Source organism: Camellia sinensis, chromosome 6, assembly GCF_055761805.1.
Source record: "Camellia sinensis isolate YWXY chromosome 6, ASM5576180v1, whole genome shotgun sequence".
NCBI classification, from domain to species: Eukaryota; Viridiplantae; Streptophyta; class Magnoliopsida; order Ericales; family Theaceae; genus Camellia; species Camellia sinensis.
Window position 1 is genome coordinate 107,485,655 of NC_138966.1, and position 72,089 is coordinate 107,557,743.

Below are 72,089 nucleotides of genomic sequence, written 5' to 3' on the forward strand. Positions count from 1 at the left end.
GATAAGAGATTCCAAGTCAAACTCAAGATGTGCAATAAGGACTAGTCAAACTCAAAAGAGTAATAGTGATTTAGAAAAACCTAAACTTGAGTGATAATGACTTGAAATCCAAACTTGATAATAAGTGATAATGACACTTTCCCTGGTGATTTCCAAGGGTCAATTAGTCCCTTAAAAATAAACACACTGATGAATAAAGAGAAATGAAAAATAAAGATTGTGCTTTAGTATAAGAATATGTATACATTTGGCGTAGTGAACCTCCAAAGAATTTAAACCGTTAAGTATAGAACGTTTTATGCCTTTGGTAGTAAATCCTTTAAGAGATTAAATCAGTAAGCATAGAACGTTGTATACTTTTGGGAATGAACCTCCTAAGCATGAAACGTTTTATGCCTTTGGTAGTAAATCTCTAAAGAGATTAAACCATTAAGCATAGAACGTTTTATACATTTGGTAATGAACCTCCTAAGTATAAAACGTTTTATGCCTTTGGTAGTGAATCTCCAAAGAGATTAAACCATTAAGCATAGAGCGTTTTATACATTTGGTAATGAATCTCCGAAGAGATTAAACTATTAAGCATGGAAGAGTTCCTTTCTTATACGCGAACCACAATCTTAATTTTTCACAACTTTTTAACCGAAATAAGCAAAAAATGGAGGGAGGTTGCAGAGATGATTATGCGAAGTTGATTAATTAGTTAGTACAAACAAACTTGATATTTAAAACATAAATCATTGAAATAAATTAAACAGCCCCCTAATAACATACAATAGTGTTGAAATTAAGCTATAGAAAGCGAGCAAAATTAAATAGGATCAAGTTAGTAAACAAGTAGAAGGAATGGTGGCTAACCCTTTCACTTTTACAACTTCAAATCACATAGTTTAGATGTTGAAAAACAGCCCCAAAACAATGGGAAAAATTAGCGAAAACAAGTGGGAAACACAAGGATTCAAGCTTGGAATAAGGTTCAAAAAAGGGTGATTAACCCCTTCACCTTTGGATAGCTTTTAATCACAAGTTTCAGCCCTCAAAATAGTCCCAAAACAGTACCAAAATAATATGAAAACACAAGAAAAAGATGAACAAAGATTGAAATGAAAGTAAGGAGGCTTTACCTGTTGTAGAGAAGTGTTCTTGTTGTAAATCAAACTTGATTCCAAAGTACTCTCAAGTTTGAGTATGATTTTCAATTCTCAAATCAAGATCCAAGTTCAAGCTCTTGTATGGTATGGATGGATGGAAGAACAAGGAAGAACAAAGATGGTTTCAACTCTTGGATATTGCCTAACACCTTGATATTTCTCTTTGTTGATATTTCTAACTTGATATTTCTCTTTGATATATGATATTTCTAACTTGATATTGTTTTCTTAACACTTGATAATGTTTTTTTGTCTCCCGTAAAACATCACTTTGAGTCTTGTATTTATAGGCCTTGAGCTGCTGCTCCTCAAAATATCAGCACGTTTGGACAGCTTTGAAAAGTCAAAAGGGGCGGCATGATCTCGGTGAGGTCTGATCGGACTTCAAAATCTGCATTCAGGCCCGACTTGAAACAGGCATATCTCCATCATTTCCGTTTCAGGTGATTCTTGAGTCTAAAATGAAGCTCCAGAAGTCCTCTTTCTAATGGAGGTAACCTCACATCTAAATTCTAAGTGTGCTAAGAGATATTTTCTATTTTAGTGAAGGTTGCTCAGTTTTGACCTTATCAGATTTATGCCTAACTTTAAACAGCCATATCTCCCTCATTCGGACTCGGTTTTAGGAGATTCTTGAGTCTAAAATGAAGCCCCGGAAGTCCTCTTTCCAATGGTGGTGGCCTCACAGCTAAAGTCAAAGTGTAGATAGAGATAAGGCTGATTTAATGAAGGCTGCTCAGTTTTCTCTTAACGGTTTTATACCCAACTTCTCCCCAACTAGTTTTCTTCCCTTTCCTCCAATTTTCTTCAAGTCCAAACCTTTGACCAAGATGTTTTAAAGATTTTTTTGTTTTCAAAGAGTTCACCTCCTTTTCATTTATTTCCACTTTGTCCTTGCTCGGTTTACCGACAAGTGTAGTTTAAATGAAATGCGAGCCTCGGAACATCGTAGAAGCATTTGAACAAATATTTTGAAAGAGGGTTTTAAAATAGTTTGGCCAAAATGGGGTGCAAGGTTTGGGATTAGAGTCTGAATCCAAATTTCTTCCCTGAGAATTCAAAAGATTACACAGTGTAACTTTCATCACCGGGTGTTCGGAATAAAGCGCCTAAGTCTTACGAGCGATCAAAATTGGGGTGTCTACATAAGGCATCCATGGCCTGCTGACTAACTGGTTCGGCTACATTGGCTTGACCAACACCTTCCTCCTGTGCTGGAATATCATCTGGTAACAGCATATCTTGCTGTCTAGGTTTACCACTCTACCACCGCGTCTACGTCCTGACATCCTAATAAAGGTAACAAAAGAAATTAGTACAATTACATATGTGTTGAAACTAACTCGCTCACGTTCTAATACGATGGACAACAGTAATTTACTCTACATAAGCACGCATTCACATAAACACATACGAATTTCATTTTCAGATAATGACCGTCTCGCGATGTTACCAGAGTTCCAGTTAGAAATAGTGATGATCAAGTGCTCTTCTAACAGGACTTCTAAAAACCTGTGGACTCAATCAACATCCTAAAAATTTAATCCCATACCCATACAATCACAGAAGCATGCTATCATATAAGCACATATCATTCACACTTAAGTCTTTAGCAAACGAGTCAAACCCATTGTGGTACTAACCACTTCCCACATACCCAAAATATTCAAACCTGGTACACTTTGATATTAAGCTGTAACGCCCTCAAAATAAATACAACTAATCCAACTCATACGAGAAGTGAGTATGATAGAATTGATATGCTTTCATTCATCAGAGTTCGTATTACAAAAGATAACACATGTAATATACATTCATAAATGTTCATCCTGAATCTATAGCATGTAATACCAGTTAGTAATCAACAAAATAAATGCCCTACGGGCTTGCGTCTTTCCAAGACATTGCTTGGTTATAGCAAAAGGAAGAGTCTAACTTAATACAACTTAGCCCTTGGCTATATAAAATAAATAAAATAAAAAGAAGCTCTTGCTCCAAGTCTTCCCAGACTACTGTCTCAATGGAGGCATGTCTCCAATACCTGAAAATGATTCCCAAGTAGGGTGAGCTAAAGTCTAGTAGAAACATATTAACACAATATATAAGAATTAACAAGATATAAGTATAATGCACATGTTCATTGTCCTACAACAAAATCTTTATAATTCTTTCCAAAACCATGTTATGCCAAACTCGCATCTCAATTCATACATTTTGGTTCAATAGACACCTCCACTGCATTTAACTCATCAACAGAGGTTACACCTCACAAATTTCCAACAGATAAAATCATCATACAAATACATTCACTTCTATTTACCATTTTACGGAAATTTCGTCCGTAGGAATCGGCACCCATGTATACAAATGGTTTTCGGAACTTTCACCTTGGACATGCAGGTCAACTTAGTTCAATGGAGTCCATTCTCTTTCTTTTCCTCAAAATATGGAGTACATCCCCTTTCTCCTCCCGAATATCATACATATGCAGTGTATATCATTCATAATCATATTCAATGATAATGGTTAAGGGATTAGTTTCAATTCACCTAATCTACATGCGATGTTTACAACAATCATGACTATTCTCCACCGACAGCCCAAAACAGATATTTCTAAACAGATATACAATCTCCATAACAGATGAACCATCAAATTTTCATAGGTGAGTGATTAAACAAATCCAACAACACCATTCATGTATACATTCTCCCAATTTCATATTTTCTACACCAATTTTATTATTTATACAAAATAATTATTCAGGACATTGTAGGGCAAAGCTCATCATTTTTCAAATATTAACCCAAAGACCAAAATCAACTATTTTAACACAAGATTATTTCATATCCAAACCCCATAATCATTTGTGTAACACCCATATAAAAACCCCTCTTTTCATACTTGAACCCAAACCCTAGGTTTACTCAAAACATCCCAAAATCTCATCATTTTCACACAACAACCTATAACCAAGTTAAAACTCATGTTAAGGTGTAGAGAGTCCTTACTTCAAGTTTAGAAGATCTATGGAGCAAAGACGAAACTTCAACGATGCCAAAACCAAACTCCAATCGGATCAAAACGGAGCTCTCAAGATGCTCTAACCTTTTTCCAAAGACACTAGGGCAGAGAGATCAACGGGTTTATGAGAAAACGTAGAGAGAGAAAGTGTCTCACTTTAGGGTTTTGGGAAGACAATATCTGAAAAAGTGATATAAAAAGTCATTTTCGCGATCTGATATACGCACAGTCCGCTTGAGTGCACGAGTTGACGCTCGAGCGTCAGATACAAAAAATTGTTCCACTCAAGGGCAAGAAAGGCCGCTCGAACGCCAAGACACAATTAACAAGACGCTCACCCCTCAAGCGCAAGAAAAACCGCTCGAACGTAGAAAACACACATCTAGTAGTTTTGCAGACAACAGACCAACACTCGAGTACAAAGAAGGCCGCTCGAGCACCCACCCGCTCGAGCGTAGAAAACACTCTCCTAGTAATTTTGTAGACCTGCAAAGTACTGAGAGTTTGCAAAGCCCGCTCGAGTGAGAGAAGTGCCACTCGGAAGGATGAGCAAAATTGCAAAGCCCGTTTGAGCGCAAGAATGGCCGCTCGAGCGGAAAAGTAAAAATATGGGCAATAAAAGTTTGGAAAAACAAGCAACCAACCTGTTTCAAACGCACAACAACAATTCAATAACCAAATTTAAGGAGGATTAAGGGGAAAATGACAGTGAACAACATTCAGAAACCATAAACCCAATTCCAGACTACCACAAGTGTCGGGTCAAAACCGGGATCGCTATAAATTCGAACTCGAACATAATGAAAATTTAACAAATTGAGTTCGAATGAGCCTTCACTAAGTTGAGTCTGTTCACGAACAACTCTATTCATTTATAGCCTTAGGTGTGACCAAGTGTTCATGTAGTTACACCTTAGAGTGTGGTGATGGAAAAGATAGGGGTTCAAACTCATGGAGCAATGGCAAACCGCTTTAATTGTAATACAACATTCCCAACATTCTATAATCTTGTAACAAATATGGAAATATTTTGATATGCAATACACACCATATGTAATTTCGTATAAAATTACATAAGTTCTGATTCAACTTACACATTTTTGTGTGACCACTTATATAAATTTGTGAAAACTTATTTTTGTGTGCACACTAAGATTTAAGATTTTTCCTTTAAAAAAAATAAAAAATAAAAAGGTGAAATGCAACCCCAACGAGCAAAGTCATGCGAATCATGGGCTCGTTTGGAAAGTTAACTATTTTAATTAATTTTTTAATTTTTGATTATTTTAACCTGATTTAAAAAGTTATATTAGGGAAGTTGATTGGCTTTTTTGGTTGTTGATTTGATAATTATGAAAAAATAAATAAAATAATTATAATTTAAATGTGATATTTTATCTTATTAATTATGTTAACTTATTTTATTTTTATTAATTATTTTAATAAAAAAATTATAAAATAACCTCCCAAACACCACCGTTGCCCAAAATTCAGTTATCATATTTACAAAAAATAAAATAAAATAAAACGGAACAAAACAAAATTTCAGTTATCATCATCCTAACCTCATTTCCATAAAGAAAAATATTTGAGAGTTTTAAAATATAAATTCTAAAGAAATTTTCGAGTGTAAAATCTTGATGTGATGTTTTGATGTGATTTTTTTTTTTTTTTTAATTTTTCCAAAATCAGAAGATTTATAGTTGCTGTTCTATAAATGAATTTCAGTTATCTGCGCTAGATTTGTTCCCACGCTGGACGCACCTGTCCAATCAATGAGTTATTGTTAAATAATTTTAAAATAAGAATATATGGTATTTTATAACATTATAATAAATAAAAAAATTAAATAAATAAAATATTGTATTAAGGCTTGGTTTGGGATAATAAAAAAAAGTCAAAAAGTCACTATCTTATTTAAATCACATCATCTTATTTCAGTCATATCATCTCTCTACTACATCACTTCAAACCCAACCCATACCCAACTCATATTTCATAAAAATTCAAAAGTGCACTTATTTAGTTTATCCCAAGCAACTCCTAAATAGGTAAACAATATGAAGAGATATATTAAACTAGTGTTTGCTACACGCGATGCGTGTGTAATTTAAATAAATAAAAATAAAATAAAATATTTACTATATATTATGTGTTGCTAGTCAAGTGGTAAGAGTCTTATTCATTTGACATAAGTCTAAGGTTTAAGTCTCCTCCTCTCATTTATCTAATTTTTTTTATTTTAAATTAAAAAGTAGACACGTAACAACATAAGAAACAAAGGTTTCAGAACACCATAAAGAGTGTTCACTTTATAATAATACGAGAGTTTTAAAATATAAATTCTAAAGAAATTTTTCAGTGTAAAAGTTTGATGTGATGTTTTGATGTGATTTTTTTATTTTTATTTTTGAATTTTTCTAAAATCAGAAGATTTATAGTTGCTGTTCTATAAATGAATTTCAGTTATTTGCGCTAGATTTGTTCCCACGTTGGACGCGCCTGTCCAATCAATGAGTTATTATTGAATAATTTTAAAATAAGAATATATAATATTTTATAACATTATAATTAATAAAAAAATTAAATAAATAAAATATTGTATTAAATAGGTAAACAATATGAAGAGATATATTAAACTAGTAGTTGTTACACGCGATACGTGTGCAATTTAAATAAATAAAAATAAAATAAAATATTTATTATATATTGTGTGCTGCTAGTCAAGTGGTAAGCGTCTTATTCATTTGATATAAGTTTAAGGTTCAAGTCTCATCCTCTCATCTATCTAATTTTTTTTCTATTTTAAATTAAAAAGTGGACACGGGGGAGTATAAGAAACAAAGGCTTTAGGACATCATAAGGGATGTTCACTTTATAATAGTACTAGCGGTTGCCACACGTGATGCGTGTGCTATTCAAATAAATAAAAATAAAATAAAATACTTATTATATATTGTGTGGTGGTGAAATGGTAAGAGTCTTATTCATCTATTCTATTATTAAAAGGGTACAGTGGTTTTGATGCCATGAAGCCACTTCTCATAAATTTTTTCCAATTTTTCCTAAAATGACCTTAATTTCTTACACTTACATTAGTTTTAATTAGGGATAAAATTGTAAATTAAAACAACCAAATCTACTTTCCCTCTTCCCACTCTCCACGTCTCCACTCCTCAGGCAGTTACAACATCATTGCATTTTGCATTTGCATCTGATTTTCACTGAAATGTTCTTAACAACTTCATTGTATTTTGCATAAAAAATTCTCAAACTTCTCTTCTGAAAGCATCCTGTGGATATATGATTGGTTGAATGTTTCTATTTGGTAAGTTATGAATGTGTATGTTTACTGTATTTTGTATCTCAACTGTATCTTCATTATAGTTCTCTTCCCCTGTATCAAGGTTTAATCCATTTTCAATCTATAAATGTTAGGTAATGTTGATAATGCCAATATTAGCACAATGCAATACACGATGATAAATTACTCTAAATCTAACGAAACCCTCGTATTCCATTCGCTGGAGTAAAATCAGTCCGACGATTGACCAGAGAAATCCTAGGCGAAGTAGAGAGCCTTAGTGAACCAAGAACAATGGAATGTTGGTAGACCAAGACCAAAACAGTTTGAAGAAGTACAACTTTCATGGTTTTGGAATCAGAAAAGTTTAATTTGAGTACTTCATTGAGGTTCTTAAACTCTATAAAGATTGTGGGTTGAGTCAACATATATATATATATATATATATATAGGAGTGTGAGACACCGTTAGATTTGAGAGAAGTTATTAGTTGGTCTTAGTGATCCAGATCTTCACTCAAGATCTCTCTCTTATCCTCTATACTTTGCAATTTCTGTGTGTGTGTGCGTTTTGAAATTGGTTGATTGTGAAGTCATTATTATTGTGAAGTCATTCTTAGACTTTCTGGGTTCATCTTCTCATATCACCAGTTGCAATGGAGTTCTGAGGAAGAAAAGAAAAGAGATTTGATCTGGTGTGGTAGGATTGCAAATAGATGGTTATGATAAATAGAATTTTGATATGATTTGGTCAAACTTAAAATCATAAATAATATTAATTTCAATCATAAACTAAGAAAGCATCACGTTTATTATATACAAATATTTGGTATATACAATTGAGTTCTCTGTTAGTTCAGAAATTGTGATTTTTTGGTTTTTTTTTTAGTAGCAAAAATTGTGATTTTTTTTTTTTTTGGTTTTTTGTTTTCTTAATTTTATGTGTGTGTTTAAAAAAACAATTCAACATTCTTAAAATCTGTTGTTTTTTAAAAATAACAGTATTAAAATTTATTTTTTATTTTTTATTTTTTATTTTTTGCATTTTTATTATTTTATTTTTTATATTAATAGTTTATTATTATTTTTATTTGTATATATCAAATCTTTTTTTATTGTAAGTGTTCCAAGAGTATGGGTTTATATTTTGATATTTTGTGTGTACACTGTTAAGTATACATTTTATTTTCTTAATTAAAAAATTAAATAAAAAGTTTCATTATGTTATTCATTTCCTTAGGGGAAAAAATAGACTATTACTTTTCTTAGTTTATATCAAATCTATTTCACTGTAATTGTTATTTTTTTTTATGTAAATCAAATCTTTTTTTATTGTAAATATTCTTTTTCTTTTTTGGCTACTATAAGTATTGTAAGAGTATTAGGTTTGGGTATCTATTGGTTTTTTAAAATAACAGTATTAAAATTTATTTTTAAAAAAACATTGTTTTTTTTTTTGCACTTTTATTATTTTATTTTTTATGTTAATAGCTTATTATTATTTTTATTTGTATATATCAAATCTTTTTTTATTGTAAGTGTTCCAAGAGTATGGGTTTGTATTTTTGTATTTTGTGTGTACACTGTTAAGTATACATTTTATTTTCTTAATTAAAAAATAAAATAAAAAGTTTCATTATGTTATTTGTTTCCTTGGAGAAAAAAATAGACTATGTCAATCTATGTCAAAATGTAAGTTTTTAATTTTGTTTATAGAAAACCAAAGTAATTATTGTACTGTATTAGCTAAAGTATGCATATGTATAATTATGCCTCACTTTAAAAACGTAAAATTTTAATTTAATCAATGTATATTATTAGCAAACTAATTTTTACATATATCTTATATATTTTTTTTGCAAGATTTGTAGGATCTTTAGTCTCATGTTACTAAATTCAGATTTTATATAAATTTTTGTTGTACATATTTTTTAGTTAAGATTAGTAAATATTGTATTTTGGCAAAGATTTGTACATCTTTTAATGTACGTGTATTTTATTTATCAAATACGTTAATATCAAATATTACATTGTACATAGTTACTCATTTTATTTATATGTATATTATTAGAAAAAATAATATGAAATTCATATTATAATTCAAAAAGAAATTGCACATGGATCGCGTGTGCCTGGTTTAATATAAGTCTAAGGTTCAAGTCTCCTATATTCATCTATCTAATTTTTTTTTTAATATTTTAATTAAAAAGTGGACACGTGGTAGCATTAAAAAGTGAGCACACGACAGTATAAGAAATAAAAGTTTCAAGACATCATAGGAGGTATTCACTTTATAATAGTATAGATAGATAGAAAGATAAATAGATAAATAGATAAATAGATAGATAGATAAAAGATAAATAGATAGATAATAATTAATTAAGATGTACAGCACCGAAAATATTGATAACGGCCGTGCTTCAGGGCCCGAAAACAGGGGGCTCGAATGCCCCGTATTTCCATTTAAGGTAAAAAAAAAAAAAAAAAAAGAAAAAGAAAGTAAAAAAAAAAACAGTTTCTAAAAATAGAAATTAGGGGTATTAGGGGCAACTTTTTTAGGGCCACCAATCATTTTCCTATTGATTAATATCCCCAATGAACGTCCCAGCCTTTCAAAAAACTGCAAACCAAAAAAGGGATAAAGAAGAAAGACAGTCCAGTCATTACATTACAATTCTTGACAAACTCACATCCAATTTCTCACACACCGCCGATGATTCTCGTACTGCCTCCATGTACCCCATTTCCCGCCAATTCCAACTTCACTCTCCGCCGCCGCCTCCTCCTCCTCCCGCCGTCCCACCGCAGGATCAAAGTTCTTCCGCCGCCGTCCGCCGCTGTACGCGAAGTGGATGCGTTCACGGAGTACTCAGGGTACCTCTTCGAGCTCAGCACTTCGGAGGTGGAGACTCTGACCGAGTACGACATCTCCAAGATCGCCTCCATTTATCGGAACAAGCCTCTTGTCGTTGTTCGCCGCGTCGTCCAAGTCGGCGCTACTCTAGGGAAATGGTTTGCGCTGCGATACCTTGATAGCGTCAACGAGCGCTCCGAGCAAATGTTCGAGGTCAGTCAGTGTTGTTCTGTTTCAGAATCACTACGACTCAATTATGTATCAATTATTAATGATTGTAACACATAATTTGAAATTCGGTTTTTTTCATTGATTGCAGGTTAGAGCTGCGGAGTTGAGGAAAATATTAGTTCAACTTGGTCCAGTAAGTGTTGCTCAGTCGTTAATTTTTGAAAAAGTTTTGATGCCCTTAAATTTTTACTCAAATTTGAAGCTTTATTTGATATGAAGCAATCCAATGGACAGACTAAAATTTATTGGACATAAGTAAAAGCTTTAATATTGGCAGAGTTGTACATTTGAAAGTGGCAATATGGTTTTGAAAATTTTGAATAAATATTTAAGTCTTCGTTGATTTGGGTAAAACATGATTAAAACTCAATTTTATATAAGTTTGAGTCAAGGAGTGGAGAGGTTTTTCAGTAATTTTTTAACCCAAATTTAAATTTGATATAGGTTTGAGCCAAGTGTGGTACATGCGCTTCTTTATTGTCCAACTGATTTTTGCCCTTTCTCTTTTCAAATTCTATTTGGCGGATAATGTTCTTATTCATAATTTGGACTGGATGGTAACCCCAAGGGGTTTGGCTTTCCACCCAAGAGGTCACAAAGTCGAATCCCACAAAGGCCAAACATCCCAAACCTTGGGGCCACTGAAGGTTTGCCCGGTAATAATAATTTGGACTGGATGGTATAAATTTGACAGAGTTTAAGACACTAGTTAGGTGAATATTGAGTGGCAGGTGAAGGAAATTTTACTTTCAGGGTTTTTTTTATATGAGTAGTGAATTTGTATACAAAATAATGTGACTGCATTGTTACCTATCATTTTAAGATAAAATACCTGTTTAAATGACATTTAATCACACGAATACCATTGTCACATCATTCTGGTAATATGTTTGTATAAAAGTTCTATATGAATATCATTTTTCTTTTTATAAATATGACAGAGAGATTAGTGATGTTTTAATTTTTCTTTGGTAGATCAGTAATGTTTTTTTAAGTGGATTAACAATTAGTCTCAGTCCTAAGTCACATATAGGATAATTACACTTTCATAATACCTTTTAGATTATAAGAGTTCAATTTGGAGCTTATACTCAGCTATATGTGCAATAACATAGTAAGTGTGGTGACATCAAACACCAATTTAATCTCAGTGTCTATTTGAGGTCATTTCTGAGCAATAACTCTTTCAGCATAATGGAGTGGTGAAAAACACTATGAATTCCCTTACTCAAAAAGTTCTTGATAGAATGTATTTGTACAAAGCTTCTTCTATAAAAATATAGACATTTTTTTTTGTGTGCTTACAGTTGTATTTTTGTAAAATGAAGTGCCATCTCATCAAATAATTTTATAAATTGTTGAACACTATTGTTACCTTTTCTTTTTGTTAATACTCTTTCAATTTTTCTTTGTTCCTGTTTCGTAGGCATACATCAAAATTGCTCAGGCCATCTCATCTAGAGCTGTAAGTTGACACATCTTTTGCACAACTACTTTCGCTTATATTTCCTGTTTCTAAGTTAAATTAAGTACCTTATGTTTTCTAGCACGCTGGTCTTGCCCAAGTAACTCCTTTTGAACCATCATAAGACCTAAGTAGCATAGACACTGACACACGGCATGACATTGACACAACATGGGCACGTTGACACGTTGATTTTCAAAAAATTTAGGACACGAGGCACACAGGACACTTTTTTTATTTTATTTTTATAAATTTATTATATATCATATATATGAATAATTTATTCAAAAATAATTTTAAAAACTATGTAACATAACTCCAATTATATTAAAAAGTTATATATGTATCATTTATGTAACAATTACATTCTAGATAATACAAAAAAATTCTATAACAGTATAATAAACGTGATGTGTTCGTCTTACAAATTTTTCAATACATATTTAGAGTGCATAAGTTGTGTTTTGAAGAATGCAAAACATTGTTATTATAGAGTAATTCATCACATGGGACATGTTCAGAGGGTTCAAAAAGCGTGGGTAAAGTGTCTGACATTATGGATATGATTTTTCAATTAAGACACGTTGTAGATGTGTCAGACACGACACGCTTTGTCCTCAGAAGTGTTTTTGTGCTTCTTAGCATAAGATTAAGTGTATGCCATTTTAGGCTAAATTTGAAACACTTGTGTTGTGCATTAACATAGTATGAACACGCAGTTATACCTAAGATTGGATTTGAGCACACTTTGCATTGTCACTGAATATCTTAAATCTGGAACACTTCCGCACTCAACCTAATCACCTATGCTAGACACCTAATGCATGTTTTGTCTACAGAAATTAGTAACACATTAAATGTCTTGTAATATTTAATTAAAAAGAACCTTTAAAATAGGTTGAGTCCAAACAATGCCTCTAACAGAAAAAATGACTCCTTGCAATGTCTTGTTCTGGCAATATGACCTAGGTGAAGCCAGACAACTTTTAACTGAAGTTCATGGAGACTCATAGAATCTGCCTCTATAAAGAGATCTTGAGACCTTACAGAGAAGGATCCTGCCATCTCTTTCTCTATTCTCGTCCAAGCTTCTAACCCCACTCTGGTGAACATGTGTAAATAATGATGCACACCCAACTTAGGTGTTTATTTTTACTGTGCCGTTTACTTTGCCTTGTAAATAAATTCATTGACATATTTTTGGTAATATCTTTTATGTAGGATTTGATACCACCTTCATATCTGGATGAGCTTTCACTGTTGCAAGATCAAATATCGCCATTTTCAACTGAAGTTGCTTTTAATACAATTGAACAAGAACTGGGATTACCAATAGATGAACTTTTCTCTGAAATCTCACCAGAGCCAGTGGCAGCAGCATCTCTCGGGCAGGTTTGTAATTGGTAGTAGACTTCTGTTGCTTAGGATTTGGGAGTTGACATTATGGCATTAGTTTGTTTTGTAAAGTTATGTCATGTAGTTTCCTTTCTATTTTATTCTTTTGAATTTTTTCTCTAAAGGTCTATCAAGCTAGGCTTCGCCCTAGTGGACAGGTTGTTGCTGTCAAAGTCCAGAGGCCTGGAGTTCAAGCTGCCATTTCCTTAGACATATTAATCTTGCGTTTTCTTGCGGGGTTGGTTAGGCGAGCAGGAAAATTCAACACCGATCTCCAGGTAATGTTGCAATATGTAACAAAGGGAAAAAAAAAATGTTGCAAAATGAACTTGGTTTACAAGACGTCCAACATTTTATTAGGCTACAAGTGAGGAATGGGATTCCTATCTCCTGGGTTGGACCTAGGCAGGGGTTCAAGAGCTCACTTCTCTTAAACTTACGGAAAATTGAATTAAAATATAATATAAAAAAATATTGGACCTTGATGGTTATGATATTTGATGGGTACATTGGGATCATGAGTTGCCCAGTGAGTTTCTTGGACATAATTCTTACAGTTTCTTTTGATTTCGAGTTAGCTGCAATTGTAAAGAAATATGGCTTCGATTTGCAGGCAGTTGTTGATGAATGGGCGTCAAGTCTATTTCGGGTATGTATTGATCTTCACTGATGTCTCAATGTTCCCAAGTATGTCTCATGACCAGTCCATTGGATACTTCTTCTTCAAATATGTATTGCTTTGGACACAGCAGTTTACTTATTAATATTGCCCCTAATAATACTACCACCCAACGAAGCCTTAATTCCAGCCATCTTGGGATTGACTATATAAATCCATTCAGCCATATAGCTCAATATAGAACCATAAACTCGATGATTCTGCCTGCCTTTATCTACCCATGTTTGATTTGCCTTCCTATTGTCTTCCACTTGGCACATTTGTTGGTCTTTATTGCACATGTTTGACCATTTTAGATTATCTAATCCTAAGTTCTTACCTTCAATAAATTATTGCAACCACATTAATTTCTTATTAAATATTTGGGTAAATTACAAACACACCTCCTGAGGTTTACTTAAATTACAAATTACCTCATGTGATTGTAGAAATTACATTATGCCCCCTAACGTTTTTAATTTCACAACAAATAGGTCCTTTTATTAATAAATCATCAAGTTAATTAAGAGTTTTTAATAATATTAAAATTTTATTTCAATTAATAATTCATATAATTTTATTATTGTATAGGTAAACAGTTAGAAATTTCACTTTTTCAAGTAATTCTGTTAAATAAAAAATTCTAACAGGAAGATATTTGTAATTTTCCAAACCACAGGGGGCAATTCGTATTTTAAGCAAACCTTAGGGGGTGTATTTGTAATTTACCCTAAATATTTTGTTTTATTGCTTCAATCCATTTCCACTCTGATTTTTACTGCACTGATTTTAAACTGATGTTACTCTGGATAATAATTCGAACATAAATTATATTAATCTTTTGATCCTCTACAAACTTGTTTTGCTCAACATATCTTGCTGGCATGCCATAGACTTGTGCTCAAAATCTGCCAATCCAATAATCCAAACTCGCGTATTTGGCCACTCAAAGGAGGCAGACTCCTCCTGGCTACTGGGTTGAGAAATGGTGATGTCAAGTGCAGTTTTTTGTTTTCTTTGTTCATTCATCATCTTCCTGATAATTTGTTTCCTTTATGTCTAGAAATTGCATCTCACTTGAAGATTTAAATGGTGTACACTTAGTTGTAGAGCACACTAAAAATCTTCTTTCTCTCCCCCTTCAAAAGGAATATTCTTAGTGCTCTATATTGAATACAGGTAATCACATTGAATGCAGGAGATGGACTACAAGAAAGAAGCATTGAATGGACTCAAGTTTAGGTAAAAGCTAACTGTATTATATGTATTACAGTTTTTGTCTTAGTGTTGTGACCAAATCTTTTAATTTCTGAAGGCTCTACTCTCCAACCTATTTTGTAATTGAAGTACAGTCTCATTGTCTATTAACACCTATCTGGAGTGTGACTTCGGATGGCTACAATCTCATAGGTGTTAGAGTTTCCCCCATTTGGCACACAGCAAGTGTTCTAAACTTCCAACCAAATCCAAGGGGTAGAACAGTTGCAAAGGATCCTGCCTTGTTGTGTATTGGCAGATGCCTTGCAAGCATCCTGGGATTAGTTAGTGTGAAGTCCTGGAAACCTCCTCACTAGAAATAAAGGGGAAAAAGTTCCCTGTTTCCTGTGATGCATGAAGTATGTAGTATGACTCCCAATATATACATATGCTTAGCCGCTTCATCTGATCATAGTTTTATGAACATGTAGGGATTTTGTTATGTTGATAGGGCTTTGATTATGGGATAAGACTATTGCATGGATTATATGAACATTGCTCCTGTTAATGTAAATAATGAAAGATCATTTTCTATTCTGAAAGAATCACCACCAAGGATTTAATACATCTGGAATTGGGCAATTAAATTATTAGCCAATTTGAAGGACAGAAAGTGAATAAAGTTCAATACCCAATACAATCATCTCATGCCCATATTTACGAGGAACCCCCCAAGCCCCACCTTCAGTGAGACCTGGGCTAAAACCCGGATATGTGTGACCACCCGCTAGCCTCACATATCGGAAGAAGTAGGGGCTCGAACCTAAGATCTCCTGGTTGTACAATTGGGGACTTACCATTCGAGCTAGACCTCATGGTATGTCATTCCCATGTTGAATTTGTTTTGAGAATATTGCATCTAAATTGTATGCAGAGGACATTGATACAAGCTGCTGAAATTAAATTTGATAAAGTGAGCCAAGACATTGAATCTATTAAGGATGTTGAATGCTTTTTACTAAACCAAATTTTATCTTAAGTTTCCTTGGATTGAATTCTTTTTACACTTGTTCTTTTTGTGAATGAATTCTTATTCTGCTAATCAACACAACTCCAGATACTTCCAACTATACATTTTGGATATGTTCTAGAAGGAGCTGTTTTGCGATTTTTTCCTTTATATTTACATTTAAGTCCCATTGTTGTTCCTTTGGTCTAGACCGTTACTAGAGTTCAAACCACTACTGAGGGTAGGGTCAATTTCAGTTATATATATCTACAATGTTTGGAGAAGTAGTATGGTTAGAAGTTCTGACTCTGACCATTATGTAAAAGCAGGGAGCTATATGGTGGTCTGCGAGATGTTTTTGTTCCAGATATGTATGTGGCACAAACAACTCGTAGGGTCCTCACTATGCAATGGGTGGAGGTATTGCTATTTCATGTTCGTCTATTCTCAGTTTTTGTTTACTTGGGGATGACTGTGGAATCAAATTCCAGAAACAATAATGAGTTTCAATTATCATTTGGCTCTACAGCTTGGTATGTTGTTTGCTAGGTGATTGTTGCCCAGATAAGAGTTGGACAACTCTAAAAGTATTCTAGAAAAGGCTGGTGTCACCTGCTTTTTCAAAAAAGTTTACAAAAAAATAAAAAGTAAAAATAAAATCATCATGCAGATTTGAAGAGAAGATTTGTTGCAAATTTCATCCCTAGTACTATCTCTACCTTGATTGAATTTTATATATGGCTTAAAATTGATGTACTCCTCTTCTTTCTTGTTTTTTGCGATGGGATCTAAAGATTGCAAAAGAGCAATTCACCAAAGATTAAATTACATGCACCACACTTCTACATTATTGATGCCTAAAAATAGGGCAATTAATTATGCATACTCATTTTTTCTGACTTCTGCAAGTACATATCAGAACAATTTACTTTGTTCAAAATTCCTATCATATATATGGAAAAAGTCGGAGTTTATCTGGCATGCTGTGATTGATAGTTATAAGAAGTGCAATGAAAGCAATCCTACTGAGATGTGCCTCATATTAGGCCTTATGTAATCATTTAAGTGGTCATTAAAATGCATTCTTTCTTGAAGAAGCTTATTACTGTAAGTTTTCTGAACGAAACTGTATATTAGATCTTAATAGATTAAACAAAGAATACATCATTTATATAGAGCACCACTAATTCCTAATCCTAATCCTAATCCTATATGAATGCATTACTGAGATATAGAAGTCAAATAGATATATGACACTTATTCCTAATCCTACAAGGAAAAAGGAGAACACATTAGAACACATTCTCACACCCCCGCTCAAACTCAAGGTGTTTTAACAGAAAACACTGAGAGTTTGTCAAGAAAAAACCGAAACCAAGCAATGGTGTGAGTCTTGGTGAAGAAGTCAGCACGTTGTAGAGCCGAAGAGACAAAAATAAGCGAGATAACGCCAGACTGCAGATGCTGTCGGACGAAGTGACAATCAATCTCAATATGTTTTGTCCGTTCATGGAAGACAGTGTTATGAGCAATTTGAATAGCACTTCGGTTGTCACAATAGAGAGAAGTCGGGGAAGACTGAGGGACGCCCAACTCAGATAAGAGACTACGAAGCCAGACAGCTTCAGCAGTAGCATGAGCCATAGCACGATACTCAGCTTCGGCAGTAGAACGGGCAACAACGGTCTGTTTCTTGCTTTTCCAAGAAATTAGGGAATCGCCAAGAAACATATAGAAATCAGAAGTAGATTTACGATCATTAACATCACCAGCCCAATCAGCATCAGCATAAGCCACCAAGTCTAAGGAAAAAGTAGAAGAGAATAGCAAGCCCTGAAAGATAGTACTGCGAAGATAGCGAAGAACCCGAAGCAAAGTAGCCCAATGTGTAGAGCGAGGGGCAGAAACAAATTGACTAATCACCCTTGAGTTTGCGGGGGGCTGTTAGAATTTACCTTCACCTACACCACTACCACCTCACCTACTCCACTAAACCTAACCCACTACACCACTACCACCTCCACTTCACCTACAAACACACCACCCCCACCCGATCCATTCCTCCTCCACCTGCTACTGTTACTCCTTCACAGCCAACTAGGCCGGCCCGAACCACATCATCGGCTCCGGACTCCAAAGTCCAGTTCCCGCTCGAGCACGCCTTTGGGTACTCCGACTTCTCCGCCGCCGGCATCTTCGCCTCCACCACCCGTAGCCCCAGTCGCTTCTCCGCCTCCGCCATCGAGGCGATGGCTGACAAGTCCTCTCTCCCTCATCAATGAAAACAACCAGTCACAAGCTTTTAGTCTAACATGGCGTTGGGTTGGAGTTCACGAGAGTCGCACGACACACATGCGGGACAGTTTTGGGCTGCTCGGTTTGATGGAGAGCCTGAAAGGTACATGAGTGAATAAAATACGCAAGTTGGAGGTGAGGCACTGGGATAGCCACCCCTTACACACACACACATACACACTGACAAACTCACGGGTCTCCCATGTGACCCACTTTACAATTTAAAAAAATAAATAAATAAATAAATAAAATAATGGCATGGCATGCATCATCGTTAACTTTCATCATTCCATTCACATGGGCTTGTTCCCCATATAACCCATCATCTCCAACTTATTTAATTACGCAGTCCAAACCCCTTCTTCTTTTTTTTTTTTTATTTATTTCTTTTTCCCACCCATGTTCCCCACTGGTTTCCTTTCTTTTCTTTTTTTTGATTTCTTTCTTTTTTTTTAATCTCTCCACTTTCCTTCAAAAAAAAAAAAACAAAAAAAAAAAAACAAAAAAACAAAAACAAACTAAATAAATAAATCCATATATGTATATATATATTCTGCTTTATTTTCACATATATATCTTTTGATTCTTTTTCATTAGTATATATCTTTTGATTACTTTTCCTTTCGTGGTCGGACTCGCTCAAACACAACACTCTCACAATAGCCTTCTCTCCAGCGACCATGGGTACAAAAAAAAAACAAACAAAAAAAAAAAAAAAAGAAGAAGAGAGAGCAAACCTGCACACCAAACTCATTTTATTCATGTCAGGGGCTCCCCCCGTTCACCATTTTACATCCAAAAAAAAAAACAACAAAAAAAAAAAAAAACAAAAAAACAAAACCACCACACCCACAGTAGGATTTTTCTTCTCTACTCTGCTGCAGGTCTCTTCTTCTTGCCTCCGTCCTGGACGGCCCTTGCCGGTGCTGCCTCCGTGTTTCCCACTCCACTGGGTACGATCACTACCCCCTGCTCCTCCACTGCAGCATATGGCGGACCTCCAAATCGGAACATCACGGTGGCCTTCCGCTTCAGCTCCTTGTTTTCTGCCCTTAGCACGCTTATCTCTGCTCGCGCATCCTTATACATGCGTTGGAGCAGAGCCAGTTGGGCGTTTAATTGCTGCACCTCATTTGTCCTACTCTGCAGCCGGTGCGACAAGTTTGTGACCGCCGTCATGGACTCCACACATGCCTTCAAAGTATACTGATTAGCCTCCACATCCGTTTGCACTGCCATTTTTTGCTCCACCGCCTGCATCGGAAAGTTCAACGGAGCAAACCCAGTGGTGTTTGGTTGAGGTTCACTGGCCACCGCACCCGTTATCTCTCTTGTTGACTCGTTGAGGTCGGGAAAGAGAGTCAGCAGACCACGGGACGACGAAGCCATTTTCTCTCGCAACAGAGTGTTACAGACTCTCTCTCTCAGCACAACAGTGTTACAGCCTCTCTCTCTCAGCACAACGAAGAGTTTTACAGAGGATTTCGCAGGTTTTTTGCTTCTGCCTCGGCCTCAGGCTTCATCTTGGTTAAATAGCCGAGGCAGCCACGCGCATCGCGCGCCTCTTGACGCCAGACAAACGGGCACGCCACCCAAAGCACTCACGTGCCTCTGGCACGCCTTTTGATGCATCGGGCACGCCTTTTGATGGCACGCCTTTTGAAAGATTGGGCACACCTTTTGAGGGCACGACTTTTGAGGGCTCGATATCTATATCCCTGCATATCTTTTGGGCAGCCTATATACACACTCATACAGTGTCTTCTACACCGGTCAGCTTTATCAATCCCTTTGTTTCAACCTCAAATAGGTTTCTATCTTCACACCTATTTGAGTTTGAGGGGGGGTTATACAGTATCATGTATAAGTCGCTCATGGCGCACTCCCTAAGTCGCCCCCTTGGTGCACCACCACAACCTCTGCTACATCGGTCCGACATGACCCCATAAACTGTCCCGACATTTGATTCCGGTCAGCTGCTCCAACGGTCCGACATGACCCCATAAACTGTCTTCTACATCGGTCCGACATGACCCCATAAACTGTCTTCTACATCGGTCCGACATGACCCCGTAAACTGTCTTTTACAACGGTCCGACATGACCCCGTAAACTGTCTGCTATATCGGTCCGACATGACCCCGTAAACTGTCCTGCTACATCGGTCCGACATGACCCCGTAAACTGTCTTCTACAACGGTCCGACATGACCCCGTAAACTGTCCTGCTACAACGGTCCGACATGACCCCGTAAACTGTCTTCTACATCTGACACGACCACACAGTGTCTGCTTCAACGGTCCGACATGACCCCGTAAACTGTCTGCTACAACGGTCTGACACGACCATACCGTGTCTCCTATCCTGTTTTATTTTATTTATCAGTTTATTTTTCTGTTTTGTAACTCTCTCCAAACTCAAGTTGGTTTGTGTCTAACCTCCTTGAGTTTGAGGGGGGCTGTTAAACCCACTAAACCTAACCCACTACTACCTACCACACACACTCACCTCCTCACCTAACCTACCACTACCACCTCCACTTCATCCCCTACCACTTCACCTACTACCTTCTTCTCTTCTATATATTTGATCATTGTAAACATAACAAAATATCAATATACACAACAATCTTGTAATACATCAATATATATCAATCAATACACAATTTATTCTCTCTCTTTCTCTCTATCAATTTATCTTACAGACAGCATAGGCAAGATCAGGGCGAGTAACTGTTAGATAGACTAAGCAACCCACAAGCTCGCGATATAACGTAGGATCATCTACAGGAACACCATCAGTAGTGTTGAGCTTTATATTAAACTCAATGGGGGTATCAGAAAGCTTAGTGTCAGTAAGTCCGGCACGATGGATAACCTTGTTGGCATACTTAGCCTGGGACAGAAAGTAACCCTTGGCAGAAGAAGCTACCTCAATGCCAAGAAAATACCGCAATGGTCCCAGATCCTTCTTTTCGAAGGTGCGAAAGAGATGTTGCTTGACCTCATAGATGACAGAAGAGTCAGAGCCAGTGATGATCATATCATCTACATATAGTAAGAGAGCAACAAAACCAGTCGAGGTATATCTTAGAAATAAAGCAGAGTCGGAAGCAGAAGGATAAAACCCAAGCTCGGTAATAGCAGTCTGAAAGCGATCATACCAAGCACGAGGAGATTGCTTCAGACCATATAGAGCATGCCGAAGACGACAAACCTGGCCAGAGGAATGGTGAAGACCAGGGGGAGGGCGCATGTAAACTTGCTCGGTGAGATGGCCATTAAGAAAAGCATTCTTAACACCCATCTGAGAAAGAGGCCAAGAACGAACAGCAGCGACAGAGATCAAAGTACGGACAGTAGTCATCTTGGCAACAGGAGCAAATGTCTCCTCATAATCAATACCATACTCCTGGGAGAAACCTTTGGCCACCAGACGAGCTTTGTAGCGCTCAAGAGAACCGTAAGAATGTATTCTAATGTGTTCTCCTTTTTCCTTGTAGGATTAGGAATAAGTGTCATATATCTATTTGACTTGGAGAAACTTTACCCAACAACCCTGACTGAGTTAAAGATCGTAAGCGATCAACAGACAAATGACCGAGGCAAGAATGCCATAAGTAAAACTGACTTGACTGAGAATTTAACTGAAACGAGGAAAGTGCAGCTAGAGAAGTGGATAAGGGGAGATGCAAGCTTTCAACCACATATAGATCTCCAACTCTACGGCTGGTCCCAATCTGCTTCTTGGACACCCGATCCTGCACACAACAAACAGAAGAGGAAAATATAACATCAAAACCAGACACACCAAGTTGACTGATAGATAATAATCTGACAGATAACTGAGGGACATAAAGAACAGAAGGAATAGTAACAGCAGACATGGCAGATGGCAAGACAGACCCAATAGACAAAACAGACATACCAGACCCATTAGCAGTATTAATAGTAATATGAACGGGTGGGGGAATACAGTTTTGAAGTAAGGAAATGTGAGGAGTCATATGATGAGAGGCACCAGAATCAAAAAGCCAGACAGAAGAAGGGATACCTGAAGAGGACCCAAGCAAACCTGAATGACGAGAGGTAAGAGCAGAGACAGATGGGGATGGCTAAGTGGTGGACAGGATATGCTGAAGTTGTGCAACCTGAGCACTCAAGGAAGCCAAGTCAGGATCGGGAGCTGGAGTAGAAGCAGTATAAACGGCGGGAGGTTAGAAAGTACCCGACGTAGGACCGCGGAACTGTGTCTGAGAAGACGGAGCAGGCTGACGTCCCTTCTTGGGACAGTTGTTCTTCCAATGACCCCTCTGATGGCAGAAAGCACACTCATCTGGCCCTAATGGTCCTTTCTTGGGTTTCGTAGAGGCCTGAAGCTGATGAGGAGGTGGGGTCGATAACAAAGGAGGCTTGGCAGGGGCCAAGAAGACAGAAGGAGGTAGAGGCTAACCGGCTGTCTTAAGTCGGGTTTCCTCGGAGAGGAGCTCACGAACAATAGCATCCACAGATGGAAGAGGAGATCGGTGAAGGATGCCACCTCGGATAGCCTCGCACTAAGGAGAGAGAGCCGTTAAGAATTGCACTAAACGACTTTGCTCACGAAACTCAATATAAGCGTCCAGTATCTTGAGACTAGGTGGTTCCATAAGAGCCAACTGATCCCAGAGACCGGTCATCTCGATATAGAAGTCCTGAATAGTTTGATCCTGCTGACGAGCACTCTGAATAGTTGTTTCCACCTCATACCGCTTGGCAAAGTTGGACTGCTGATAAACACCGAGTAAATAATCTCACACTTCCTTGGCAATACTGTACTTGGAAAACATCATTCCAATACGGTCATCCACAGAATTATAAAACCAGGTCAAAACTTGGGCATTATCACAATCCCAAGTGTCACAGGAAAGTAGATACCCTTCCGCCTTCGGGTCCGACGGACGAGGAACAGAACCAGAAACATAACCCTATTTTTTTTCACCAAGAAGAAAATTCTTCATGACACTGGACCAATAGGCATAATTGCCACCAGTGAGTTTACATTTGATGGTTTGGATTTTAATGTCCGACATTATAATAAAACAAAATTTGTAATAAACAGACAAGCATGGGGCTTTAGTGCAACAATCCTGAAATAGGCTTCTTTTTTTTTTTTTAAAGAAATACCCAAGTTTAAAGCACAGAGAGAGAGAGAGAGAGAGAGAGAGAGACTGAGGCTGAGAAACGAATCAGAGAGAGGCAGCCGAACCAGAGAGCCGAAGTAGATAGTTGTAAATCGAATCAGACAGAGGTCGCGAGGAAGAGAGAGGCCTTCGCGAGATGAACCAGAGAGGGCTAGGGTTTCAAACCTTAGCGAGTCTGGGAAGAGAAAGGTCGCGACTCCGATGGTGGCAAATCAGTCGAATCGGAGAGGGCTGATGGTGATGACCCAGACAAACGAGAATATCACCACTTAGGGCTGATCACGAACCAGAAGAACCACGATGGCGACAAGCGAAGCAGCTAGGGTTTCGAACCTAGCTCTGATACCATGTAAGTTTTCTCAATGAAACTGTATATTAGATCTTAATAGATTGAACAAAGAATACATCATTTATATAGAGCACCACTAATTCCTAATCCTAATCCTATATGAATACATTACTGAGATATAGAAGTCAAATAGATATATGACACTTATTCCTAATCCTACAAGGAAAAAGGAGAACACATTAGAACACATTCTCACAATTACATCCCATTATTTATATAATTTAAAACTTTTTGCTCATGTTATTTACCAATTTCATGGTATGTAGGGGAAAAAGTTGTCAGAAGTGAAGGATATTTATTTAGTTGAGGTCAGTTTGCGGGAACAAAAATCTTCTCGCTGGAATTTAAATAAATATGATATGCGGCCTATATTATATTTGCACAGTTACTGAAGATAAATATTTTTCTGGTCCTGCACAGGTAGGGGTATACTGCTCATTTAATCAACTTCTCGAATGTGGGTTCTATCATGCTGATCCACACCCGGGAAACCTTTTTCAAAGCAGTGATGGAAAATTAGCCTATTTAGGTACCTTTTAAATTATGCTGCATGATTTGGCATATAAAGTGGCATTTTTTTTGTCAATTTCATTCGATTTATATACTGGTTCTTTTACACAAGTTAAATCTTATATACCTTTTAGTCATTTCTGAATCAAGTAAAAGAGTAAAAAAAATTACAAAAATAAGCAGGGAAGTAAAAGAGATAGTACAGAATCCTTCACATTTTATCATCGCAATTGAAAATGAGTGTATTTCTTATTCTAGTATTGCTAAATTCTAGTGGTTTTACAAATGACATCAATCACATTATTTTTATTATCGCTGGATTACTCTTATGTAGTGTTTGGTTCACTGTAATGAAATGATCACTCCATCGGAATACTTATTCTCATGTTTGGTTAGGTAAACAAAAAGAATTGACATTGGAAATGGAATTACCATTCACCAATTTAGGAGAATGCCCATTCCATTGGAAGGCCAAGGAACAGTCATTCCATTTCTGCCTTAAATCATTCCAGCAAATCAAACACTGTTTTAATGTTTTGCTATGGCTTGGTTTGTTTTGTGAAAATGCCAGATGATAAACTTGTGTTTTAATCTATGGAAACAAAATGGCAAGTATTTTCTGTCCCATGAGATTTTGAAAGACTCGAGTTTACCAGTTAGCCATACCATGCCAACACTTGCTGATGAACAAGTACCAAAGTGAAACAACAAAACATTGTTTTTGGAAGTCCTATCACCTATCTTCTTAGAAATTTTAACAGGTTTAAGAGTGTCATTGGATTAATTTGCAAAACTTATGAAAGCCAATAAAAATATTGAACTAGCTTTGCACCAATTTAGGGGAAAAAATGCTTGGTTAGGGTGATGTTTTGCTTACAATCCCTTAGATTGCTTTTTTTTTTTTTTTTTTTTTGCAAATCCTTGTTGCATCTTTCTTGGCTATGATTTTATTTCGTTTCATTTATCAATACTGCTTTGTTGTGCTTATGTTTGATAACTGATTATTGTATCAGTATGTTCTATACATCACACAACTAACTTTTGTATCTTTACCCCAGATTTTGGTATGATGGGTGAATTCAAACAAGAACTTCGTGACGGTTTTATTGAAGCTTGTCTCCATCTTGTAAATCGTGATTATGATGCCTTGGCCACGGACTTTGTCACTCTTGGGTATCATGATTATCTTTCCCTTCAATTGCTTAAAAAATTAATTTTAGGGGTGATAGCATTTGTATGACTGGGTTACTTAATAAACTCCACAGGCTTCTTCCACCAACGGCAGACAAGGATGCTGTTACAAAGGCATTAACAGGTTTTTGTCTTCAATAACTGTTTATAAACAAGGAGTTTACATTAGTGAAGACTTTTTGTTTTTTGATTTTATTTCTAGTGGGAATATATTTATTCTGTGTCTCTGGTAGTACTGATATAGGAAGTTTCTCTGTAGGAGTGTTCAAAAATGCTGTTGCCAAAGGTGTCCGCAATATAAGCTTTGGAGATCTTCTAGGAAATTTGGGAACCACCATGTAAGGTGCTTTGATGCACTGGTATATATTTGCAACTTAATTTAGCACTGCACTGAACAAATAGGTTCATGTGCTACCTTGGATGTTTCTTGTGGTTGGTTAAATGATAATTTTCTTCTTCGGTTCAGGGTATTGTTTTGGACCTTATGAGGGTAACTAATGTAAACGTTTGAAGGATACATGCTCTATTTGTTTGGTTTTACTGAGGCTGTGGTGACATTCCTAAGTAAGATCATCCATACATTTTTTTCGTAGAGGAATATAGGATAAAGAGCAACATGCCAAGGACTATGGAGAACTCCTCTGAGGCAAGGGAAGCAAAAGGACAAAAAAACAAAAGAGGAACAAAAAATAGCATGAGTGCCATAGGTAATGGCTAGTACCTGCTCCCAGCCCTAGGATACCAAAGTAGTGGCAATCATGATAATGACTACATGTAGAAGTCCTTGTTAGTGTTGTGCCTTAAAAGCTGTGTTACATGGAGTCGGCACTTTGGGGCGAAGTACCCGTGTCGACACGACACGGGTGCGGGTGTGGGATCTATGTCGGATTCGCGTGTTCTCTCTCGGACACGGCTCTTTACAAAAAGCAAAAGAAATGAAAGAGGGAGAGAGAGAGAACCTGCTCGCCTGTCGAAACGACGAAGACATCGGTCGTTGCTTCGACTGCTTCGACATGCTCGATGCTCGATCTCCATCTCCTGCTCTGTCTTCTCGCGATCTCCTTCTCTGTCTTCTCTCTCCTCTCTCGATCTGTCGATCTCTCTTCCTCTCCTTTCGTCTCTCGATCTCGATCTCCCTCTACTCTCTCTCTCGGTCGCCGACTTCTTTCTTCTCTTTTCTCTTCTCTCGATCTCCCTCTATTTTCTTTTCTGTTCTCTCTGTCTATTTGCTTCTCTCTTTCTTTATATTATATTAGTATATAATACAAATTTCATTAATATAATAATATGTATTATATTAGTATATAATATAAATTTCATTAATATAATAATATTTAATATTATTCATCCAAAAAAAAATTATATAATATAATATATCATAAATAATATAATTTTTATATCTAAAATAAAAATAACTTATTTTATCATGTATAATATAATTTATTTTATATCTAAAATAATTTTTATTTGTTATTTATATAATATAACTCATCTTCATATTATAAATATTTTTTAAAAAAAAAGCTATTTAACGTATCCCCGTACCCGTATCCAAATTTGGATACATATCCACGTATCCTTAATTTTTAATTTTGAAGTGTCCGACTCTTAGATACGCATCCGTACCCGATACCCGTATCTGAGTCCGTGTAACCTAGCCTAAAAGCCAATCTTGGAGACGTGGATGGGATAATTTTGTAAAACACTCTTTTCATTTAATTAATAATAAAAGGGCAAGTTTCATTATCATGTTTTCTTTGTGTTATTTTATGTGATAAGTCCATAGAATTGAAATTAAGAAGACATTCTTAAGAGTTAAGAATATGAGACTTGTAGTCCACTGTGCATATGATTCCTTTCACAAGCATAGTGCTTGTGAAATGTTGGATGAACAAATATAAAATTATATAAGCGTTAAGATAGTCAAATGCTGTGGCGTTAGTTCTCTTCCCAAGTTTATGTTGTTCTTCTTGGGGCAAGAATGTCTTAGTTGACCATGTAATCCTTAACAAACAATATAAAAAGAAGAATTATAGAATAATAGAAAATGAAATCTTCATTGACACATTCAAAGTCTTGGTGCCAGTAAAATGTTGAAGTTTTAAAACATGCAAATTGTGTGATGCAAATTTTTTAGAGCATTGTTGTTGTTCAAAGAAGAGGTTTTCATCTTCTTGTGGAGTACACACCTGTTGCCCTTGTTACTATTTTTGAGCCTTTCCATGTTTGAATTATGTTTGATTCTTTTATTTTGTAGGTACAAGTTCAAATTCCAAATACCTTCATATTTTTCTCTTGTTATTCGAAGGTACCATTCTCTTGTACTGGTGCATGCATATACCTATCTATGTGTTGGATTAATGTTTGTGATAGTCAGATAATTCTCTTGGCCTATTCTTGATTGGACTTGTTGAATAACTTCAGGTTTCCTTTTTTTTCTTGCCATAATTCTTAATATAATATGCTCAAGAAAAGTTTTATGATACATTCCAGCCTTGCTGTTTTAGAAGGCATTGCCATCGGCTTTGACCCAAATTACAAAGTTTTGGGTAGTACATACCCGTGGATTGCCAGAAAAGTGCTAACTGACAGTTCACCCAAGCTGAAGGCTTCTTTACAAGCTCTCCTTTATAAGGTATATCCACAAATTGTCTTTATTCTTTGCACCAACTCGAGTTGTGTTCCATGTATGTCCATGCCCGTCACTAAACCAGAGCTGTACACATACTCAATTTCTACTTTATCAAACCTTAATTCTGATTCACATTGTTTTTCTGAAATAGGATGGTGTGTTCAGGATAGATCGTTTAGAGTCTCTGCTTACAGAGGTAAAATATCAATTTTTTTTAATCTCTTATATTATTTTATTAATTTCTGTTCGACTTTATTTACTTCCAGCTGAAGGGTTTCATGCCAAAAAAAATATGAAATTTTGTTGCCTCTATTAAAGCTTTTCTATATGGACTGTGCTTTTCCAGTAGAAGTAGAGGTGGTGCCCCCATGAAAAAAAAAAATAGTAGTAAGCTGGCTATTCTCAAAGTTATGAACTTAGTATTTAGTAAGAGTGCTACTATTAGTACCCCATCAATTATTTTGGACCCTCCATTTTTTTCAACCCCCACTTATAAATTCTAAAACCCTTAAAAAAAATTTCTCCACCCAAATAATACCAAAATTATACTTGTGAAAACATTTCACCCATTCAATTGAATGCACACCCCCACACCCAAAAAAATCTCTCCCCCCAAAACCCTAACAAAACCCACGAATGTAATTACTACTTCAACTTCACATACTTGTTCATGACCTAAGAAAATAAATGTTCAGTTACATGTTCCCTGTGTTCCTGAATTTCGGTCATATGTTTGGAAGTTCAGTCCCGAAAAAATGATAAAGAGTTTTTATTATTTTTGTCATTTTTTTTCAAGAAACTTACCCTTATAAGGCCAATCTCCTTTGAACTAAGAACACCATCAAAATTATGAACTTCCTCTGAACTTTTATTGTTGTACTCCTCTCGTCTTATGGAGTTGTAGTTGCTGGAAAAACTTTTACTCATTGTCATTGCCGAAGAAGTGTAGGTAATCAAATAGTTGTCACCTGTTACCGCCGGAATATTGCTGCCAAAGGGTTTTCGAGGTTTTGAGGGTGGGAAGGTTTTGAAGGTTGGATTTGGAGAAGATGGATGGGTAGTGATGGAGGTGGATGCTCTCATAAACCCTAACTCATGATGTAGTAGGTGTGTGAGTTTAATTGTGAGATTGGGTGTCCCAAAATTATTAATGTCCTTTTTAACAATTTCATTTGAAGTTATTATTATAATAAAAAAAAAATCTAAAAAATTGAGGGTCCAAAATAATTGATGGGGTGCTAATTAGGAACTAGGGAAAATATCAAATGAGTCATACATTTCCCATGAAATTTCCATTTGAGTCTTCGATGCGAGACAAGTAGGGACAACGCTAGATTTTGAAAACATAGGTTATTTGATGGCCTAAATAGTGAGTACTTTAGGGTTTTAAGGGTTAAATTGAAGGCTAATAGGTAGAGGAAGGGATTAGGGTTGATTTGAGGGTGAGAAAAAGAAGAAGATAGGTCTAGGCATCGCACCTAGATTCCATACGCATCATACCTAGAGTTTGATTGCATCATACAATCCATAAAGAAGCTTCAAAGCTGTCAAATTTTTATAAAATATCAATTTTATTAAATTATTAGCATTACATGACTTTATATAAAATTAGGAGACTTCCTAAACCAACTATAATAAAAAATAAAAAAAAAAAGAGAAACTATTACAATATCTTTGACTTCTAAAACTAATCCAAGACCAAATAAGAAGCATAAATAAAACCCAATTAAGTAACTTGACCCACAAGACGACCCATGGGTTACCCCTACAACTCATATCAGCAAATATGAAATTTACCAAAATACCCTTGACCTAAAAATTCTAGAAAATATAAACTAATCATAAAATAAGACTCAAATAATACTAGAAACATGATTATGAATGGTTCCTATTATTATTTCTTTGAAATCATGTCACTTTTCAAATATTGCCACTTCTTTGAATTTACTTTTCCTTGAGCTTCTTATATTTTGCATCAATCTTTGCTAAGACTGTTGAATGGACTGGTTCATGTGTTAATAGGAATCCACAAAAATTTCATGAGAAAAGTATAACTTAATAGGAAACTATATGTTCATTGAAAAGGACTTGGTTGTTTCATGGCCCTTACTTTTCATTTTTCAGCATTGAAATTCATGCTCATATTCTAACTATTTTAATCTGTGAAGGAGAAGGGGCAACTAAAGGAGAAAATAACTGGATAGCAGTAGTCTTAATGTCTTAAAACGGGACCTTCCATTTCGTTAGACAAGATGTGAGGCTTGTTTGGTTCTGTTTTATGAATATGCTCGATTTCATGAAGCATTGTATTGCAACTAGTTGAGTTTGTCTACGTAAATCCTTCTTTCACAATTCAGTTCCATCCGTGGTTCTTTAATTTGGTTTATTACTAGACATCATTCTCTTGCTATCTTGACTTATTTTCTCACTAGCCTTGACAAACTTAACTTTCAAGAACAAATGGAAGAACAAGAAGAAATATGTATCTAGATAGATAGATAAATACAGTTCAATCTGGTTCAACCAATATGCCGTGTTAAAAATTCAGCTCACTCTTTTGTTATTGGCAGCATAACATGGGTCAGAAATATGGTCTTAAAATTAAACTTATAATGAGGTAATTTGTTGACATGATGAATTCTAGATTCTCATTCACTTTCCGTGAAGTACCATAGATGGTGTTAATCTTGATTTTGCGGTAGACCACCTGTGTGAAAATTGTTTGAGCTACAAATTGCTCACAACAATCATTGATTTTCTTGAAAATTTGTTTGAATATTCTATGCAAAGATTCTATATTTTCATGCGTCCTTTCCAACCGTATGTTTCTTTTTGTGGTTTCTGATCACATCAATTAATTTTCTCAGACCCTAATATGCTCTTATGACAGTCTCTTCGTGCCAGAACAGAGAAGAAGCAAGTAGAAGATAGTGATTCCAGGATGATGGTCAAGCAAATCCTTTCTTTCACATTAACTGAGAAGGTATTATTGAGTTTAAATGTTCCTTTTCATAATTGATTGTAGACTGAATCATGATAATAACCTCAAATCTGATTGGAAACATTGCAGGGTGCATTTGTAAGAGAAATACTTCTTCAAGAATTTGCTAAGGTATATTTTTCAGTGTCTTCAACACTATGTTACCAAAAAAGGATAAAACCCTAGCGAATTACGTATTGGTATGCACATTTCGAAACATGGTACACTTCCATTCCAAAACAGTAAATTTAGTGATCCGAAGTGATCCCAAAAGTTTTCTTCCAATATATTTCCTTAAATGTTTCCTTAAGAGGAAAAAAATTAAATATAATGAACTAAAATCTAATGTGAGTTAAGTTTTCATAAGACAAAACATAAAAAATGGGTCATTGTACTCATAAAAATGTTTTACTAACTACATATTGTTGAATGCCTAATAGTTAAAGGAAAATTACTCTAGAATTACCTTAAATTCTGAAGTGTTATATCTACAAGTCTATCCCATCGTATCACATTTTAGAGCATGTGGCACTTTCCCATTTCACGTATTGGAACAATCCATGTTCCAAGCAACATAGCTTCAACAATCACCAAAATCGTAGACACTAAGAAATTGTGAGGGTCAATCTGCCATGAGCCTGGCACACTTAACGATCTTGGTCAATAGTGGAATTGTCTTCTTTGTACGTGATGGTATCACAGATGGTTCTATTTGCACAATACATATATTCTCTATTCACAAAATTTTGCCTCTCGGATATCAACTTCGGAACAAAAATGAATTGCTCAAATATAAATATTGTTCAGTGGTTGATATCCAATCCAAACAACTTATTTTTATTCGGAAGTTGATATCTGAAATTTTGATTTTTTTTTTTTTTTTTTTTCGGGAGTTGATATCCAAATGGCACAAATGGTATGAACTAAGACAAAATGTGGTGTGCAAATAGAAGTACCCTCGTATCACCCATTGCAATACATACAAATGATTAACTTTTGCAAATGTAAAAGGTCATAAGACACTTTTTTCCATGACTTCCATATAGACTACTTTACGTAATTTCCTGTACAATAACAAGGCACTTTGAAAAAAAAAATTAAAAAAAAAGAAGAAGAAAGAAAAAGGAAATCAAGAAAGGTAAAAATGGGCTACTAGATCACTTGTGCCATCAGCCATGATAGATCTTTCCCTGTAGAATTAATTGTGCGGTCACCATTCATGTATTCCACAATACATTGATTTACTAACGATCAAGCATCTATACAATTTAATGAAGTCACAAAGTAAATGTTTCTCACCCTTTTATCTTCTTCTTGTAGTTGCTTCTTGTATTCCTGATGTTTCTTCAAATAATTATAGGGTTTGGATGCACTTGGCCTAGCAACTGTGGATTGTATAACGTCTGCAGCAACTGCAGGCCTACCATTTGCTGCTTCCCTATCTTCCTCTTCAATGACGGAGGAGGATATCACGAACTTGAGAACATTCCAAAGGCTTGTGCTATTGTTGTCAGGGGTTCCAAAGAATGAAAGCTCTAACACGGTAAGAGCCTTTGCTCGCTTGGTATTGCAATGATTTAAGGACATTTGATGAGAATAAGCAAGGTGCCCAAGTTTCTGATGTAGTTTAATGCATGACTTTGGTGGTGGTTACTGATTGGATATTCACAAGCACAGAAGCATGCATGCTTGCATGTATGTGTGTGCATGAGAGAGAGAGAGCAATTGTTCTCAACCTGTTACATGGTCCTACTAGTGGCCATGATACTAGTTATCTCAAGCTGGGAATTTTAATTTATAAATCATAATGTGATATTCTAAAAAATTCCATTCATTTTAGTTATTTCACAAAAAGAAAAAGAAGAAAACTAGGGATCTATTGAATTTCAAGTATTAATTTTTACCAATAAGATGCAAGGACTTACTTTCCACTGGGAATTGCACAAAAAGTACTATTTATCTCTGACAGGACTGTGAAAAATTGAGGGAAAACATGAACGCCTGCTAGCTTATTTGTTAAAATAAAAAAAATAAAGAGTACCTTACAAAGAACTTGAATTATGTGATATCTCAGAGAGGTAAATCCTTAATCCTGAACTCTTTTGTGAAGTATATAGCGAAGGTAAAATGTTTGTGGTTTTGTTTGATATATAATGTTCTAATCTTGCAAATATATGCTCATTAATTGCTTACCTTGTAGGGAGTTGAGGAAGCCAATCCATACAAGAGTCAGAGAAGGAACTCTGGGGAAGAAGCCTCACTAGTCCTTTACCAATTTGCATCTGTTCAGGAAATACTACCTCTTCTTTCTGTTATACTCGAGGTAAGAATCAAAGCATATAGACATTTATATAATTGACCTATCCATCCATGAAATTTACAGAAATTCTGCATTTGTGCCACCCTTTTTTAGTATATTAATTGTGAGCATCGACACATTTACTTTAAGTATACATCAAAATGAAGCCATGGACGAAGCTAAGGGTGGGTCAAGACAGGCCATGGGCTCCTTAGGTTTTTCAAAAAAAATAAATAAATAAATTTAATAGTTCTCCAATTTATGAGTATTCCTATAATGTATATTGTTTTTAAAAATGCCTTAAAATGACAAACTAATAAATTTATATACTAAGATCCTAATTATGTAGCCCAAAAATTGTATTAAGTAATTGAGATAAGTGTTAAGAAATAACTAACATAGTTCTATTGATTTTTCTTATTAATTTTTTTTATTACAGTTAAATAAATAATTATATCATTTTCGAAAAAATAACTTAATGTTTTTACACTTAGCTCGGCTCCCTGAGAAAAATTTCTGTTTACCTCGGGTAGCAATTTGGCTACAAGAAGCCAAATGCTATTATGTCAATGAAATTAACCCTAAGACTGCCCATTGGTCAGATTGGACTTGGGGGGGGGGGGGGGCATGCCATTGTTGCAGTCCTATTTTTCTTTAGCTTCCTTTACATCTTGTTTTAGATTTTTTGCTTTTTTTAATTTTTTTATTTATTCAGTAAAACGACAGAGACAAGCCTTTTATCCCATTTTAAGATGTAACATTTGCTCTGGTATATTTGGCAGCTCCCAGCAGATTTACAGCAGCAGGTACTTCGTTTGCCGGTTGATCTGACCGGAAAGTTGATGTCTCGTGTTGCTGCGAGGACAATCCGGAGGGCTTTTTTATGAGATTGGTCTAACATTTGTGACACTAAGAAAATCTTAAATAAATAAATAGCTCAAATAGTACGTATGCTTTTTATTTTTTTATTTTTAATTTTATTTTTTAATACCCTTTGGTTACTTGGTGCATTCAGAATTTATATCCAAAAAAAAAAAAAAAAACCAGAGATTAGAACCACTATTTTTCTTTTTCTTTTTCTTTTTCTTTTTCTTTTTTGGTTGGGTTGGGGGTTTAATGCATATAAAAACTTCATTTGGATAGTATTGGCAAATATTTGTAATATTGTTTTGTAGCTTTTTCTTCAATGTCTTTCAGTAGCAACATTTGTATCTGCAAAACTTCACAATGAACATTGTTTAGAATAAATGAAATTTTTTTGGAACAGCAATAAGATTAACCTGAGGGAGTAATTGATTTTCTCATATGGGAACACTGGTGTAGTAGCTTTAAGGTGCCAACAACAGATGTATTTTGTGTTATCTGAGCAAGGATCCTCTAGAGTGATTTTTCCCTAAATTTTTCTAAAGTGCTACAGTGTATGGTTGAGATTTACTGGTAAGTCACATCAATTTTTCTGATGTGACTTGCCAGTAAATCTCAACCACAAAATATAGCACTCTAGGAAACTTTAGGGAAATTTCACTCTAGAGGATCCTTGGTGGTGTTATCTAGCTCAAGTGTTACTTCTTGTGTAACAAATTGTTTGCTTGTCACGAAAAACAACAAGTTAAAAAATAATTTATTTTTATGTCAATTTTTTTGTTTTTATTTTACAAATTAAAAGTACTCAACGAGGTCTTTTAATTCCAATCTTTAAAAAAAAAATAAAATAAAATAAAATAAAAAGGTCTTTTAATTGGTGACTTTTTTAAATAAAAAAAAATCAATAGGAAAATGCAAAATATTTTTAAGTTTTTGTATTTCATGCCGGATAAATAATTTATTTTGATGAGCCAATTCATTTTCTTTAAGACTCCAAGGTATAGATCATCCAAACAGAAAGAAATAAACTCCGCGGATGAAATTGTAGTCTAGACATTACGTTACATTTATCTATAAAAGAAATAGACAAGTTAATTTAAAAATAGTCTGTTTATATTTTTTAATACAAAATATAATTAAAACATGTTATTATAATAATTAAATGAATATAATTTTTTATTGATAAGCTACTCACAAGAGCCTAAAAAATAAACGGGTCGGTTTTAACATAATTACACTGATAATTCTTTTTAATAAGGTTAAAAGAACTTAGGCTAATACAGATGGATAAACACACAAAGTTGAACAAAATAAAATATACATTTCAATATATGAAAGATAACAATATCATTTTTTTCATCTATATAACCAATGAATTACCAATGAAAATAGACTAATTTGAATTAAAATATTAACTGAGCCCAATATAATTATGCTAAAATTGTTGGGTTTGGTATATTTTCTCCAAACTTTTAAGGAGGTCTTTGTCATTAAAGCCTTTTTCATGTACACCCACATGTAGAGCTGTGCAAAATACTATCCAATCTGTTAAAACTACACCGATCCACATCAATTCGCACCGCTCTATCCGTTGACCGTGGTTTAAATTTTAAAATTTATAATCCATTTTTTAAATCACTTCACTCCGCTATAGTTAATACATATATATATATATATATATATATATTTTTAACCTATAATAAAATATCAAAGTAAAAATAAGTGTGAGAGATTTAAGGTGTGAAATTTATTACAAATTAATAGTTATATAAATGAAAAATATTATACAAAATTAGTTTGTGCTATATTTATGAAAAAAATTATGCAAATTAGTATTATATATTATGTAAAAGCTTGATAATTGATTAAAATATTCTTCAATCAACCAATCCGTTCAAAATCACTCAAATTGCGATTGTCAATCCACTAATCTATTATTCGGTCTACAATGTTACTCTCAAACCACCCGAACCGCACCGTGTACACCCCTACCCACATGGATCAATTTAGTTTGAATTAGCACTAAATTTATAACCAAACCAATCATAATCAGTTTTAAATTTTTGGACCAAGAACCAAACCAAACCAACCCAACCAGATGTAGCTTAGATTAGTTCGGATTGAAATCACAGTTCCACCACACTATAAATAAATGAATCAATTAATAATAAATAATTAAAATAAACAAACCTTCAACATTTTTTTTAAATAATAAAAACAGAAAAAGAACAAAATATTGTGGGTTCTCCTATGGTGTGCACGCCTACCACGACATGTATAATTTTATTATAAAATTTTGTAATAACAACCTCAAAATACATAATCTTGCCACAAATTGTTGTAACAAAACCCCCAAAAATTTGTGGCTGATGTTGCAAAAATTTGTGACTTAATTATAATATTTTTTATTATGCCAGTTTGTGGCGAGATCACGCACTTTGTAATTAACATTACAAAATTTTGTGATAAAGTTGCACATTTATAGTAGGGTGCATACCATATGCACACCATAGCATTTTCTAATATTGTTTTAAAATCTAATACAAGTTAAACAACCACAAATAATTATTTATAATTACCCTCAACTTTTATCTTGTATATGAAATAATAAAGTACAATTAAGTCCACTTTTTAGTATTTATAACAAAACAATTACAGGAAGACGTGTGAACAAAAATAAATTTTTTACAATATATGGGTTCCAGTCTTGGGTTGGTTTGATTTACCAGAACTCAACCCAAATCCCATCAGGTTGATTTTAAAGCTTAGAACCAAATCAATGTAATGAAAAAACTGAACCAACCTGTTCAGTTGTTGCACTCCTAGTACACATAATCAACCAACCAGTCAAGACAACTATTTTTAAAATTCTGTTATGTTCTTGGTTTGGGATGTTATAACAGTTCCATCATAAAAAAGTAGGTATGAAGCCCATAAGATAAGAAAACAGCTGAGGAAAAATAACCATGTATGCATAAGGTTAAGGGAACATTTTGATGGACATGCCATTGTTGCGTTGGAGGAAGTTCTCAATTTGTACCAGTACCTATCAACACATTCAACACGCCCATCAGAATCAGAAGCTGTTTTAGAAAATGATTTATGTATATAGAACCTAAGTGGATCTATATATATGTATATGTACAACATATGGTATATATTAGAATAGCATGTAATTAAGTTGCTAATGAACCATGTAAATTCAAGGACATCCAAACACGTAATCTCTACAAAGAGCAAGTAAATAAAGACAGGGATGCAGAGGCACCTCTAGTGCTATAGCGGTAGGTGTGATATCAGATATATCAAGACCTAGATCCGCTGCGATATCTGAAAAGACGGTTAAAATTTACTTCTATGCATAAACATGAAATGGAACAGAGTGTAAGGATTACATATCATAAGTCAACATAATTCTGTGTAGATTTCATTAAGATAATTGCAATTCAGATAGTGACATGCCTTCAAGTGTTCAACCATAAATAACAAAAGAAGAAAGAAAGCTGGATGAAGAAACATGCGAATGCATATGAGAAAACGTACATTGAAGGGATACCGTAGCATCAGCACTAGCATAAGCATGCCCTCTCTTTTTTGAAAGAGTAAACAAACCCATGAAAGCCTGTAAAGATGTTGGCGAAAACGTCGAAACCAATAAGAGGTTGTGGAAAGTGTCAAAACCAATAACCAGATTTTTTTGCCTCCTTGATTGGACCCCAAATCATCAAGTCAGACGACAACATTTGAAGAATTTAATTTGGACTCTGTCTGAATTAAGGTTTTGAGTGAGACTTTGTGGAGGGAATGGAATTAGGAAGGGAGACGAGAAAAAAATTTAGCTTATATTTCTTTCATTATTCACTTCTTTTTCCTTTCCCCCTACAAATCGCACACCCTTAGTGAAAAGAGGTGAAGGTATTGATAACTACCTTAGTGTAAGCATCCCCTGAATCAAAATCCAAGAGAGGACGAGAGCCAGTGCCTACAGCAGCAATTCTGCGTGCCAAGGCATCCAAGGGAACATCTAGATAGACAGTGACCCCCTCCTTCATATATTCCCTGAAATTTCAAAGAACATAATCTTGAAAATTGATTTTGCAACTGAGTTAGGCCATGTATAAACAAGAAAAGACTACAAAAGACCAAAGTCCACATACATGGCTCACATACCAATTGACAGGGCGAATCACTACACCACCACCAGTGGCAACAACTTGCCGTGGCATTAAAGACAAATTCCTCAGCGCCTCACTCTAAGGGAATGGAAGAGAAGGCTTTTTTCCGGTAAGTAAAAAATATACAGTACAGATTATTCAATATAAATTTAAACAATGCAGATTATGTGATTGATCAACAAAACAAAATGATTACAATCAACATAGTTTTAGCATTAATGAGCTTCTAGTTATTGTCTATAAAGGCTGTTCCAAACTTCTATCTTTCAGGCTTCTAGTTTTTTTTTTTTTGTTTTTTTTTTTTAAGACCGGGTGTTCGGGTTAACTTACACGCACCTCAACTAATCCCGGAACCCACGCAAAGCGCCCCTCCACGTGGATCGGACAAATCTTGGACAGAGCCTACGGGCGTGGCCCCAATGAATTGATAGCATCTAATGGCAGTTGAACCTGAGACCTGAAGGGAACACCTCCAGGCCCCAAGCTACACCCACTAGCTTTAGCATTACAATCTTCTAGTTCACCCATTCACATATTACAATTCTTAGAATCAAAAGATGCTCCAGTAATGTGATCGTTAAAAATCAGCAGAACTTGGCAAAATCCTACATAACAGAGCCTTACATACCACAACATTTAGGGAAAAGGTTTTGCCAGAAGTTCAACATTTTTAGAATTCATTTATTACATTTCAAATAGCATAAACACACATTATGTATTTTTCCTGAACAAATTATGGAAGTAAGAAAAAAAATTGCTAAATTCCAGTTCTCCCCCTCCCTATCACATAGGTGGACCCATCATTGTGAGAGAGGCGGCTACCAATATGCCCATAGTTGTGGATTTAGGAATAGCCAATGAAAAAATGCTGATGCTTTCAATTAGTCAATTGCCACTTCTATTTTAAGCTTCAGATTCCACCAGACATAATTCACTGTATAGCTAAAATCACAGTTCAAAGAAAATTCTCAGCTAAGAGATTCCATTTCACTCTAAATGATATTCCCAAACAATACTTGCCAGAATCAACAATCCAGAGCAGCAGGCAAGGCAGGTGGAGTTGTTCTCCCAGTCTCCCCTTTTTATTATTTATTTATTTATTGGGTTCTAGTTTCCGGTGAATAACATACCAAGTCACCAATTTATGCCTATGATTCTTATCACCAGAAGTAAAGAAAATAGAAATCCAAAGAAGAAGACGCAAGGAAAAAGGAAAACAGCCTCTCAACCAGCAGCTAAACAAGAAAGTTGCAAGAATACTGTACCTAGACTAAAAATCACAAATCACATGATGCAGCACTTTAACATAAGTCCAATGTTAATTAACAAACCTCATAGTCTCGAAAGAAACTCTCACCAAACTTCTTAAAGATCTGAGCCACAGTACTTCCGCCCAGACACTCCTCAACATATTTGTCACTGCAACAAATAAAGATATTGGATATGATTGTTAATGAACATATTCAACAGAAATTGTTCAGTTACAAATGGTGCTTTTGAGGACCATCAGGATTTTGTCTTCCTCAAGAATTTTAATAGAAAAAAGATTGATAATCAAACAAGTGAAATAAAATAAAAACTAACCATAAATATAGAGAAACTTGTTTACAAGGCAAGACAAATACAAAGAGAACAGCTTAATCGTAACTAAAAATTAGAAGCACGTCCCCGCTCAATCTGCATTGGAACAAACTAAGCTCAAGTTTAAGCTTCAAGCTCAATTTCTTAAACATCATTAACTATGAGCTAGATGATGAACACCCCCCTATACATAAAAGAAGTATCTAATGCTACACCCCCAGCAAGAACAACAGTTGCAAAAAATAGAAACAAGCATGCAGCTTACAGAGGAAGATTATAAGGAAGCAATGTAATGCAACATGTAGAAGGGAGTCACTAAGCTACAAGAAACAGGTTGCGTGCAGTTGTCATATCAAATCCAATATGTACATGAAATGTTGTCATGTAAAAGTGTAAAATAGAGACTAAAAAAATCTGAAATCTGGAACATTTTAAAGATAATAGAGACTCTTTTCATCCCCCTATTTGCCATCTTTCTGGAGACCCAACAAGCCAAGTTGAACGTCACTAACCTTGATTCAAAGTGAAAGATGCTGACAAATACTACAAAGCCACTGCAGTGTCATGGGCAATGGAGTAAGCAAGTGCAGTATGCCAGCAACTTCCAATCACTAATTCTACTAGTATGCTATGAAATGGCAATATATGTATGTTCGATTAGGCTAGTTAACAAGCTGAAGCTTGGTGAAAAGTATACAAATCAAGTTTCAAAAAGCCTAAGCTCAATTTAAATTCCATAAACTCAAGCCTCACCAATTTAATATTCAGTTCTGCATATCTTGTTTGCACCAATAGACATTGTTTTTACGAGTCACAGTACCTTAAAAATTAGCAGCATTCTACCATATCAATGGGGAAAAAACAAAAAAAAAACATAGGCTCTGTTTGGTTCCATTCTGGAATCATGATTTCACCCTCATATTTCAACCCTCTGTTTGATTATAGTTTTCAAAACATGATTCCAAATCACATTTGAAAACATGGTTGATAACCAGAGAGTTTTTGAATTTTTGGGTTTACCCGGTCGTCCGCCCAGACCTCCTCCTAGATAGTTTTTGAATTTTTGGGTCTATCCGGTAGTCCGGCCGGTTGATAGGAACAGTATTTTTATTTATTTATTTTTTTTTGCAATTGCCACCTGTTATTTGAAAAAAAAAAAATTATATTCGTTTTTGATATTTTTTAAATATAGAAATTATTTTTTTTTAGACCAAAATGACAAATTATTTAACCATTTACTTAAAATTAACCAAAAAAAATTAATAAAAATTAATTTTTCACGGTAATTTTTTAAAAATAAAAAAAACATTTTTAAACAAAACAATTAAAAAAATATTCCAATCAAATATACAATCAAAAGTAATTTTAAAGCACTAACCAAATATTTTTTTTTAACAAAAAATAATATATATTTTTTAATATTTTAAATTAAAAAATATTTTCAGAATTTTTTGAATTTTTTAAATAAAAAATTTATTTTTTTCTATAATTATTTTTTTGAATTGAATTTTAAAAAGAGTTTGGTTATGAGCTTTGAATAGAATTTTTAATAGAGTTTTGAATTGTGCGTTCGGTTATGAGTTATAAGTTTTTGAATTAAGTTTTGAAAACTGTTTACAAAAATCATAACCAAACAACTTTTTTTATTTCAAAACTCTTTTGAAAACTCATAACCAAATAAATTTTCTCTTTTCAAATCATGATTCAACAACTCACAAACTCGAAATACAACTCTATTCTCAAAACATGATTCTAAAACTAAACCAAACGCAACCATATTTTTCAAATTGTCTGAATCCACCCACTCCGTACTTTTTTCAGATTCCAAACTTAATTCCAGAACCTATATACTGTACACCTTTCAATACCAATTAATGGCAACAAACTAAATGACCTCCATGCTAAGTAATCCCAACTGTGATGCATAGTTTTTGCTTGGTATTGTTCAGGGTTCGCCCCCTTACGGTGTTTTCTGGTCTATAAAATATTGTACTCATCAAAAAACAGAACAAGCACAGTAAAGTCAACACACTAACCTGTCAACAAAAGAATAAGCTAGTGCTTCAGACAAAATCTTGCCCACTGTAGTCTTTCCGGAGCCCATCATTCCTGGATTCCACGTTCCATAGAGTTCAATCACAAAAATAACTTGAAGTACGATTATGGAAGACAATTCTCAAAAGAAAACTCACCAACAAGAAATATACAGCGACCATTTAAATATGAAGCAACCTCCTCACCCTTTCTCTGCAATCACAGCAACATCCAGTTACATGGCTGTGAAAAGCTCGTGCTACAGAATTCCAGGGACATTGTTGAATGATAGCAGCAGCATATCATACCTTTAACAACCAATTTTCATCAAAACTGTGAAAATTTCCTGATTGCGGTGCAGGAGCTACAAAATAATCACAATTTGAAACCAGAGGTCAGCAAAAGAGAGAAGGACAAATAAGCCATGGTTACAATGGCTTGATCCAGAAAAAGCAAAAACAAAAAACAAAAAAGGCAAATGAGAGGGGGGGAGGGGGGGGGAGAGAGAGAGAGAGAGAGAGAGAGAGAGGGACTTGATTTTAAGTCTGACATAGGGCTTATTCACCAAGAACCAGTAAATTATGACTATTCCAGATTGGAGAATGATCTCAAAGCTCTCTCCATTCACAACAATTTTATGCCAATGGCATCCCTTTCAAACCAAGAGCAGGACCATTAAATTGAGTGAAGGTCGGAACTTTGGTCTCCCCTAGAAATGAAAAGTAGCTTTTTAAGTATTATGACCAAACTTTTTCCACAACTTTTATTATTGAGGTTGAATGGGATGCTCAGAGATTATAGGATACCTTTCTAACAGAGGACTGTTGTCCATATATTGGTTCATATATATTAGTATTCACTTTGAAAACTTCTTCACCTCTTCCAACAACTTTCCTGTTATAGACAAACATGAACTCTCAGCATTAACTTGCTTTCTCTAAACAGATATTCTAATTCATACTGCATAATAGGAGCAACCACAGGATGGGTCACATTTGTAGATACGACCAGTGTGCTCCTTATGTCATACATGCTATACGTTTCTACTATCATCTCCCACCCCAATTTAAAAATTGCATGAGTAGCATGATTTATCTTCCACAGTAACCTTTTCTCTTGTCCCTTGTCCAGATTCCCAGGGATAGCACAATTAGTTCATTAACCTCAACAACAAGATTTCCAAGGGAAATGGGAGATCAGATTTAGTGTCAAAATACTACCAAAATAAGTGCTGATCTAAAGTTAACTAGGAAAATCTGCCATCACACTTTTATATATACAAATATAAATGTATATTACTCATTTCATGTCAAGTAATTTCTAGGTTGAGTCTTAAAAACTAGGGTTATGAGGTTAACAAGTTCATAGTGGGTATCTTATGTGTGAGTGGACAAGAATTCTTTGTTTCAGCTCAGGGAAATTTTGTTATTTCTCACACCTTCAGGAGTACTTTCAAAATAACTCAAGCATTTAGAAAATTCTGAAATTATTCAAGTGTGAAGAATTTACAATACTCTCTTGTTCACGAATTTACAATACTAATTAACTCTGTCTTCTAAGGTATTTTACACTGAGCAGTGAATCTTTGCTTTAAAAAGGCCATCCAAATCATTGACATATGAAAAGGTACATGTATTTTACATAAAATAAACATATAAACAGTAAATAGTACACATTTTAACAAATTCAAATCATTCAAAAGTAAAAGTAGCTACATGCATTAGCAAACAATAACAAATAGGGTAAATTACATTGACGACCTCCTCCTACAGGTTTAGCAATAATTATATTAGATTTCATTAAAATTTTAATCCACATAACACTCAACTAATTTTTCATCAGTAATTCATTACTAAAAGCATCTCCAACCCCTCATCATTTTTTTTTATAATCTAATTTGATTCAAAATTTGAGTAAAAAGTTTGATATGATATGAATTAGTCCAACCCTTTCATCAAATTTTTATCAAAATCTTATTGAAAATTCCCCTCTTATTCCAAATTTATCTTTTCATCAAATTTGATGAAAAAAAACATTTTCAATGCCTCATCTTTTTAAATTTTTATCAAATTCTAATTTGATGGAAAAATGTCTCTTCCTTGATTTGATGAACATTTGATGAACAGATTAGAGGTGGTTTTGAGCACTTTTTCATTAAATTTAAATTTGATGAAAAAAATGAATTGGAGATGCTCTAAATTCTAATAATAATAATAATAATAATAATAATAATAATAATAATAAGAATATTATCATCTTTTTAAAATTCAAATGTATTTTATCTTATATCTTTTTTGTATCTTCACATTATGGCTATATTTGGCATAAGCTTTTTTTGGTTATTTTAATCACAAAAAGACAAAATATGCTACAAAGTCAAGACAAAATGTTACATCTAATCCATAATCATTTATTTTTTCTCTCGCACAAGTTAAAAAAGCCAAAAAAACCCCATCTCAAACGAGAATTTTTAACCGCAAACTAAAATAACCAAAAAACTAAAAAGTCAATCTACATCCCAAACGAATACTATATTTATTAGTTAAGTCAGAGGTCGCCATAATTATTCAAAACTGTAAGACATTTTTTTTTTCTAAATCTCATAGTAGGTCAGCCTAATTTATAGAGGATGGCATGAAGTTAAAATAGTCATATTTTTTTCCAATTTTTTGTCTTGGTTTTTTTTCAAAATTATGTTAAAAATTTTTACTTTTTTAATCCACCTGAGAATTTCAATTTTTTTTTTCTTATATGGAATTTTTTCCAATTTTTTTTTTTAAAATTTACTTTCTCAGTCCATCTAATTAACTAGGAGAATTTTATTATACACATCCCTTATAGTCAATTATGTCATTTTTTTTTGTGTTATGATTTTTTTTTTTAATTACGATACTATTTTGAGATATTTGATTACGTCTCATTTGCGTTTGATTATGACTGCTTTTTTTAAAAAAATTATGACTTAAAAATATTAAATTATGTTATTTTCTTAATTATAAGGAGCATATGTTAAAAAAAAAAAAAAAGGGTAAATTACAAATACATTCTTGAGATTTACTTAAATTATTATCCATGTGGTTCTAAAAATTACATTATACACTAAGGTCTCTAATTTTATAACAAATAAGTCTTTTTATTAATAAATTATCAAGTTAATTAACAGTTTTTAATAATGTTAAAATTTTATTTTAATTAATAATTCAGATAATTTTATTATTGTATAGGTGAACAGTTAGAAATTTCATTTTTTTAATTAATTCTGTTAAATAAAAAATTTTAATAGAAAGATATTTGTAATTTTCCAAACTATAGAGAACAATTCGTATTTTAAGCAATCTTCAAACTTCAGGGTATATCTGTAATTTACCAAAAAAAGGCACTGAAAAGAGAAAAAATAAAAAACAAACGAAGGAAGAAAGCAAGGGCACCCTTGCTATGTGTATAACAGTGACTACCTTGAGAATCATTGCAAGGGTGTGAAACAGAGGAAGAAACCCGTCGACGCGGAGTCGACTCAGTTCTCCATTGAAACTCGGTGAAATGAATCGATTTAAGCCTATAATCTTTTCTACGCCTCTGAGAAACCCTTAGAAATCCATTCAATCTCCCCTCAATCTTCTCCGATCCAATCCATGGCGACGCAAATTGCAGAGTCGTCCCACACGTAGCCTCCATTCCTCAAAATTACCAATCCACTCCTCCAAACCACTCCTCCTCCTCTTCTTCTTCTTCTTCAACAGTTTTGGAATTTCAAACCCAGAGTCCGTGGCCTGATCTGCTCATTCCAATGCTGTCCAAATGATAAAATCCTAGCATCAAATCAAATCAACAGCGATTTCAACGAATTAATACGAATTGTTGCTATGTTTTCCCGGAAAATGTCTTATTTTCTCGAGAAAACAAAAAAAAAATTCTGGTGAAATCAAAATGGCATGACGAAGGAAAATGGAGGATTTAGCAATCCTAGTGAGAGAGAGAGAGAGAGAGAGAGAGAGAGAGACGGGGGACGTACCAGAAAGGAAAAAGAGAGAAAAAGTTAGGTATCGTAGTATAAAGGCAAGCAGGTGCGCATGATAGCAAAGAGAGAGAGGCAGGTGAGCTCGTGCGGCGACTTGGAAAAAAGCTTTGATTAATTGTTGAAAAGTTAAAATTCAAGATGGCACAGGGTGTAAAGTTTATCACTAGTTGAATAGATTATTTTAATAATTTTTTGATTAAAATTTAAAAAAAAAAATTTATATTTGATATGATTTTTAAATTTTTTATAAAACGATATGTATAAGGTAGAGAGAAAATAAAATCTTTAATTTTTTAGTATAAGTTAATTTTTTAATTTCTTTTAGTAATTTTTGACTTTTAAACTAAAAAATAATGTTATCAAATGGCACCTTATTACAATTTTTTTTTTTGGTGAAAGATTGATTTTTCATAAAATAATTTAACGGGAAGTTTTTTTTGTTAATTTTGAAAGATATTTTATTTTTAATTTTACCCTTAACTTGGCCGTTGACTTTTTTGTTACCTGTTGACTATCTATTTAAATTTATATTTATCTGTTCAAATTATTTTCTACCTGTTGAAATTTTATATCTATCTATTCAAATTATTATCTATGTATTCAAATTTATTGACTATTTGATCAATTTTTTTGCCTTATCTATTCAAAAATTTGTCTAAATTTTATTATCTGTTCAATTTTTCATTTATCTACTTAAATCTATCTATTCCAATTCTATTTTCTGTTCTTTTTTTTTTTCCTGAATTCTATCTGGCAAAATTCTATCTATTAAAATTTTGATTATATATAAGTTCAAAATCTATCTGTGTGAAATACTATCTGTTTAAAATTGAGATCTATTGAAATATAGAGCCAAAGAAAATGTTGCAACACCCAGCCAAAAATCTATCTAAATTTTGTTATCTGTTTAACTTTATAAACATTAATAATTAAAATTCTAAACTTTTCTATGTATTTGTAACTTCTTTTTTTTTTGCAAAACCCCACTGGTTGTAATTTCCCCTTTTACATATATATATATATATATATATATATGTTAATGCATACATGAATACTAACTGCTTTTACTTATGGGAAAATTATATTCAGTGCAAATTTACAAAAAAAAGTTACATATCAATGATAAATTTTATAAATATAAATAATTAAAACTAAAGTTTTTCATGTATCTATAAATTTTTTTTAAAAAAAAATCACTAAATTGTAATTCCTCATTTACTTACCACAATATGTTTAAAAAAAAGAGACTTATCTTACAAGCAAAATATTTTCGCAACAAAATCCACCTTTTTTTTTTTTTTTTTTTGCAACGATTATAAGAAGACATCTCAATATGAAGGCCTCAAGTTAGTTAGGGTTATGCATAACCTATCCGCAAACAGGACTAATTTGATTGGAGTGGTTATTTTTTAACAAAAAATTAAATTAACGTATTGATTAATCAAACCAATCCAACTTAAATCATAAAGATCGGATTTACTAGATTCTTGAGTTTTCTAGTCTCTTGTGCAGAAGGGGATATTCTGCTCTGTCTCATGGCCCTAAAAAAGCTTGTCCCGAGTCTCTTTTAATGATTCAAATTGTTTATATTGCAAGGCTTGTCAAGTAAATCATCCACATAAAAAATTAAGTTGGTTGGACATCTATAACCTCATAAAAAGAGCACATTTATTTTTAAAAAATAAACGATTAACATGATTTTTATAATTTTTTAAAAACAATTATGACCTGATCATGAGACTAAGGATATTCGATTAACTTTGTTTTTTTCGTAGATAATAAACTCGATGAACTCTACAATACAAACGATTCGGATAAACAAAATAGACCCAAAAAAAGCTCCTAAATGAACTCATAGCAAGACAGTTGCGCCCTAAGATAGAACAACCCTCAGTCCCTCTTGTGCACCCCCAGTTGATATGGTGCTCTCGTATCAATAACAGTAATTGGGATTGTACAACATACTATCTAATCCACACCGATTTGCTCAATAAGCACCAATTCATTCAGTAGCCACGGGTTAGTTCGTTTGAAATTTATAATCCACGTTTGAAACCGCTCCGTTATAATTAATCAATATGTGTTTTTTTTTTACTTCTAATAAAATATCAAAATAAAAATCACTGTAAAAGAGATTTAAGATGTGAAATTTGTTGTCAATTAGCTTGTATATATGAAAAATATTATATAAATTAGTTAGTGTTATATATAAAATATTAGAAAAATTAGTCTAAGGTCTTTTTCCCATTTTTAGTAATGGAAGATATCCACAATATCATATTTTGATGTCTAAGGTTCCTAAGCCCCCACCCGTATATCAGATCAAAAAAATTTGACTCTCTCTCTCTCTCTTTCCGATCTTCATTCTATCTAAATCAAACCCTCTTTCTTTGTGCACATTCCTCTCTCGTTGCTCCTTTCTCCTCTCTCGGTCTTCATCTCCAACGTCGCCGGCTTCACCTTCGCCTTTGTCTCTACTACGCCATCGTCGGAATGCGATGATCTAAGCCGGACCACCGCTATCTGAGCCACGGGCAGTGGAGAATTTGCAAACATTTCAAGAGATTCAAAAATTGAAGTCAAGAATGTGTCTTCTTCGAATCCGAATATTGAAATTTCAAATGTCACCGAGGACTTAGCCTAACAAGTTTTCCGGTTCTAAAGCTTATGGATCTCTTTGCTCTACAGATGACATATGTGTACAGCTGGGGTTTTGGGACTGCAAATCATGCAGAAACAAAAGCAATTTTCTCAATATATACATAACATGTAGGTACAAAGCTTTCTCATGCCAATAGTTTTTTATTTCTTTATTTACTTTGATGAATGTCATATTATCAACAAAAAATGAGACATCCAAAATCCCAAATCTATATTGCAGATTTTTTAATTGAAAGGTGAATAGACATGAAAGTAATATTAATTATGTTGTTCAAATCATGTCGAGTATGTGAGGAAATTAGATTGAATTTTCTCTGGACTGTGTGATTTTTCTTTGGATTGAATAAATTTTCTCTGGATGTGTGAATTTTCTCTGAACTGTAAATTTTCTCTGGATGTGTGAATTTTCTCTGGATCATTACTCTTTTTTTCCCAAAATCTATAGATGACATATGTGTCTAGCTGGGGTTCTGGGATTGCAAATCATGCAGAAACAAAAAGCAATTTTCTCAATATATACATAGCATGTAGGTACAAAACTTTCTCATGTCAATAGCTTTCTGCTTCTTTATTTACTTTGATGAATGTCATATTATCTACAAAAAATAAGACATCCAAGATCCCAAATTTATATTACAGATTTTTTAATTGAAAGGTGAACGGGCATGAAAGTAATATCAATTATGTTGTTCAAATCATGTCGAGTATGTGAGAAAATCAGATTGTGATTTTTCTCTAGACTGTATAAATTTTCTCTGGACTTGTGAATTTTCTCTAGACTGTGAATTTTCTCTGGATGTGTGAATTTTCTCTAGATCATTACTCTTTTTTTTCCAAAATCTAGAACGCTGCATAATACTTTTGATTCTACAATCAGTAGGACAATCAGAAATATTTTAATCACTATAGAACCGTAGTCTAAGCAGAATTCTAAGACACAATAAATTTGTGTATTTAAAAAAAAAACAAAACAAACTAAAATGGTGTGTTTGGTAATGTTTACGTTTTCAGTTTATATTTACAAAAATTTTATAAACTGGTTTTTGTTTATTTTTTGTTTATTTTTAGAAAACCATAAACTACAAATGCGTTTGGTAATTGACAAAATGTTTAAAAAAATTTAAAAATATAAAAAATAGTGAGAAATGGCAAGTGGTGGCAAGTGGCGGCCGAAGACGGTGGTGGAAAGTGGTGACGGTGGGTGGTGGGTAGCTGGTGGTGGTGGGTAGTGGCGGGTGGGTGGTGGTGGTGGGTGGATAGGTAACGGTGGCTAGTGGTGGGCGGTAGCGAGTGGATAGTGATAGTGGTGGTGGCAGGTGGGTGGTGGGCGGGTGGGTGATGGTGGCGGGTGGTGGGTGGTAGCGAGTGGATGGTGTTGGTAGTGGCGGCAGAGGCAGGTGGTAGGTGGGTGGCAGATGGCGGGTGGTGGTGGGTGGTGGCGGGTGGATAGTGGTGGTGGGTGGTGGCGGGTGGATGGTGGTGGTGGGTAGGTGGAGGGTGGTGGTGGTGGTGGTGGTGGCGGGTGGGTGGGTGGGTGACGGTAGCAGGTGACGGGTGGTAACGAGTGGGTGGTGGTGGTGGGTGGTGGTAATGGTGGCAGGTGGGTGGCGGATGGCGGGTGGTGGTGGGTGATGGCGGGTAGGTGATGGCGAGTGGGTGGTGGGTGGTGATGGTGGGTGAGTGGGTGACGGTAGCGGGTGTTGGGTGGTAGCGAGTTGGTGGTGGTGGCGGGTGGCGGGTGGTGGGTGGCGGTGGCGGGTGGGTGGCGGATGACGGATGGTGGTGGGTGGTGGTAGTGGTGGGTGGGTGAGTGGATGACGGTGGCGGGTGGTAGGTGGTAGTGAATAGGTGGTGGTGGTGATGGTGGCGGGTGGGTGACGGTGGCGGGTGGTAGGTGGTAGCGAGTGGGTGGTGATGGCAAGTGGGTGGCGGGTGGGTGGTGATGGTGGTGGTGGTGGTGGTAGTGGGTGGTGGGTGGTGGTGGTGGGTGGGTGGCAGGTGGTTGGTGGTGGTGGGTGGCTGGTGGTGGATGGTGGTGGGCGGTGGATGGTAGTGGCGGGTGGTGGGTGGTGGCGGGTGGATGGCAGGTGGGTGGTGGGTGGTGGTGGCGGTGGCGAGGGGTGGGTGGTGGTGGCGAGTGGGTGGCAGGTGGGTGGTGGGTGGTGGGTGGCTAGTGGCAGGTGGTGGCGGGTGGTGGGTGGTGGTGGCAGGTGAGTGGTGAGTGGTGGTAGAAAATGGTGGCGGGTAGTGGTTAGTGTTGGGTGGTAAAAAAAAAACTCAAAACTCAAAACGGAAACACATTTTTTTGTTTTCAGTTTTTGGCCAAATTTATAAACTGAGACCACTGATTTACAAATCAAAAATTTTACCAAACAAGTTTTTATTTGAGTTTTTAAAATTTTTGTAAATATAAACAAAAAACTGAAAACTTAAGTGTTACCAAACGGCACCAAAATAATCTGTTTTATTACTTGTTGTGCTTAAAGAAATTCTTGTTCAAGCTCGTCCAATGACTTTTTCTCTTTCTTGCCTATCAACCACTTCATCTTGTTAGACTTGACTTGCAAGGAGCACTGGGATTAACAAACAAAATTTTGATTGCAACCCTCCATGAAAAGATATTTGTAAGAGAATATATAAATTTTGTGGCTCAAAAGTGGCTCAAATGGTCAAAACGACGTCGAGCCACAAAATTTGAGTTACGAGACATTTTCCATATACAAAATGCACGATGATGCAAAGTTTTCTGGATTGTGTGAATTTTCTCTAAACTATTTGAATTTTCTTTGGACAATCTAAATTTTCTCTGGATGTCAAAATTTTCTCTGGATGCCTGAAGAGAATTTCTCTAAGAAGTCCAGAGAAATTCTCTGGAACGAATTTTCTCTGAATTGATATTGAGGAACCTTAACCATTATGAAAATATTTGGTGTCTTTTATGCTATAAAATCTTAATATCAGGAATCTTAAAAAAAATCCCCTAAAATATTATGCAAATGAATGTTATATATTATATAAATACTCAATCAACTAGAAAATTGAAACCACACTAACCATTCAAACTGTGATTTAATTATTTGTCAATTCGTTATTCCCAATTTGATTTATAACTTTACCCTCAAACCACACCCAACGGTGCCACGGACATCCTTAACAGTAATAATCAGAGATTTGTAGAGCCAACCTAATTCACTTTGATCGGGTTGATAGTAAAAAAAATTAGCCTAATTCATCCTCTCTTGCACAGTGTCATTGGTTGAAAACACTTCCTGTAGATATTACAACGGTACTCTAAAATTATTAAATAATTATTTTCATTTACACATACTAAATAATTATGTATTATATGTATCCTATTATATATTTTTATAATAAATATTACGTAATTTTTTGATAAATTTATGAAAATTTATATTTTAAAAATAAAATTATATATTTTTTTGATAATATTACTTATTTTGTGATAATGTTATATATTTTTGAATTACAAAATATAATATTATCACAAAAAAATACATAACTTTATTGATGAAACATAAATCACTACAACAAAATGCATGTTTGGCGACTAAAATTGGCGACCAAACCAATTTTAGTCGCCAAAAATACCACATTCATCGACCAAATATCGGCTTCGGTCGGCATTCATTGAAATCTTTTGCCGACTAACGTATTTTCGTCGCCATATAGTATCATTGGCGACCAACTTTCCATTTAGTCGCTGTTGTTACCCACTTAGGCTACCAATATTTTATTTTGTCGCCGTATGGTTTAATTTGGCGACTAAGCATTTTTGTCGCCAAAAAAAGGGTATTTTTGTTATCACTTTTTGACGACCAAATCTGTATTAGTCGTTGTATATTCAGTATTGGCGACGAATATTTGAATTTAGTAGCCAAAAAGTAATCTTTAGCCGACCAATTTCTTGTCGCCAAACATGCATTTTGGCGACAAATTGTCGTTTAGTCGCTAAAAGTTCGAATTTTTTTTTTAGAGGGAAAATAAATAATTTTCGCGCCCAGTACATATATATTGCACACAGTGTTTTGTTCTCTTTTGTCTCCCTCTCACACACCGACATCAACATACCAAACCCGTCCCTACCAAACCCGTCGCTCACCACCTGCGAGCATCACCATCGCAGGCCACCGGCGCTCGCCACCAGCACCACTGCAAATCGGCGATCATCACCATCGCAGGTATGTTTCTGTCGTCTCTCTCCCTCTCTGTCGAGCTGGTTCTATCTGGTTGTCGATGTCTCTCCCATCCCCTTCTCTGACGATTACTTTTAGGGTTTGACATGTTTTTGTCCTTTCATTTTCCATTTATTTCGTACACAAATTTTTAGGGCTTTTCTGACTTCGTGAATGGGTGTGGTTGACATTGCAGATTGTCCATTTTGATTTTGGATTTGGATTCTTTTTGTATTGTTTAAATGTGCCTCCGTTTTGGAGAAATGTTCCAAATCGGTTCGAAATGTGCCTCTGTTTTTTTAACACACTTGTTGATTTTGGATGCTTTTCCTGATTTACTCTTATCATTATAACTGTGCCTCTGTTTTTTGTATCGAAAATGTTCGAAATGTGCCTCTTTTTTTTGTATCGAAAATGTTCGAAATGTGCATCTGTTTTTTGAACACTTGTTGATTTTGGATGCTTTTCCTGAGTTAGTCTTATCATTATAAATGTGCCTCTGTTTTTTGTATCAAACATGTTTCAAACGTTCCGATGGTGTGACTCAAATTCGAATTAAGTAAAAGAAATTGTTTTTTTTTTAAAAACCACAAATCGGTTCGATTCAATCCTAATTATTGACAGTTAGGTCCATGACTTTATAGTTATGATTTTTATTTGAATTTTAGTTCCATTTATGTAAATATATTTATAGAAATCGTAGTTCCAAATTACAGAATTTAATCTCATTTTCATAGTTTGGTTGAAAACTTTCAATATTTTCAAGATTCAGTTTCATTCCAAATTTCATAAAACCATAGCTAATTATTCGATGTTAGTTTACTTCAAAACCAAACCAAATTCAACCTTGCTCTCCCCTAACTCGAATCGTAACCACCAAATCAGTTGAGAATAAGCCTGATGATCATAGTATGAGATCATCTATCCCAATTCCTATCCACCAAAACACTTCAGAATAAGCCCCTGACCACTTTATTCAACAGACGAAAGACAAGTGATATACTCCAGCTCCGCATCTCAATGGGTTAGGTAGTTGTTATTTGGAACACCTCAATTCGATATATATTTCTTGGACCTTAAAGAATTGCAAGTTTAACATTATAAACTATTTGCATTCTCCTCTTCAAACAATTAGACACATCCACATTCGTTTGTTTTTGTAGTCTATACTCTTCATGACCCTTAGATTATTGTCTGACTTAAAACTCAGATATTTCAGTACTTCTCTCTACACATTTCAAGAAGAGTAAGACAAAGATAGTTCAAAAAATATGGAACTACCTTTGATGACCGCAACGGAGAAACATATACATTATGAACACATACCCCATCACGGCGTGTTGATGACCAATCAAGAAACACACTACGAAAAACTTGAGGTTTACACTGTCGTCCATTTCTATAGTTGAAAATTATTTCTTTAAAAGTCAATTTTAGTTTAGAAATATGTGGCCGTCACATAAGAAATTAGGATTACAAAGTGTGATTACTCAATATCCTAATTACTCTCACATTTTTGCACTGCAAACCTTTGGAACTCCATAGAAACAATCGACGATAATCTGGTCAATATGACGATTACAGAACATGGTCGTCCTTTCACTCATAATTTGTTGAAAACAGATGACAAAAAATCTCTCGGATCTCCCGAGATATCTGTACCCTTTCAACCATACCGTTGATTCTGGAAGCACCTAACTTCACAATCTAAGTTGCACAAGAAGTTGCACTATCTTACTATAGAATGGGAACAATAATAGAATGGCAATGGCCAATGTAAGGCACCAAACCATATTCTAACTACATTTCATTTGTCTAGGCCCTCAATAGGCTTGGGCCATCTCTACTTCTTGAGTGCTCTTGTGATATTGTTTAATGTCAAAATTAGAGTGAAAAATGCTAAACTCTAGTTGTTGACATATTGTTTCATATCAAAATCAAAGTCAAAATGTTTTGAAAAAATGTGACAAAGAGTTTTCAAAGTTAAAGACAAAGTGTTTATGAGATTGATGAAATATGTTGTTTTTTCTCTTTTTGTAATTTTTTTGTGGCAATCTAAATTGAGAATATGAGCTATGCCATAATAAATAAACCCATTTTATAATGAGAAGAGAGTGACAGTGGCCATTGTTGGTGTTCCTATCTAAATGTATCAAGGGTTCAAGCCTTCTTTTTGCAAGATACACCTCAAACGTACTTGACATTAGTGCATTATTGTTTCTTTAAAGAAAAATCTTGATGGTTCAGATTAAAGTTGTGTACATTTGGTTTGTCTGAAAGGGATAAAAGGTTACATTTGACAAGCTTCCAGAGAAAAGGAGCCACAGATTTTAAAAAGCTAAAGTGAGCAGAAAATTTGAAAAAGATTAATGATTTCTTATGATCATCCATGAGACCGATCTGTTATTACTATTTTCTTCACTTCAAAAAGCAATGCTAATCAATTTGCTAAACTTACTTAAGCTCTCTTCCATTACAGAGTATTTTTCCAATTCCCTGTCGATTCCCAGGTTCATCTTCGCTTGATGTGTACTGTTCCAAGAATGGACAAGAGTTGGATGATGATAACAGATAGGCTAAAAAGCAAAGAGTATGTACAAGGTGTTCAGTCATTTTTGGAGTTCGCTACGAAGAATTTAGGGCCGCAGGATGAAATCCGTTGTCCTTGTGTTGATTGCTTGAACGGCACGAAATTACCTCGACATGTTGTACGGTTGCACTTGCTTCGAAGAGGAATCGCATGTTCTTATCGCACTTGGGTCCACCACGGGGAATGTGTCCCCCTATTTCGTGGTCATCCTACTATGCGAAACGATGACACTCAAACCGACCGAGCTGGAATGACAACCAATCACGAAAATGTGGATGAACTTCCAACCATGTTACAAGAGATTTACATGAGTGGTCTCATGGATGATCCTATCGACGGAGAACGTACTAGTTCGGAGAGGCACAATTTGTTTAAGTTCATGAAGTTGTTCGATGATGCTCAACGTAAAGTATATCCAGAGTGTGAAAAGTTTTCCATCTTGTCCTTCGTAATTAAGATGCTTCACGTGAAGGTGTACAATAAATGGAGCAACAAATCTTTCGATATGGTTATGCAAGTTTTCAAAGACATTCTCCCAAAGTGTCATGAAAATGTTCCATGGACCCTTTATGAAGCGAAAAAGTTCTTACGTGAGTTGGGTTTGGGATATGAGCCCATTCATGCATGCAAGAATGATTGTACTTTATTTTGGAAGGACAACGCCACATTGGAGAATTGTTCTACATGTACGGAGTCTAGATACAAGTTGAACGACAAGACGGGTACAAAAATTCCACAGAAAATACTGAGGTACTTTCCTTTGACACCGAGGTTGAAGAGATTTTACATGTCGAAAAAAACAGCTGTAGATATGAGATGGCACAAAGATAAGCGTGTGGATGATGGAGTACTGCGACATCCAGCTGATGGTGAGGCATGGAAGGACTTTGATAGGTTGCATCCTACGTTCTCTGCGGATCCTCGGAATGTACGGCTAGGGCTTGCGACGGATGGTTTCAATCCATTCGGACATATGAGTACATCGTACAGCATGTGGCCCGTAATCTTAATGCCTTACAATCTACCCCCATGGAAGTGTATGAAAGATCCATTTCTCATGATGTCATTGCTTATTCCCGGACGATCCGCACCCGGCAGGGACATCGATGTTTACTTGCAACCATTAGTAGAAGAGTTAACTAATCTGTGGCAGCATGGTGTGGACACATATGATGCCTCTACCGGCCAAATATTTACAATGCATGCAGCAGTCATGTGGACCATCAATGATTTCCCTGCATATGGTTCGTTGTCTGGTTGGAGTACAAAAGGTTACTTGGCCTGCCCTAATTGTAACGTGGATGCATCATCTCAGCGTTTGCGCAATAAGATAGGGTTTATGGGTGCTCGGCGGTACTTACCTGAGAACCATAATTGGCGTAGAAGTAAGCTATTCAACGGTGACATTGAGAATCGGTCCAAACCTGTCGAGTTATCGGGAGAACAAATACTGGAGCAAGTTAATTTGGGTACGTACAGGCCATATGGAAAGCATCCAACCAACCAAAAAAGACAAAGGACTGAAAATCCAACTCCGAACTGGACAAAAAAAAGCATTCTTTTCGACCTACCCTATTGGAAAACACTTAAGCTTCGACATAACCTTGATGTCATGCACATAGAGAAGAATATATGTGACAATCTGCTTGGGACACTATTGAGCATTGATGGCAAGAACAAGGACACCGACAAAGCACGTTTGGATCTAGAGGACATGCGAATACGAAAGGACTTACACTTGATAAGGCATGCGAATGGCTCTTTCCTAAAGCCTCCGGCATCGTACACATTGTCCCCGGCAGAACGATTAGGGTTTTATGATTTCTTGAAATCAATTAAGTTTCCTGATGGCTATGCGGCAAATGTATCCAATTGTGTCACCGCGAATGGTTGTAAGTTAGTTGGCCTCAAGAGTCATGACTGTCATGTCCTTCTACAACGACTTCTTCCCACTGGGATGCGAGGATACCTTCCTACCGAGATTGGGACCACATTGTTCGAGTTTGGAACTTTTTTTAAACAGTTGTGCTCGAAGACTTTGAGGGTGACTGATTTGGAGAAATTGCAAGAACAAATCGTACTTATACTTTGTAAGCTTGAAAAGATTTTTCCTCCAGCTTTTTTTGATGTGATGGTCCACTTGGCAATTCATTTGCCTTACGAGGCTAGGCTTGGAGGGCCTGTCCAATTTCGATGGATGTATCCTATTGAGAGGTATAACAACGAGTCAGTAATTTTTTCTTGTAATTATAGTTCAATATGAACATACTGACGATCACGCCGATGTTTATGTGTAGGATGCTTGGACTTCTTAAAGGATTTGTGGGCAATAAAGCTCGTCCAGAAGGATCCATTGCGGAGGCCTACATATCCAAAGAGTGTACGATGTTTTGTTCAATGTATTTGCATGGAGTTGAAACGGTGTTCAACCGGGAAGAAAGGAACTACGATGGGGGTGCCAATGGCCCGGGGTTGGCGATCTTCACTCAAATTCTTCGTCCTTTTGGTCAACTCCCCAGGGCTGTTGATGTGTCCGTAGCTGACCGTGAATTGGCTCATTGGTTTGTCCTACACAATAGTTTGGAAGTGGATGAATATCTAGAGTATGCTTCTTCATCATATATGCAACATACCTTTCCTTCATGGTTTTTATTTTTTAAAGTCTTCATTATTGTAATTACTTATCATGTACTTCGTATTAACTAGGGAACACAAGCTCGTGTTGCAACAAAAATATGGAAGTTCATGCAACATTGCAACGCGACAATGCAAAGAATTTCCTAAATGGTTCAAAGCTCGCGTAAGATTATGTAACGTGTTACTCTAAAGTGTGGACCTAACGTTGAATTATTCTAACTTTGAATTGACATGACATACTTTCTTCTGTAGATGAACCAGTTGCGAAATGAAAACTCACCCGAAGCAACCGATGAGATGTGGGCATTAGCCAATGGACCTAATGCATTAGTCAATACATATTCGGGATGCATTTGTAATGGCGTCCGATTCCATACTATCGACCGTGATAACCGTCGTAAATGTCAAAATAGTGGGTTGGTAGTGGAAGGCGACCACCAAGGCCAGTTGATCAAGTTCTACGGCTACCTTTGTAAAGTGTGGGAACTGACATATTTGTTTGGACACCGGGTTGTTTTGTTCCAATGTGAATGGTATAACACTGGTAGTACTCGAACTTTGCGTGTCGAACCACATGTGACAACTGTTGATGTAAGAAGTCGATGGTATAAAGATGACTCCTTTGTGTTCCCAGGCCAAGTTCAACAAGTTTTCTACGTTCCTGATACGAAGTTAGGGCCGAATTGGCGAGTCGTAGAAAAGTTTCAACATCGACGAATTTGGGATGTGCCAGAGTTGGATGTGCCAGAATTTGATGAAGTGTTGCAAGATGATGAAAATAGTACTGTTGTACCAACTGAGCCTATTGATGATGTTGTTGTTTTACGTCGGGATGACATTGAACCGCAAATTATTTCAATGGAAGTTTCTCAGTCCAATAAGCGTGTACAACCGGAGGGTGTTATGGACAATGATTTCATCTGCGATGACGACGATGACCTAACAATCTCGGGTGATGACGAAGAACATGAGATGGAAAGTGATTTTGATGCAGATACGGACCTAGAATTTTAACTCAGTTTGTTTCTTTGTTTGGCTTGTTTTGTTGATGTCATGAGGGCAATTAAGAATATTGAAGAAATTGTAATTTGAATTTCATGCCTACTCTTGAATTTCATGTAATTTGAACCTTCTAATTTTAATTTCCTCTACACTTTGTATGAACTGTTAGAGCAAATTGAGGATCAAATTCATACTCAGTTCAGTTTTTCCAGTCGGACACCTGTGCTGTTTGGCTGCTTTTCCCACAATTTGTGCTGGTTTGCACATCTGCTCTGTCTCTGTTTGCTGAGTTTGACACCAGTCTGCTTTAATCACCCACAAGATCAGTCTGCTTTATCCACCTAGTTTAAGTCACCCACTTCTTCCCAGTCTTTTGTAAGTCCTTCGGTTTAGGCAGAGTCAGACTTTGGGGTTTAAAGATAGGGTATGTATGTATACTAGGTATGTGGTAAAATTGACAAGAATAGGGTATGTATTAAGATATCTGTAAAACTGGTTAATTAACACAAAACAATGAATCGATTATTTAGAAGTAACTCATCAGTCAGTTCTAGGTCAACAACTTTGCCTTCCATACCTAATCCAGGAATCTTAATTAATGAAGAAGATGTTGAAATACAAAATGATTCAATTAATTCTGGATGGAATATTCCAAAACTGCCTATTAAAGAAATTTATCAAACTTCGTTTTTACAAAATGTTTTTAAGGTTACTCTCCATGTTAAAACTATTGAACAAGTTTATGCTCTCGAAAAACCAAGAGAAACCTGTCAGTTATTTGATAAAAAATTAATCAAACGACATTTAGATCGTGGTTACAATTTTATGCATATTGGTTTAATTCAAATTGGTGTCAATCCATTAACTATGATAGGACAAAATACTTCTGTTTTACTCTGTTTAAGAGATGCCCGTTTTCTTAATTATAATGCTAGTTTAATGGGAATGATGGAAACAGGTCTTAATAAAGGACCCGTACATTTTAACTGTTTTCCTGATTTTACATTAAGTCTACGTGATCCACATATTCTCAAGGCATTAACATTAAACATTCAATTACATGGTGAATATACTGAAATGTTAGATTCTTCTCATAATATTGCTTTGATTTATCGTGTTCATTATAAATGTATGCAAACTAATTTAAATGTTCATGCTTTACATAAAAGTCCCAAAGATAAAACTTTGCTAATCCAAAGCAGTAGTACTAATGAATCAAACATTAATATTCCTCACATGATTGAATGGAAAGATATTAATTTACCTGATCAATGGGTTACTATCAATGAAAATTATAAACATAATCAACAACAATCTTCAATCCAAGATATTAAACATATCCAGCAAAATACAGATGGATCCGTTAATATTAAATTTAACCGCAGTCAGTCTTCTAGACATAGTACATCTAGTGTCCCTTCTGAAATATCAACTGAAGACGAAATATTTAATACTCCGTTATTTCAAAAAAATAGTCAAATCCATCTTGGTCCAACTAATCCAACTTCTAAAAATAAATTAAAAGGAATTGATAATTCTACAACTTCTCAAATCAGTAAACCTGTTTATACTACTACCTCACATTTTCCTGAAGAAGAAATAGCTTCAAATAATTCCCCAACTCAAACTGATTTCGAAGAATTTATACCACCTGTCAATCCGCAACTAATGACAATCAAAAAAGATTTTACTCCTGATTTAGATAAACTACTTATTGACTTTAGATCCAAAGAAAATAGGACTAAAAGACATGCTTACCGTGCTAAATATGATTCTGCTCAACAATCCCGAATCACTAGAAAATGGTATGATTTTATGGTTCAATATGGTTTTGAATTATCTTTCTTTGATTATATGGATCAATATTACAAAAAGATTAATACAATCACCAAACATAAATGGAAAACTTCTCCTACTACTTCTGTTAGCTCTAACCATCCTCCATTAGAAAATATTATTATTGATCACCAAGGTTCTGAAGTCCCAGCCTCGCCTTTTAAACTACCTGGCACTGATCCTGAAATCAAAAAAGTTATTGAACAAAATAATTATACTAATCAATGTTTAAAAACAATTGGTAAACAATTAGATAAATTAGAAACTAATTTAGAAGACCAATCTGCCAAATCAACTAAATCTCTAGATCAACCGCTACTTAATCTACCTAGTCATCGCTCTAAACGAACTAGCCTAGTTACTAATGATCAATCTACTGTCAAAGCTATTGAACAATTATTTACTAAATTAACTCCTAATGATACTTCTACATCTAAAGATAAAGGTCTTACTGTTTTGAATCAACAACCTATTACTAATACTGTATCTGATCAATCTGAAACTGACACTACTGATAATGAAATAAATCAATTAGCTCAACAATTTCAATCTTCTCATTTGAATAAAATCCACTATCCCAAAGTTAATCCTCACAATACCAAAAACTGGTATTCTAAACCAACTCCTGTCGACCTCCAATTTGAAGAGACAAATATTAGTAATCAATTTTCTGTTTCTGCTAAAAAGTTATATGAATGGAATATTGATGGTCTCAGTGAAGATCAAATCCTTCAAAAATTAAACCATTTATCTATGGTCGCCAATAGTTATCTCAGTAATTATCCCCAATACTCTCAACCTGAAATTGTTTCCTTACTTACCTCTGGTTTTACTGGTACGCTCAAATTTTGGTGGGAAAAATATCTCACTGAAACAGACCGTGACTCTGTTATTTATGCCAATCAAACTGATGAAAATGGTCTCCCTCTTTTTGATGAATCTATAGGATGTTGTCACCCTGACGGAATTAATCAATTAATATATACAATAGTTCGACATTTTATTGGTACCCCTACAAATATATATTCTCGCATACATGATCAACTTAGTAATCTTAACTGTCCAACCTTAAGTGATTTTAGATGGTATAAAGATGTATTTACCTCTGGCGTCATGTTAAGAGAAGACTGTACTAAATCATTTTGGAAAGAAAAATTTATTAATGGATTACCTAGCTTATTTGCCCATAAAATTAGAGATGTTCTTAGTCAACCCACTGGTGTTATTGAATATGATAATCTCACGTATGGTGATATAATTAGCACTATCCAAAAAGAAGGTTTAAAGATGTGTATTGACCTCAAACTTACTCAAAAAGCTAATAAAGATAAACATAAAGCTAAGTACGAATTAGGGAATTTCTGTGAACAATATGGTTTACCTCCTGTTGCACCATCTCGTAGGAAATCACACAAATACTTCAAACATAAATCATCCTATAAACATTCCAATAAATATAAATATAAGACGCACTATGCACCTTCCAAATCCAATGATAAATTCTATACTAAACCCAAAAAGAAATATTATAAATCCAAAGCCCATCCAAAATCTAAATCAACTAAAGATGTTACTTGTTATAATTGTGGACAAAAAGGACATTATTCAAATAAGTGTAAAGACAAACAAAAATTAAAAGATAAAGTAAATCAACTGATAATTCCAAAAATCAATTATTTGAAATCTTTCAATTAAATCAAACTATTAGTAGTACTTCCTCTTCCGATCATCCTGATACTTCATCCGAATACCATTCACCTAGCAGTGATTCTGATACCAATATTAATATTGGCTGTAATGATGTTTGTTGCAAACCTATTAAACAAATTACTGTTCTCACCAAAAGTACTCAAGAAGAATCTGCTCTAATCGAATTAATTAGTAAGTTAGATGATCCCAAGTTAAAACAAAAATATACGGACAAATTAAAATCCTTATTAATCCATTCCGATTCCAAACCAAAGTTTGATAAACCAATAATCAGTCTATCCAAAACTTTAGAAAGGTTTAAAAATAAACAAAAAGAAGTTACACTCCAAGATTTACAACAAGAAATCAATCAGATTAAACAAACAATTAAGGAATTACAACAAAAAGATATCAAATTAGAAGATGAAATTATTTCGTTAAAACTTAACAAAAGCTTAGATAACTTCCAAAATCATGATCAAGAATCTCCACATGAATCTGAACATGAATCTGATCCTGCTCATCCTGATAATTTGATATTTGACAACCGATCACACCATTCTCACTCCAACAATCCTGAAGAGAAAAGATTAAGTCTAATTAATAAACTTTACATTCAAAAGTGGTATTCTAAAATCAAAATAATTGTTAATGATTTTGAATTAGAATTAATTGCTTTAATCGATACTGGTGCTGATTTAAATTGCATACAAGAAGGATTACTTCCTACTACATATTATGAAAAATGTCAAGAAAAATTAACCTCTGCTAATGGCACTCAAATGCTTATCAAATATAAATTACCAAAAGTACATGTTTGCCAAGATAATGTATGTTTTAAGACCTCTTTTGTTTTAGTCACTAATATGACTGATAAAATTATTTTGGGTTCCCCATTTATTTATTTATTATATCCCTTTACTACATCTAGTACAGGCATCACTACACACGTTTTAGGTCAACCTGTTACGTTCAAATTTTTATCTCCTCCTGAACTATTACACTTAAACCAATTAAAAGATTGTTCTATTTCTCATCAAATTAGCCGCCTGACTCGACATTTAAAATTTCTTAAAGAAGAAATAAATCACAAACGCATTGACCAACAATTAACTAATCCAGTTCTTGTTTCTCAAATCAATGATTTTAAATTAAAACTTGAATCAACTGTTTGCTCCACTATACCTACTGCATTTTGGCATAGGAAAAAACATGTAGTTACCTTACCATATATCAAAAATTTTGATGAACGACATATCCCTACTAAATCTAGGCCAATTCAAATGAATCATGAATTACTTGAAATGTGTAAAAAAGAGATTAATGAATTACTACGAAATCGAATCATTAGTCCTAGTAAATCACCTTGGTCTTGTTCTGCTTTTTATGTTAATAAGAATGCTGAATTAGAACGAGGAGTCCCTCGATTGGTTATTAATTATAAACCTTTAAATGATGTTTTAGAATGGATTAGATATCCTATTCCTAATAAAAAAGATTTAATTAAACGACTTAGTCAAGCTGTTATCTTTAGTAAATTTGACTTGAAAAGTGGTTTTTGGCAAATTCAAATTCATCCTAAAGATCGATATAAAACTGCATTTAATACACCCTTTGGTCAATATGAATGGAATGTCATGCCATTCGGTTTAAAAAATGCTCCTAGTGAATTTCAACATATCATGAATGACATATTTAACCCATTTAGTCATTTTTCAATTGTTTACATTGATGACATCTTAATTTTTTCAAAATCACTTAGTGAACATTGGAAGCATTTAACTGCATTCTTTTACACCATTAAAAGTCATGGTCTGGTCATTTCTGCTCCTAAAATTAAATTATTTCAAACAAAAGTTAGGTTCTTAGGATACGATATTCATCATAATACTATTTTACCCATTAGTAGATCCATTGAGTTTGCATCTAAATTCCCTGATGAAATTCTCGACAAAACCCAATTACAAAGGTTCTTAGGATCCCTCAATTACATTGCTGAATTTTATAAAGACCTTAGAAAAACTTGTCAACCCCTATTTGACCGGTTAAAGGATAATTCTCCTCCTTGGTCTTCTGTTCATACTTCTATTGTTAAACAAGTCAAACAGTATGTCAAGTCTCTTCCTTGTCTTGGTATTCCCACTGAAAATTCATTCAAAATCATTCAAACTGATGCCTCCGATATTAGTTATGGTGGCATTCTCCTTCAGCAGCTTACTCCTCAATCCTCTGAACAAATTGTTCGCTATCATTCTGGTGTCTGGATTAAAGCACAATTCAATTATAGTACTATTAAAAAAGAAATTTTATCTACTGTTTTATGTATTCAAAAATTTCAAGATGATATTTTAAATCAAAAATTCTTATTTCGTGTTGATTGCAAATCTGCTAAATATGTTCTTGAAAAAGATGTTCAAAATCTTGCTAGTAAACAAATTTTTGCTCGTTGGCAAGCTATTTTAAGTATTTTTGATTTTGATATTACCTATATACCTGGTTGTCAAAATTCCCTCCCTGATTTTCTTACCCGGGAATTTTTACAGGGGGGTAAGGGATGACTACACCATTTACTGCTTACCATAAATCCCGAATTACATATTTCAAAACCCTCATTAAACAGCTTACTCATCGTATTCACCGCCTCAAATTAGCTAGACCCACTACCAAACGAGCCCAATATATCAATTACCAACAGATTCAAGCTCGCCGCAATTTACTTGCTCACAACTACAGTTGTTTACATCATCACCAAGATTATCTAGATCTCCTTTCTGGATGCTAATCACTGTTTATTATTTCACAGATGTCTCGACCAAGGCCTCCTTTGGCCTCCTCTTCCAATAAACCAAATCAACTTATTGTCCCTCCTCCTTTGGAGTCAGTTACCCCATCTTATTCACTCGACCTCATTAACCGTTACCAAACCCTTAGTACTATTCATCGCCCTGATTATTCATCTGCATTGGCTTCTGATCCTTTTGTATCTAGCCAATCAGTTTCAGTAACTCCATTCCCAGTCAACCCTGTTAAAACATCTAAATCTGAATACACCAATTCACATGTTACTAACCTATTCTATAAAGAACCCAGTCACCCACGAAATCAAACCATTAATGACATTGCAAAATTCCATTTTGGCTCTGGATGCCATTTCACCCTTTCCCATCCAGACAAAACCCTAACCTACTACAAGGATATTCTAATCAACCACCATTCCATTTTGATCAAACCCATTCAAGACCGCACCTATGCCTATAAGGTCTTATACCATTCACTCTATATTCACAACATTGTTTCCATGGCTGAATGGGGCAATCCTAATCAGCTTCGTGATTTACCTGGTCATTCTATTCAATATAATTACCATGATTATGTTGATGCTTGGTTCAAGATTTTCTTGTACCAAAATGAAACTTTTAGTCATTCCTGATTCATCTCCTTTGATCAAAAATTCAAATCTGAATTACCCACCTGGTTTCTGAGATGGTGGACTCACTATGGCGCCATTTCAGATATCCTCCCGGATGATCTCAGTCACATAATTCATTATTTTGCCTCTGTTTACCCATTTTCTACTCACCAACGACAATTCCCCTTATTACTCATATTTACTGCTAAATACAAACTTCCATGGATATTCAAATGGCATTATGGGATTGATAGTAATATCATCATCCGCCAACACACAGTTAAATGGTGGGTTAAGTACAATGTTCCCAGAATTCTTGAAATTGTTCAAGAAGAATTCCCACCTGATCAATGTGCTCCAACTCCTGCTCTTGCTCAAGCCCAGCAGAACCCAACTGCTGCAGTTACTCAAGGAAGTCAGCCTAGTCTTCCTCCAGTCAATCTTGGAAGCCCCTCATCTAGTGGCTCCAAGCCCAAATCATCCAAATCAAAGTCCAAAGCTGTTGCTGCTCAACCAGCCCAATCAAAGCCCAAATCAAAGTCCAAAGTCAAGGCAAAGCCCATTCCATCTCCTGTTCAACCCAAAGGCAAGTCCAAAGGTAAAGCTCAATCATCCAAAGAAGACATGATCCAGTTAGCCCATCAACTGTTGAATCAAGCTAAAGCCCAATCCACCGATTCAGACAATTCAGACGATTCAGCCCAGATCCATTCCTCTGAAGAATCAACCAATCAGTATTCAGGACCCGAGTTTCAAGATGCTCAGGATCCATTTGTTTAATCAACCTTGGATTCCATATAAATACAAATTAGCTTCAATCAATACTCTTTTGAGAAAAGCTGCCAATTTGTATTTATATTGATTCCATTATTCACATGTTTCACCGAAAGTGATGAATAGTAAAAGTTACTGTTCACTTTTACTGTTCACTATCACTATTCACCCAGTCAACTTTTGTTTAAAGCTGCTCAACTATTCAATCAATCAACCGAAAGCAATCGACAGCATCTACTTTTCACATGCTCGGCCAGCTGGTTCCAGAAGTCACATGCTTACTGTTTTGCATTTTATTTCTATATATTGTAATCAATTGTAAGCATTCAGGCATTCTTCAATTTTCTTCTCCATCTTTGTTGTAAGAAAACCAGAGTGTTTTGAGAGCCTTACAAGCTTCCCTGTTGTACCCAATTAAAGATCCTTACAGTTGCTACAATTGTAAGTTATTTTAATGTTTCAATGTTTTAATTAAATGTTTTAAATGTGTTTTAAATGTTTTAATGTGTTATTCCAATGCTTGTTCTTTGTAGAAATAAAATTACACAAAATTTATTTAAAGGATGAAATATAAATATGTTGTGATTAGATTAATAAGAAAATACATAAATTAGATATGTAGAGTATTAATTATATACTTTAGATATAATGTGCTTGAATCAAGGTCTTCGTGTGTTTTGAATTATTGTAATATATTTTAACTAAAAGAGATAATTAATTTTATAGTCAGATTTTTTTTATATAATTGATATTTTAATTTAAATATTATGATATTTGAAAAAAAAATTATTGTGATATACAAATAATTAAATAAATAAGACAAAATGTACTTGATTATGTGCATTTTATATTTTTTGTCTATCTTATTGATGTCTTAATATTAATTCATATTTAATTTTTTATTTAACATGAAATTATTTATATTTAATTTGAATTTTATATATCTATATAATATGTATGAATAAGTCAAAAAGAATACTAAAGAAAAAATCAATAATCTACACAATTAATTTATGTATTTTCTTCTTAATCCAATCACATATTTATATTTAATCTTTTAAATAAATTTTGTGTAGTTCTATTTTTTCATATTTTTATTTTTCAAATAAATACAAAAATAAAATAAAATAATTAGAATCACTTTTAATTTTATAATACTAATTCTCTTTCTAATTTAACTGTTATTTTTAATATCAAAATAAGTGTTATTTTACTATCTTATAATTAAATATATATATCATATAAAATCATTATATGATAATTCAACAACACAATATTTATATTTAATTTTTTAAATAAATTTTATATGGTTTCTATTTCTACATAGAATTTTCCAAATGACTACAAAAGAAAATTAAATAATTAGAATTACCTTTAATTTTAGGAAAAATTAGTCTAAGGTCCCTCTTTCATTTTAGTAATGGAAGAAATCTACAATATTATTTTATAATGTCTAAGGTTCCTCAACCCCACACTCATATGTCACAAAATAATTTGAGTCTCTCAAATCAAATCTCATTTACCTCTCACACACAGACACTCTAGACTCTCTCTCTCTCTCTTGATGATCTTTGATTTTAAGTTGAGTGAGAAATGAACCTGCAAAGCTCTTAGAGACATTAGAAGAACAAAACAGAGAGAGACCCAGTATGTGATTGAGAACTAGAGTGATCGATATATGGAATTTGATCGTAAATAGACATAGTCTGAGGCAAGAAAAGCATGTTGATAGAAGAACCAGAGAAGTCACCGACATGAGGAGGAGGAGAAGCAAAGCTTCGATTAAGTATGTCTTTCATGGAGGACTGAGATGATTTCTTGTAGTGAAACGGAGGGATGAGATTGTCGGTGACTGAATGAGGAGGTGAAGATGGGTAAACGAAGTTGGTTCTCACCTTAACTCCACGCATCGCTTGAGTGGCGCAGTTGTAAGCACACGCTGCCTTATCTGCCGTGTCAAAGGTACTGGATTTAGTCACTGTGTAAAATTTTTCTGGATTTGGTTATCAGCTTCTCTCGATGTTGCCAACAAAAATTTACACCACTTTTTTATTCTTCAATTATTATGTGTAAGTGAAATCAGAAACATACAAACAAAGATTTCATCGTAGAAGCAAATGTATGTATTTAATCTATTTGTAATTAAATGTATGTAAATGGAAATTGCAATTATGATTAAGATGCGTTTGGTGGTTGTGGCAGCCATTGTTGCTATTGAAGAAGCTTGAATTGAATTGCAGTGGTTGTATTGAAATGGATTTAATGTGGGTTTTAAAGGAATTTTCTTTGGTTCGGTCAAAAATACAAAGAAAATTCTAATCCAGAAAAATTTTTCTTAACCACATTATCAAACAATATTGAACCCAGTACCAAAACATCAGAGAAATTCTCTAGTCTTTTCAGAATTTCTTTGGATCAGAATTTTCTCTAGATGTGGAATTTGTGTGAATTTTCTCTGGATTTCTGGTTTTGTATTACAGTTTTGTTGTGTACCATTGTTGTTATTGAAAGAGCTTAAATTGAATTGCAATTGTTGTATTGAAATGGATGTAATGTGGGTTTTAAAGGGATTTTCTCTGGTTCAGTCAAAAATGCAAAAAAAAACTCTAATCCAAAGAAAATTCTCTCAACCACATTAACAAACAACATTGAACCCAGTACCAAAATTTTCTTTAGATGTGGAATTTGTGTGAATTTTCTCTAGATTTCTGGTTTTATATCACAGTTTTGTTGTGTGCCATTGTTGCTATTGAAGAAGCTTGAATTGAATTGCGGTGGTTGTATTGAAATGGATTTAATGTGGGTTTTAAAGGGATTTTCTATGGTTCGGTTAAAAATATGGAGGAAATTCTAATCCAGAGAAAATTCTCTCAACTACATTAACAAACAATATTGAACCCAGTACCAAAACATAAGTGAAATTCTCTAGTCTTTCCAGAATTTCTCTGGATCAAAATTTTCTCTGAATGTGGAAATTGTGTGAATTTTCTCTGGATTCCCGGTTTTGGATTTTTGTGTTTAATTTTTTCTGTGTTGTTCAATATTCTCTAGTTTGAACTCAGAGAAATTTGAATTTTCTCTGGTTTGAACCTAGAGAAATTCTTTGGAAAGTCCAGAATTTCTCTGGAGAGAATTCCTCTAGGAAGAATTTCTCTGGATTGAAATTTCTTTAGCTCAATGTTGAGGGACCTTAGATATTAAAAAAATATTGAATGTTTTTTATGCTATAAAATCTTAATATCAGGAATCCTAAAAAAACCCCATTAATTTTATATTACTAATTATCCTTTCAATTTAACTATTATTTTTAATATATGATAATTACACTTCTATAGCACAATAGAACTAAAATTATAAAAATAAATAAATAATTTAACTAATTTTATTAGATATAAGTATTCAAATAACATTTTTATATAATGACGACATTAAAATTATTAAAATAAATAATTTATATTGTAATGCCCCTAAATAATAGACCTAAAGTTCGGTTTAATTAATTCATTCAACCATGACAAATTTAACTCAAGTGATCAAATCTTTATATTTGTATTCCATTCATATAAGATATTAACAAAAAGTTCACATTCAATACATATTCAATCCTCTTAAAATTTGAATTCATAGCATGTGAGACACTTAGAAATGAAGAAATCAACAAAAGAATACCTCAATGGCTACAAGTTCCAAGGCTTAGGCTTGCTTCCATAGAAGGTGGTTATCGAATCTACACAAGTAAAGCCCTTGGCTTGTCAAAAGAACTAACAAAAGAAAAAGTTAAGTGCTCTCCAAAGACTTCTCACATCCTTAGTTAGATGGGATCATCACAACCTTTCTTGTACAAATCCACTAAGGATGAGTACAAAGCCTAGTAAAGATATATTCACAAAATATATATGTTTAAGCAGTCGTATATACATGAATGCAATGTTATGCCTTACTCTAAAATCATAAGTTTGATTCCTTTGATATTCATATGCAATGAAATTCGAAATCATGAGTAAGTCTATGTGCACATAAACTAAATACATAATGTAACACAAAGGGTGAGTCCCACAATTATATGAGACCCACCTCTTATGAGAGGATTATGTCCCAATCTGTATTTGATTTCTATGTTCCTAGATGATAGATTATTTTGTGTGATTCTCGAGTTTGTAAACGTAAGTAAGGCTAACTGAAAATTATGGGCACAAAAAAGAAAGTAAGGAGGAGCAGGGAGCGGGAATAACAAAAAAATAATATGGATGGTTGGTGAAGGAGATAGATACATACCAAAACCTCAATCCTAAACAATTACCGCTGCCACGTCAACAATGTTAGACAGATTGTTTTGAAAAGTAGACTAAAAGTTAATTTTTTAACTTTTTTTGACCTTTTTTTTTCAAAAAAATATGTTAAAAAATAGAGAGGAACCGATTTTTAATCTCTTACCAAAATGGGCCAAAGTATATAGTTGGCTACTCCAATGTTTTACGGACAAGCAATACAAATCACTCACTATTTATGTATATATATGTGTGGGTGAAAATCTGACCACACTGCAATCTTAGTATCCAGCTGGAGAGCACCAACAGAATAGATAACACTTGACTAACCTGCAACAGAAAGAGAAGACTCCGATGGTGGTTCGCCACCCGGGGGTACTCCGACAATCAAGTCAGTACTCAATATCTCTAAAAAATAATCAATAGTGCTAAACTCACTAGCTTGAGCATAAAAAGACATACCTTAGACCCATGGGGGTGCCTCTCTTTTATGGCCAACTCAATCCTAGTCCTAATCGAAGCCTAACTCTAATGGACTCAGGATTACTGCTAATCTTGGACTTCTAATAGGATCAGGATAAACTCTCTAAGAGTCTCATCTTTACCCAAACTGAAGTCTCCTCCCATTCTAGGA

General features: G+C 34.6%; 3 protein-coding genes across 10 annotated transcripts; 2 read left to right on the top strand and 1 right to left on the bottom strand.

The window, feature by feature from the left end:
- The first annotated feature begins 10,064 nt into the window (after positions 1-10,064).
- On the top strand, positions 10,065-35,003 carry LOC114299251 (Protein kinase superfamily protein). Of its 3 annotated transcripts, XM_028243950.2 has the most exons (21): positions 10,065-10,545; positions 10,652-10,696; positions 11,990-12,028; positions 13,250-13,420; positions 13,549-13,701; positions 14,037-14,072; positions 15,280-15,323; positions 16,617-16,707; positions 24,379-24,420; positions 24,533-24,641; positions 25,681-25,795; positions 25,888-25,937; positions 26,073-26,151; positions 28,071-28,121; positions 28,307-28,448; positions 28,597-28,641; positions 31,336-31,428; positions 31,516-31,557; positions 32,786-32,968; positions 33,626-33,748; positions 34,507-35,003. In XM_028243950.2, exons 1-21 carry the CDS (start codon positions 10,192-10,194, stop codon positions 34,609-34,611), a joined length of 2,112 nt encoding a protein of 703 aa, XP_028099751.2. In that variant the 5' UTR covers positions 10,065-10,191; the 3' UTR covers positions 34,612-35,003. The 3 variants fall into 3 exon arrangements, with proteins under 3 accessions (XP_028099751.2, XP_028099753.2, XP_028099752.2); XM_028243952.2 differs by lacking the exon at positions 24,379-24,420; XM_028243951.2 differs by lacking the exon at positions 11,990-12,028 and having other exon boundaries at positions 10,079-10,545.
- Positions 35,004-37,201: 2,198 nt separating this feature from the next.
- LOC114299250 (shikimate kinase 1, chloroplastic) lies at positions 37,202-46,524 on the bottom strand. Of its 6 annotated transcripts, XM_082874395.1 has the most exons (12): positions 45,834-45,971; positions 43,185-43,272; positions 42,912-43,087; positions 42,687-42,742; positions 42,537-42,591; positions 42,381-42,453; positions 40,095-40,182; positions 38,759-38,841; positions 38,518-38,647; positions 38,132-38,210; positions 37,857-37,918; positions 37,202-37,634 (listed from the first exon to the last, which is right to left on the bottom strand). In XM_082874395.1, the coding sequence occupies exons 3-12, from the start codon at positions 42,928-42,930 to the stop codon at positions 37,569-37,571; spliced, it is 711 nt and encodes a 236-aa protein (XP_082730521.1). In that variant the 5' UTR covers positions 42,931-43,087; positions 43,185-43,272; positions 45,834-45,971; the 3' UTR covers positions 37,202-37,568. The 6 variants fall into 6 exon arrangements, with proteins under 6 accessions (XP_082730521.1, XP_082730518.1, XP_082730522.1 ...); XM_082874392.1 differs by lacking the exons at positions 42,912-43,087; positions 43,185-43,272 and adding an exon at positions 46,391-46,524 and having other exon boundaries at positions 45,834-46,187; XM_082874396.1 differs by lacking the exon at positions 37,857-37,918 and having other exon boundaries at positions 45,834-46,193.
- A 9,269-nt stretch (positions 46,525-55,793) lies between these two features.
- Positions 55,794-59,491, top strand: LOC145793481 (uncharacterized). Its single transcript, XM_082876318.1, has 5 exons — positions 55,794-56,348; positions 56,496-58,054; positions 58,138-58,443; positions 58,547-58,640; positions 58,730-59,491. The coding sequence occupies exons 1-5, from the start codon at positions 55,794-55,796 to the stop codon at positions 59,489-59,491; spliced, it is 3,276 nt and encodes a 1,091-aa protein (XP_082732444.1).
- The last annotated feature ends 12,598 nt before the right edge of the window (positions 59,492-72,089 follow it).

Coding starts and splice junctions, on each gene's coding strand:
- LOC145793481 (XM_082876318.1), top strand. CDS start 55,794: ATGGACAAGAGTTGGATGATGATAACAGATAGGCTAAAAAGCAAAGAG. Junction 56,349..56,495: donor GCAACAAATCTTTCGATATG/GTTATGCAAGTT, acceptor TTATTTTGGAAG/GACAACGCCACATTGGAGAA. Junction 58,055..58,137: donor TGGATGTATCCTATTGAGAG/GTATAACAACGA, acceptor GTTTATGTGTAG/GATGCTTGGACTTCTTAAAG.
- LOC114299250 (XM_082874392.1), bottom strand. CDS start 46,053: ATGGAGGCTACGTGTGGGACGACTCTGCAATTTGCGTCGCCATGGATT. Junction 42,743..45,833: donor CCCTTGCAATGATTCTCAAG/GTAGTCACTGTT, acceptor ATTATTTTGTAG/CTCCTGCACCGCAATCAGGA. Junction 40,183..42,380: donor GCTTATTCTTTTGTTGACAG/GTTAGTGTGTTG, acceptor TATTTGTTGCAG/TGACAAATATGTTGAGGAGT.
- LOC114299251 (XM_028243950.2), top strand. CDS start 10,192: ATGATTCTCGTACTGCCTCCATGTACCCCATTTCCCGCCAATTCCAAC. Junction 16,708..24,378: donor TCACTATGCAATGGGTGGAG/GTATTGCTATTT, acceptor CATGGTATGTAG/GGGAAAAAGTTGTCAGAAGT. Junction 31,558..32,785: donor TTCTTCAAGAATTTGCTAAG/GTATATTTTTCA, acceptor AAATAATTATAG/GGTTTGGATGCACTTGGCCT.